Source organism: Malus domestica, chromosome 06 (genome assembly GCF_042453785.1).
Source record: "Malus domestica chromosome 06, GDT2T_hap1".
Lineage (NCBI taxonomy): Eukaryota > Viridiplantae > Streptophyta > Magnoliopsida > Rosales > Rosaceae > Malus > Malus domestica.
This window is the reverse complement of record NC_091666.1, coordinates 12,420,949-12,493,037: the sequence shown is the minus strand read 5'-3', so window position 1 is coordinate 12,493,037 and position 72,089 is coordinate 12,420,949. Positions and strand designations below refer to the sequence as shown.

At 38.1% G+C, this 72,089-nt stretch overlaps 1 pseudogene; it reads right to left on the bottom strand.

The window, feature by feature from the left end:
* Nucleotides 1-33,031: 33,031 nt before the first annotated feature.
* On the bottom strand, nucleotides 33,032-34,115 carry LOC103417251 (UDP-glucuronate 4-epimerase 3-like; annotated as a pseudogene).
* Between the last annotated feature and the right edge of the window lie 37,974 nt (nucleotides 34,116-72,089).

The window sequence follows — 72,089 nt, the reverse complement described above, 5'->3', positions numbered from 1 at the left end:
CTTTAAGTTATAGTTTTACATTCTTTGAGTCTAGTTAGTGTTTTAAATTTGTTTTTACGTTTTTGAGTCAATTCCAAGTGATTTTGCAATCCCTCTTAATCTCCGGCCTAGAACGATCCCTACTTACGTATTTTGCTACAATTGATAAAAAGAGGGTTTAATTTGTGTGCCTATATATTTCGCATCAAATTTTTGGCGCCGTTGCCGGGGATTAGCAACTTTGCTAATCCCTTGGATTGTTATTTTTGTTTCTCTTATTAGATCAGATTCTTATGTTATTTTGTTTCTTGTTTTAGGTACTTGTTTATGACTCGGAGTTCTAATCTGGTTCACGAACATATTTTAGACTTTGACGACGATTTTGAGCGTGAGTTGAGACAAAAGAGGAAGAACCCGGAACCTAGTGAATCAAGTACAAGTTACGAGTCCGTTTCTAAATTTGAAGAGGAAGTGGAAGACATGGCAGCGGACAACCGAACGATCAAGGAGCTTTCTGCTTCGGGATTGGATAATGTCGCACCTCTATGTATCCAATACCCTAGGGCGGCTCCCGACAAAACTGTCGAGTTCGAATTGAAGTCAAGCTTGTTACATCACATTCCGAAGTACCATGGGCTGTCCATGGAAGATCCGAACAAGCACTTGAAGGAGTTTGAAGTCGTTTGCTCAAGCATGACTCCGGTGAACGTGGATGAGAGCATCTTGAAGATGAAGGCCTTTCCCTTTTCTCTCCTAGAGAAGGCGAAAGATTGGTTGTACGAATTGGCTCCCGGAACTGTCACATCATGGGAGAGCATGAAACGAGCTTTCTTAGAGAAGTTTTTCCCAACTTCTCGAGTCATCCTCCTACGCAAAAGGATAAGTGGCATTCAATAAGATGAAGGTGAATCCTTTCCTACTTATTATGAACGTTTTAAATCTCTTGTTGCTTCATGTCCACAACATCAAATGAAGGAGGAACTACTTCTACAATACTTCTACGAGGGACTTCTACCAATTGAACGTCAAATGCTAGATGCCTCAGCGGGAGGAGCATTGGTGGACAAGACCCCTACGGCTGCAAAGATGTTGGTTGCTAATCAAGCATTGAACGCTCAACAATACGAAGGTGTTGGACAAAGGAGCATGCCATGGCAACATCAAGTCAATGAGGTAAGTGCCATAACCGAACTTCAAAATCAAATGGCTAACCTTACTACGTTGCTTTCTCAGGTGGTGGAAGGTCCAAAAGTCAAAACCGTAGCTTCTTGTGGCGTATGCTCCATGCAAAACCACCATACGGACAAGTGCCCACAATTGATCGAGAATGGAGGGTGGGAGACACTCAATGCCGTGGGATATGGCAACCAATACCAATCACGTGGTGATCCGTTTTCCAATACTTACAATCCCGGTTGGTGTGATCATCCGAATTTCAAATGGCGAGACCCCCAACAAGGCCAACAACAAAGCGGATTTAGGCAACAACCCCTGGGTTTCTATCAAAAGCCGTTGGCACCACCACAAGCCCAAGCACAACCTGCCCAAAGCAATGCAGGTAATTCAAGTGATAATGATAAGATTTTTCAATTACTTACTACTTTGACGCAGGAAGTCCAAACTCAAAACAAAGAGAGGCAAATCCAAGACAAGAGGGTGGACAACTTGGAGAAGCAAGTGGGACAAATTGCCGAGTTCATGGGGCAATTTCGTGAGCAAGGAAGGTTGCCTAGCTCAACGGTGGTCAATCCGAAAGGTGGATTCGAATCTGCAAAAGCTATGTATTTGCGAGGTGGAAAGCAAGTCGGATCTGACCTCAAACCATCCAAGTCACGTTCCAACGAGGAGGAAGAGTTGAGAATTGAGGAGGAGGAGCAAAGGCCACTCACGGCCAAGGTGGAACCAACATTGCCGCAAGCTACAAGTGATCCCAATTCGTCCAATTCATCCAATAAAGGTAAAAACGTGTCAAGTTCAGTTCCTACTAATGATTTTCCTGCGAATGTTCCTTTCCCTAGTAGGTTTAAGCAAACAAAGAAAGAAGAAGCGGAAAATGACATTCTGGGGATGTTTCGGAAAGTTCAAGTCAATATCCCCCTCTTGGATGCAATCAAGCAAGTCCCGAGGTATGCCAAGTTCTTGAAGGAACTTTGCACCAATAGGAGGAGGATTTCAACCAAGGAGGTGGTCAAAGTAGGAGAAAACGTTTCAGCCATCTTACAACGCAAGCTGCCCCCAAAATGCAAAGATCCGGGTAGTTTTACAATTCCGTGTGTTATTGGTAATTCTAGGTTTGAATCTGCCATGTTAGACTTAGGTGCATCTATAAATGTCATGCCATATTCAATTTATGCATCTATGAACCTAGGAGCGTTGAAAAACGATCGTGTGATCATACAATTGGCCGATAGATCTAATGCCTATCCAAAGGGAGTTTTGGAAGATGTTCTAGTGCAGGTTAATCATTTGATATTCCCGGCGGATTTCTACGTACTTGAGATGGATGAATCGGACCATGCCCCTTCATTGCCCATCCTCCTTGGAATGCCATTAATGAAAACTGCTCGGACGAAGATTGACGTCTACAATGGCACTTTGACGATGGAATTTGATGGGGAAGTTATTAATTTCAATCTTTCTGATTCTATGAAGTATCCTAGTGAGAATCATTCATGTTTTGCTATTGATGTACTTGATTCTTTGGCGCAGGACCATTTGGACAATTTGACGGATGATGCACTTGAATTGGTCATTGCGCAAGGAAAACACATGCAAAACATTGAGGCAACGACCAAGGCACCCCACGGCATGCATGAAGAGTCCTTGGCCGTACACCCTAGTGAAGCTATCATCGAGATGGTGGCTGCCCTCGAGTCATTGCCATCACAATCGGGTAAGTATTCGGACCCTATTTTAAGTTCAATTTCGGCTAATAAAATGTTTCCCTCAGTTGTGCAGCCACCTACACTTGAACTTAAGCCGTTGCCTTGTCACTTGAAGTACGTTTTCTTGGGTGAGGATGACACGTTGCCCGTCATTATTTCATCCTCACTCACGGCACAAGAAGAGAGCAAATTGGTGCGAGTGCTTAAGGAGTACAAAACGGCAATTGGATGGACCTTGGCCGACATAAAGGGAATTAGCCCTACTACATGCATGCATCGCATACTTCTAGAGGAGGGGTCCAAAACATCCCGAGAGGCTCAACGCCGTCTCAACCCTCCGATGATGGAAGTTGTGAAGAAGGAGGTAATCAAGCTTTTGGATTGTGGAGTAATCTATCCAATCTCGGATAGTAAGTAGGTCTCGCTCGTTCAATGCGTTCCGAAGAAATCTGGAGTGACAGTGGTAGCTAATGCCGAGAATGAACTTGTTCCTCAACGCATTCAAACCGGTTGGAGGGTGTGCATCGACTATAGAAAGCTAAACGCCACCACAAGGAAGGATCACTTCCCATTGCCATTCATTGACCAAATGCTTGAAAGGTTAGCAGGTTATGCTTTCTATTGTTTTCTTGATGGTTATTCTGGTTATAATCAAATTGTCATAGCACCCGAGGACCAAGAAAAAACTACTTTTACATGTCATTTTGGTACATTTGCATATCGTCGCATGCCTTTTGGTTTATGTAATGCACCTGCCACATTTCAAAGATGCATAATGAGCATATTTTCGGATTATGTAGAGAAAATAATTGAAGTTTTCATGGATGATTTTAGCGTCTTTGGTGATTCTTTTGATGGTTGCTTGCACAATCTAAGTTTGATCTTAAAACGTTGCGTTGAAACTAACCTTGTTCTTAATTGGGAAAAATGCCATTTCATGGTTAAACAAGGCATAGTTTTAGGTCATATAGTCTCTGAAAACGGTATTGAGGTTGATAAGTCGAAAATAGATCTTGTACGTCACTTACCCTCTCCAACTTCGGTTAGAGAGGTTCTTTCTTTTCTTGGCCATGCAGGTTTCTATCGTAGGTTTATCAAGGATTTCTCGAAGGTTGCACAACCTTTTTACCGTCTCCTACAAAAAGACGTGGCGTTTGAATTCACCAAGGAGTGCACGGCATCATTCAACCAACTCAAGGAGTTGTTAACCACGGCACCCATCATTGTTCCACCGGATTGGAGTCTACCTTTCGAGCTCATGTGTGATGCGTCCGACTATGCTTTAGGAGCTGTTTTAGGACAAAGAAAAGACAAGAGGCCGCATGTCATCTACTACTCCTCACGGACGTTGAATGATGCACAATTGAACTACTCCACTACGGAAAAAGAACTTCTTGCCGTTGTCTTTGCTTTAGATAAATTTTGATCATATCTAATTGGTACTAAAGTAATTGTTTTCACTGATCATGCAGCTCTGAAGTACTTGCTCACCAAAAAGGAGGCCAAGCCACGGCTAATTCGATGGATGTTGCTACTTTAAGAGTTCGACATAGAGATTCGAGACAAGAAGGGAAGTGAAAACATGGTGGCTGACCACCTAAGCCGAATGGTGCACAATGAAGAGTCCCTACCCATTGTCGAGACATTCCCCGATGAACAATTGTTGTCCATTAAGGTTAGTGCACCTTGGTATGCCGATATTGTTAATTTTTTGGTGTCAAAACGTATTCCAAGTGAGTTCACTAGGCACCAACGTGAGAAACTTAGGCATGATGCACGGTTTTATGTGTGGGATGATCCGTACTTATGGAAATTTTGCCCCGATCAGATTATACGTCGTTGTGTGCACGATTCTAAATGTCATTCAATTTTGAGTTTTTGTCATACATATGCATGTGGAGGGCACTTTGGCACACAACGCACAGCCCTCAAGGTTTTACAATGTGGATTCTATTGGCCTAGTATTTTTAAAGATGCTAGAACGTTTTGCTTAACATGTGATAAATGCCAACGAATGGGTGGTATTAGTGAAAGGGACCAAATGCCGCAGGTTTCTATCCTACATGTTGAAATTTTTTATGTTTAGGGTATTGATTTTATGGGTCCTTTCCCTTCATCGTATGGTTTCATGTATATTTTGCTTGCGGTTGATTATGTGTCGAAATGGGTGGAAGCCAAGGCCACCCGGACTATTGATTCTAAAGTGGTTGCAGATTTTATTAGAACTAACATTTTTGCAAGGTTTGGAATGCCATGAGTGATCATTAGTGATGGAGGGTCACATTTTTGCAATCGGACCATTGAAGCGTTATTGAGGAAATACAGTGTCACCCATAAGGTTTCTACACCTTACCATCCTCAAACGAATGGCTAAGCTGAGGTTTCCAACCGAGAGATCAAGCAAATACTTGAGAAGACCGTTGGGCCAACAAGGAAGGATTGGATCTTACGGTTAGATGATGCACTTTGGGCGTATCGTACGGCGTACAAAACCCCCATTGGGATGTCGCCCTTTCGACTTGTCTATGGCAAGGCGTTCCATCTTCCCGTTGAATTGGAGCACAAAGCACTGTGGGCCATCAAGAAGTTTAACATGAACCTCGATGAAGCGGGAAGTCAAAAGAGATTGCAATTGAATGAGCTTGATGAGATACGGCACGAGGCGAACGATAATGCAAGCATTTACAAGCAAAAGACCAAAGCTTTCCATGACAACATGATCCGTGGGAAATCCTTCTCAATTGGGCAGAAAGTGCTATTGTTCAATTCCCGTTTACGTTTGTTTCCCGGTAAGTTACGTTCTAAGTGGATTGGACCATTTGTTATTTCTAATGTTTTTGTTCATGGTGCAGTCCAAATCCAAAGCTTGAAAACAGGACAAGGATTCAAGGTGAACGGGCATCGTTTGAAGCCCTATTATGAAAACTTTGTGGAGCAACCCGTGGAGGACATCTCCTTGGGTGTCGTGGGCCCTAATCTGGAGTGATGAGGCGTTTCGTCCGGCTGTACGACGTTAAAGCAAGCGATACTTGGGAGGCAACCCATGCATTCGACAAAGGAGGACCTAGAGAGCACTCAAATTCCAGATTTGCGTTCCTAAACCCTTCTCTTTGTTGTTATTTCGTTTCTGCCATGTTAGATTGTTTAGTTGCTGTTTTCTTTGTTTGTTGGTTATTTGTGTTAGTTTATGCTTGAAACATTGAGGATAATGTTTGATTTAAGTGTGGGGGGGGGGGGGTAACCAAAGTGTTTTGATACAAATTCGTAGGGTTTTATCACCCATAATTTCAAATGTTGTTCCTTGCTGTTTTTAGGTGTTTTTAGACTGTTTTGGTGTATTTTAGTGTATTTTGACATAAAAATTCGAAAATCCCATAAAATTTTGAAAAAATGTTTTGAAAAACCCAAAAAGAGTCGTTTTAAAGTTGTTTTGTGTGTTTGTTTGTGTCTTAGGGTACCTTCCGACAGAATGATGAGGATTCGGTTTTTAATTGCATGACTGTTAAAGAGAGTTGTAAACATGGATGAAAGTTTGATTTACTCTTTGGTTTATGCTTGGTTGTGGTTATAACTTATGAATTCACATGTAATCATAAAGAAAAAAATTAGTTTTTGTAACATGCTTGAAGGAAGGAACTCAAACAAACGCTACAACCTTGTGAGACTTGAGCCTAAATGTTTATTTGGAGAGTTAAAATTTGTGCATTCTTGTTTTCTAAAGTCGTTGCATGATCTCATTATTCTTTGTTTGGTTACTACTTAGAAGGCGTTTCATCATTTAGTTCCAAACACTAGAACTCATGCCAATGTCATTCAAAACATGTTATTGAATTGCATAACACATATTCAAGATGAAGTTGTTTAGTAGTTACCACCATAGCCAAAAAGCCTTCATTCCATGCATTTGTTTTTGTAGGTTTAACCCCGTTGAGCCTTGTTTAGCCTATGTTGTTTGTTAACCCACATTATCCTTACCTAGCCCAGATTAGGACCATCCATACCTTTGTTCTTGAAGCATAGTAATGAATGACTCAAAATGAATTCCTTTTGGTCATTATTGGCAGAAAACAAGTGTGGGGGAAGTGAGTTTTGTTGTGGGTGTGCCAAAGTCTTGAATGAGGCATGAAAAAGAAAAGAAAAAGAAAAATTTCGTGGAAAAGAAAAAAAAAAAAGGAAAAAAAAAAGTTGTGAAAAGAATGAAAAGGAGTTGAAAAGATGTGAAAAAGAGTTCTAAAGTGTTGATTGTTGAAGAAAGGGTCCAAAAAGTTGAATTCGGCCCTAATTGTTGTTGAATCTTCCCTTTGTGTTTAAAAGTTCATTTCTGTATGCTAATGGGAATTCTGGGTACGATTTCATTGTTTTGTTTACTATTGCTTTAAGAACGTTTGTTTTCCCTATCCTTTCCTTGTTAGCCAACTCCCCTAGCCCCGTTACAACCCTTGACTTTAATCTTGAGTGTTGTGTGTTTCAATTTGTGGAGTTTGAGTTTGGTATGTGCATATGGTGTCACTGGTTCTCGCATCTAAGTAGTAGCAATCCATTTGATGCGTAAAATAAGTTAACACACAAAATTAAACCCTCTTTTTATCAATTGTAGTAAAGTATGTAAGTAGGGATCGTTCTAGGCCGGGGATTAGGAGGGATTGCTAAACACTTGAAAACTGACTTAAAAACATAAAAACAAAATTTAAAACACTAAACTAGACTCAAAGAATGCAAAACTATACTTTAAAATACTTAAACAAACATAAAACTCAAAACAGCAACCTAATGACTCAAAACTGCCTAAAAACCACTTTCTGGGCAGTTTTGAGAACCTAACAAGAACTTGGACGAAGTTGGATGAAAACTTGAATCAAAACACTTAGAAACACAAATCAAAACACTTTCTAACTAATCTAAGACTTCAAAATAAAGGGGGATTTGTTTTGGACGAAAATTGAAAACAAAACAGAAACTTTAAAATAAAACAGATTGTAAAACGTTTTTGGATGAAAAGGATGGATAAAAGGCTAGTTAGGAGGTTCTTCTCCACACATGACACACTTGCAAACAAAATGATTTTCAGTTGTTCTTTCAATAAATTATGAAACTCAACACCCCAAGTTAATTAGATACGCTTAAATTAACCTTCAAGTTCTCCTTAAGTTAATGAATTGGATGGAAAAGCGCATACAACAATTCAAAGCATTCCTCAAAGGTTCCTTACGTGATGAGCACAATAAAGATACAATCAAGAATCATGAAGCACAATGAGAACTATAAGTGTTGACGAGGCATTCGTTACTATGATGAGCATGAAACTAGTGCCAAGAATTCATTCAACGCGATCGTTTTCAAGCGACCTTCACTACTTGTGATTATAAGATTGTAACTATTAGGTGAAACTCCCTCATAATCTAGCATCATATTCATGCATGAAAACTAAGCGTGCACTCTCAATCAACATACACAAATAAGTTATCAATCAAGTAGATGAACGAATTGAATCCGCAACTTATGAAATAACAACTGAATGTAATCAAATCATATTGCAAGCATGTACATGGTTTCGAATCACCCCCCAACTAAGGGGGGTTTAGTTCCTCATACTCACAAAGCAAAGATACATAAAATTAGACATTAAAATCAAAGGAAAGAAAACACCTAAAATGCTTCAACTTGGTAGCAAGTGCATCCAAGATTCCTCTTTTCCCTTGCTTGCGGCATGAAGCTTGTGGACAGATTTTTGGGTGGATTTATGGTGTAGAATGGATGGGGAATTTTGTGGAAGGGTTTAGGGTGAGAGTGGAAGAGTGTTTGATGGTTGGGGAGTGGTAGAGAACTAGGCAAAGAGGGTGGAAGAAGGTGGAGTGGCTTTTATGTTTTCTAGGCACTAGAATGGTGTTTTTGGGGTGTTTTGCTTCCTAGGGTGTGTATGGACGAATTTCTGTGATAAAATGATGAATATGGGGGATTGTTCTTTGGCCAAGGGGTGTAAACATGTATTTATAGGCCCCAAAAACCTTAGAAAATCAGGTTAGGTTAAGGATGAAATGCATGGTAATTTGTGTGTGTGGTGTGCAATGGTCCAAGGGTGAAAATGAAGTGATGATGCAAAGTGTGAAGGGTAAAATGGAGTGGTCTTGAAGCTAGGGAGCATGAATGATTGTGTACATTGCATAGAGATGGAAATGGAGGTGAAAATGTGTCAATAAATGGGTCAAAGGTGCAGCAACATGTGGTACACAAGGCATGGGATTCCAAATGTGAATGATGGAGCATCAATTGGTGCATGTAATGGATGTAAATGTTGTCTAAAATCTAATAAGTGAAGGGAACAAGAGGTATCAAGCAATTGAGTGTAATAATTAAATGAATTGAAGCATGAAATTAGAAATTATGTAGGGGACAAGAGTGATCAAGCATGGCATGGAATCCAAAGGGAATTCTATGTGGTTTGCATGGCAAGGAATGCAAGTTGGGGTGACAGATTTTTGGGCTATTTTCTTCATCTTTTGGACCATAATTCTTCATATTCTTGGCCTTTTTAGTTCTCAAATTCGTCCATCCACTTGGCCCATGCATTTGCTATCCATTCCAAGCCCGAAACATGCTCCAAAGGCCTCCAAAATGCATCTTCTTGCATACTTTGTACTTAGAGTCTGAAAACACACGAAAATGACTTTAAACATTAAAATAACTAAGGAAACACGACATAAATGCACAAGAACAAGCCAACTAAGTCGCATAAATATGCTCCTATCAAATTCCCCCACACTTAGCTTTTGCTAGTCCTCGAGCAAAACAAAGAGATAAAACGAAACAAAACAAATAAAACACAACCTAAACCTTCCAACATTTGCCTCAGGGATTTCCAATGCACATGACATGTTAAAAATCATTATCCCCACAGATTTGAGTCATCTTTACACTTAAGCACATACTTAATCATAGTCACCACTTACTAGTTCACAATTAATCAATTAAAACAATGTTTTTGATGTAGTAACATGCCTTAGAGAAATCACTCAATTCCTTACAAGATATGAACTCAATTTTCACTCAGATTTTCTAACTACACACCCTATACTAGTTATATGTGAGAAGATTGATGTAGATATGAAAACGAACGCTCACATATATGTATCACAAAGAAAGCAATTTCTGGAGTTAATAAGCATGTTTAGATATGATCTCATGAATGGAATGCTACTACTTAGATGCGAGAACCAGTGACACCATATGCTCATACCAAATTCAAACTCCACATATTGAAACGCATGACACTCAAGATGAAGTTAAGGGTTGTAACGGGGCTTGGGGTGATGGCTAACAAATGAAGGATAAGGATAACAATCGTTCTTAAAGCAATAGCAAGTAAAGTAATGAAATTGAAACTTAGAATTCACTTAGATTGCAGAAATCAGCTTTTAGACACGAAGGGAAAATTCAGGCAATAATTAGGGCCGAATTCTATGTTTTGGACTCTTTCTTCAACAAACAGCACTTTAAAACTTTTTTTTTTTTTTTTTTTTTTTTTTTTTTTTTTCTCAACTCTTCTTTTCTTTTCAACAAGCATAATAACTCACACTTCCCCCACACTTGTTTTCTGCCATACATTAATCAAAAGAAATTCAATTTGAATCATGTTTTACTATGCTTCAAGAGCAAGGGTATGGATGGTCCTAAACTAGGCTAGGTAAGGATAATGTGGTTTAACAAAGAATGTAGGCTATCAAGGCTCAATGGGGTTAACTTAAACATATAACGATATGGGATACATGGCAGTTTGGCTTTGGTGGTGGTAACTACACAACTTCATCTTGAATATGTTTTATGCAAATCAATAGCATGCTTTGAATGAAATAGGCATGAGTTCTAGCATTTGGAACTAAATGATGAAACGCCTTCTAAGTAATAGCCAAGCAAAGAATAATGAGATCATGCAATGACTTTAGAAAACAAGAATGCACAGATTTTAACTCTCCAAATAAACGTTTAAGCTCAAGTCTCACAAGGTTGTAGCGTTAGTTTGAGTTCTTTCCTTCAAGCATGTTACAAAAACTAATTTTTTTCTTTTATGATTACATGTGATTTCATAAGTTATAACCACAACCACGCATAAATAAAGAGTAAATCAAACTTTCATCCATGTTTATAACTCTCTTTAACAGTCATGCAATTACAAACCGAATCCTCATCATTGTGTTGGAAGGTACCCTAAGACACAAATAAGCGCACAAAAACAACTCTTTTTTTGGATTTTCAAAAACAATTTTTCAAATTTTTATGAATTTTCGGATTTTTTATGTCAAAACACACTGAAACACTCCAAAACAGCTTAAAAAAATACTTAAAACAACAAGGAACAACACTAGAAGTAATAGGTGATAAATTTCTACGAATTTCATGCAAAACAATGGTTACCCCCCCACACTTAAATCAAACATTGTCCTCAATGTTTCAAGCATATACTCACACCAAAAACAAGCAAATAATAAACGACAAATAAACATGACAAATATGGCAAAGTAAAAACCAGACAGAGTAGAGTTTAAGAACGCAAATCTGGTTTTGGAGATAGTTGATCTTGTTGACTTTCCACAGCTTTACTCTTGAACGAGGTGATGTTGCAGTTCCTTATTTGTTCTCCAAGCAGATGTGGCAGCTTCTCTAGTTCTTCAGCTCGGACTCCTTGTGCTGGGTTGATTGTACGAGCTGCATTCTTCTCTGCTTGTTTCTTCTGTACGTTGTCTCCACATGCTGCTGGTATCATTTTCGCTTGCCTTATCTGTTCTTCAGGTAGATGTGGCAGCTTCTTTGGAAGTACATCAGCAGTGGAAGACGAGTACTCGAGAGCAATTTCTCCATGTCCTGCAGGTTAGAACAAAGACAAGGAAAAGGACATGGAGAATGCATGATATGAGATACTCTTGCTTTCAACCATTATGATATGAAATACTTTTGCTCTGGATGGGTTGTTTGCAGGGGTATCCCAGGGAATGAGAAATACAGAGTGACTTGAGAGGGTGTGTTGGAAATACATTCTCGGAGATGAAGAAGTGCTGAGAGGGTGTGCCTTTGCTGTGGAAGGCGAAGGTAGATACTTATAGGACTTTTCTTCACAACCGGAACTATTCCCTCACTCATTGTCGGCAGCCGGTGGATGGATGAATAGTACAAATTACGCGCTTTCTGACAAAGCTGCCCGTAATTTCCGCAAAGCTACCAGTTGCATGTGACGAGTGACGACACGTCTGGACAATTTGATCTTTTGAAATTCGGTGTTCGGCTCGCGGTTTCTGAGCAAGCCCAGCCTTTAAGAAATGAAACGCCTCTTTTGAGAAAAGAATCCGACTTTTGAGAAAGGAGCCCCGACTCTTCGATTTGCGAGAGGACGCTTCTCTGAGGAGCGCCTCTTTGATTTCTTCTTTTTATAGAGGCGTTAATTTTGTTCCACAACACACTTGAGCTCCCTCCTGTAAACACTCCCTTCTTGCACTTGTTTAATCTTGATCAGTCATCCTCTCTTCTTTCTTCACCACCTCTGAAAATGTCTGGCCCTTCCGATCGTCGTTTTGACTTGAACCTTGGTGAAGAGGCAGCTCCGCCTTCACCAGACAACATATGGCGCCCATCCTTCATATCCCCTACCGGTCCCCTTACCGTGGGGGATTCGGTGATGAAAAATGATATGACAGCTGCGGTGGTGGCCCGGAACCTTGTCACCCCTAGAGATAACAGACTGCTCGCTAGACGGTCTGATGAATTGGCGGTTAAGGAGTCTCTGGCTCTTAGCGTGCAGTGTGCGGGTTCTGTGTCCAACATAGCCCAACGCCTATTTGCTCGAACCCGTCACGTTGAATCGTTGGTGGCTGAAATACAGAGTCTCAAAGAGGAGATTAGAGGACTCAAGCATGAAAATAAACAATTGCATAAGCTTGCACACAGTTATGCCACAAACATGAAGAGGAAAATTGACCAGCTGCAGGAAACTGATGGTCAGATTTTACTTGATCACCAGAGGTTTGTGGGTTTGTTCCAACAGCATCTGCCTTCGTCTTCTGGGGCAGCACCGCGCAGTGAAGCTCCAACTGATCAACCTCTGATACCTCCTCCTTCCGTGGCCCCACCGACTACTGAGACTCCGCCAACTACTGCGACTCCGCCGACTACTACGACCTCTCCCAAGCAGCCTTTGTGAAGGCTCTTCCTCTTGTATTATGTTATGTTTCTTTATTTCCCAGATTCCTGTTCATTTCATGAAGTTTAATGTCAAAAATCCCTTGCATATTTGTTAATATTTCAAAATAGAAAATCATAACCAAAAATAATTAAACAAGTAATAAAATTGACAATCAAGCAGAATAAATGGGTTGCCTCCCTTAAAGCGCTTGCTTTAACGTCTTCCAGCCGGACGATGAACACCTTCAAATCTCTTTGGAACCCACGGCATGCAGTGGGATATCCTCCACAACATGCTCCACAAAGTTCTCGTAGATTACATCCTTGAACGGAAATGGATAGTGATGTTTGTTGATGGGTGCGTTGTGTTGTCTAAGGTTCATGTTCATACGCCCACCATCGGGGATTTGCTTAGGTACCTGCACCAAAGAAGGGAACCACCTATCAACTTTAAATGGCATTGGATTTGGATTAGGTGGCTTACCTATGTGATGTGATGAAGTGGCAGCAATGTGAACATTCTTCCCCATGGTGCTTTCGGCCATTTTGAGGGCAGTGGCCGTATGGTCCTTGTACTCCACTCCAATTCCCTCGTCTTGCATGGTTCTTGATGCATCCTTCGTGCTTGGTGCTGAATGGTCCGGTCTTATCTTTTCAATTTTACCAATGGCACAACAAGAATGAACAATATTAGAAGTCTCAATGGATTCAGAAATTTTAAAACTAATCATGTCACCACCAAATGCCATAGTGACTAATCCTTTGGCCACGTCAATCTTCGTTTGAGCCGTTTTCATGAATGGCCTTCCAAGGAGGATGGGCAATGAAGGGGCATGGTCCGATTCATCCATTTCGAGGACATAGAAATCCGCTGGGAAGACTAAATGATCAACCTGCACTAAAACGTCTTCCAAAACTCCCTTTGGATAAGCGTTAGATCTATCGGCCAATTGTATGATTACACCATCATGTTTAAGTGCTCCTAGATTCATAGATGCATACACAGAATATGGCATAACATTAATAGATGCTCCTAAATCTAGCATGGCAGATTTGAAACGGGTATTACCAATGACACATGGAATTGTAAAACTTCCCGGGTCTTTGCATTTGGGGGGTAGTTTATGTTGCAAGATGGCGGAGACATTCTCACTTACATGTACCACCTCTTTCTCCCGGACACGTTTCTTTGTTGTACAAAGCTTCTTTAAACACTTGGCATACTTCGGGATTTGCTTTATGGCATCAAGGAGGGGAATGTTGACATGCACCTTTCTAAATGTCTCTAGAACATCTTTTTCCTCCTCTTCGTTCTTTGATTGCAAAAATCTGCTAGGAAAGGGGACATTGGGCAGATTAGTGTTCGAAATCACAACATTTGGAACATTCTTACCTGAGGTGGACGGATGGGATGTCTTAGATGGCTGCGGCATGGGTGATGGTACCCTTGCCGTGGGGTAGGTGTTCTCATCTTCCTTGTTTCTCACCTCTTTTCCACTTCGTAATGTGATAGCCTTTGCAGATTCGAAGCCACCCTTTGGATTGACCACCGTAGTGCTTGGTAACTTACCATTTTCACGTAATTGCCCCAAAAATTCGGCCATTTGGCCCATTTGCTTCTTCAGCTCATTAACCTCCTTTGCTTGGTTCTGCATTCCCTGCGCCATGGTGGTTAGTAACTGATATGTTTTATCATCATTCATAGACGTACCTGGGTTAGTTTGGGAAGATTGTGCCTGAGGAGGTGGTTGTGGTTCCATTGGCCTTGGAAAGAAACTCGGGGGTTGTTGGAATCCACTTTGTTGGCCATATTGTGGTGCATCTCTCCATCTGAAATTGGGGTGATCACGCCATCCCGGGTTGTATGTATTGGAGAAAGGATCATTCCTTGGTTGGTTTTGATTCCCATAACCCACAGCATTGGCCGATTCCCATCCTCCATTCTCAATTAATTTAGGGCATTGATCAGATTGGTGTCCTTGAATGGAGCATACACCACAGATTGTAGTTCCTTGCGTTTTGGGGCCTTCAACCAACTGCGATAACATAGACGTAAGGTTAGCCATTTGGGATTGTAACTCAGAAATAGAACTTACCTCATTGACATGATGTGGCCGTGGGGTGTCTCTTTGCCCAACACCTTCATATTGTTGTGCATTGAGTGCTCGATTCGCAATGAGAGTTTTGGCATCCCTAGGTGTCTTATCCACTAGAGCTCCTCCCGCGGAAGCATCCAACATTTGCCGTTCAAGTGGTAAAAGACCTTCGTAAAAGTATTGAAGAAGTAACTCCTCCTTCATCTGATGTTGTGGACAAGAAGCAACAAGTGATTTAAATCGTTCATAATAAGATGGAAAAGATTCACCTTGGCTTTGCTGAATTCCACTTATTTTTTTACGAAGAAGAATGATGCGAGAAGTTGGGAAAAACTTCTCCAGAAACGCCCTCTTCATACTCTCCCAAGATGTAACTGTACCGGGAGCCAACTCGTATAACCAATCCTTGGCTTTGTCCATTAAAGAGAATGGAAAAGCCTTCATCTTTAAAATACTTCCGTCAACGGTAACTGGAGTCATACTTGAGCATACCACTTCAAATTCCTTCAAATGTTTGTTCGGATCCTCTATGGACAGCCCATGGAACTTTGGAATGTGGTGGAGCAAACTTGACTTTAACTCGAACTCTTCAGTTTTACCTTGAGTAGCCATGGGATATTGGATACACAATGGTGCGGCATTATCCAAACCCGAGGCGGCAAGCTCCTTGAGCGTACGGTTGTCCATGGCTATACCTTGCTCTTCTCCACCCACTTATGTCGTGGCCTTCTCTTCAACCTCAACTTCTTGCTCTTCTAATTCAGGCTCGGGACTAGGAGGATTAGACTCTTGCAATTTCTTTTTCCTTCTCAAAGTCCTCTCAAAATCACCGTCAAAGTCGGAGATATGCTCACGAACAGGTTGTGAGCTACGGGTCATAAACTAGTACCTAAAAACAAAGAAAACAAAACAAATCAGCAACTTAAACAGAAACTTAAACAAAATACAATAATTCGAAAGAAAACAATCCAAGAGATTAGCAAAGTTGCTAATCCCCGGCAACGGCGCCAAAATTTGATGCGTAAAATAAGTTAACACACAAAATTAAACCCTCTTTTTATCAATTGTAGTAAAGTATGTAAGTAGGGATCGTTCTAGGCCGGGGATTAGGAGGGATTGCTAAACACTTGAAAACTGACTTAAAAACATAAAAACAAAATTTAAAACACTAAACTAGACTCAAAGAATGCAAAACTATACTTTAAAATACTTAAACAAACATAAAACTCAAAACAGCAACCTAATGACTCAAAACTGCCTAAAAACCACTTTCTGGGCAGTTTTGAGAACCTAACAAGAACTTGGACGAAGTTGGATGAAAACTTGAATCAAAACACTTAGAAACACAAATCAAAACACTTTCTAACTAATCTAAGACTTCAAAATAAAGGGGGATTTGTTTTGGACGAAAATTGAAAACAAAACAGAAACTTTAAAATAAAACAGATTGTAAAACGTTTTTGGATGAAAAGGATGGATAAAAGGCTAGTTAGGAGGTTCTTCTCCACACATGACACACTTGCAAACAAAATGATTTTCAGTTGTTCTTTCAATAAATTATGAAACTCAACACCCCAAGTTAATTAGATACGCTTAAATTAACCTTCAAGTTCTCCTTAAGTTAATGAATTGGATGGAAAAGCGCATACAACAATTCAAAGCATTCCTCAAAGGTTCCTTACGTGATGAGCACAATAAAGATACAATCAAGAATCATGAAGCACAATGAGAACTATAAGTGTTGACGAGGCATTCGTTACTATGATGAGCATGAAACTAGTGCCAAGAATTCATTCAACGCGATCGTTTTCAAGCGACCTTCACTACTTGTGATTATAAGATTGTAACTATTAGGTGAAACTCCCTCATAATCTAGCATCATATTCATGCATGAAAACTAAGCGTGCACTCTCAATCAACATACACAAATAAGTTATCAATCAAGTAGATGAACGAATTGAATCCGCAACTTATGAAATAACAACTGAATGTAATCAAATCATATTGCAAGCATGTACATGGTTTCGAATCACCCCCCAACTAAGGGGGGTTTAGTTCCTCATACTCACAAAGCAAAGATACATAAAATTAGACATTAAAATCAAAGGAAAGAAAACACCTAAAATGCTTCAACTTGGTAGCAAGTGCATCCAAGATTCCTCTTTTCCCTTGCTTGCGGCATGAAGCTTGTGGACAGATTTTTGGGTGGATTTATGGTGTAGAATGGATGGGGAATTTTGTGGAAGGGTTTAGGGTGAGAGTGGAAGAGTGTTTGATGGTTGGGGAGTGGTAGAGAACTAGGCAAAGAGGGTGGAAGAAGGTGGAGTGGCTTTTATGTTTTCTAGGCACTAGAATGGTGTTTTTGGGGTGTTTTGCTTCCTAGGGTGTGTATGGACGAATTTCTGTGATAAAATGATGAATATGGGGGATTGTTCTTTGGCCAAGGGGTGTAAACATGTATTTATAGGCCCCAAAAACCTTAGAAAATCAGGTTAGGTTAAGGATGAAATGCATGGTAATTTGTGTGTGTGGTGTGCAATGGTCCAAGGGTGAAAATGAAGTGATGATGCAAAGTGTGAAGGGTAAAATGGAGTGGTCTTGAAGCTAGGGAGCATGAATGATTGTGTACATTGCATAGAGATGGAAATGGAGGTGAAAATGTGTCAATAAATGGGTCAAAGGTGCAGCAACATGTGGTACACAAGGCATGGGATTCCAAATGTGAATGATGGAGCATCAATTGGTGCATGTAATGGATGTAAATGTTGTCTAAAATCTAATAAGTGAAGGGAACAAGAGGTATCAAGCAATTGAGTGTAATAATTAAATGAATTGAAGCATGAAATTAGAAATTATGTAGGGGACAAGAGTGATCAAGCATGGCATGGAATCCAAAGGGAATTCTATGTGGTTTGCATGGCAAGGAATGCAAGTTGGGGTGACAGATTTTTGGGCTATTTTCTTCATCTTTTGGACCATAATTCTTCATATTCTTGGCCTTTTTAGTTCTCAAATTCGTCCATCCACTTGGCCCATGCATTTGCTATCCATTCCAAGCCCGAAACATGCTCCAAAGGCCTCCAAAATGCATCTTCTTGCATACTTTGTACTTAGAGTCTGAAAACACACGAAAATGACTTTAAACATTAAAATAACTAAGGAAACACGACATAAATGCACAAGAACAAGCCAACTAAGTCGCATAAATATGCTCCTATCACCATTCATGAGATCATATCTAAACATGTCATTTACTTCGGAAAATGCTTTTCTTGTTATACATATATGTGAGCATTCGTTTTCATATTTACATCAATCTTCTCACATATAACTAGTGTAGGGTGTGTAGTTAGAAAATCTGAGTGAAAATAGAGTGCATATCTAGTAAGGAATTGAGCAAATTCTCTAACGCATGTTACTACATTCAAAATCATGTTTTAATTGGTTAAATGTGAACTAGTACGTGGTGACTATGATTAAGTATATGCTTAAGTGTGAAGATGACTAAAATCTGTGGGAATGATGATTTTTAATATGTCATGTGCATTGGAAATCCCTGAGGTGATTGTTGGAAGGTTTAGGTTGTGTTTTACTCGTTTTGCTTCATTTGTTTACTTTGTTTCGTTTTGTTTTGCTCGAGGACTAGCAAAAGCTAAGTGTGGGGGAATTTGATAGGAGCATATTTATGCGCCTTAGTTTAGCTTGTTCTTGTGCATTTATAGTGTTTTTCCTTAGTAAAGTAGTCTTTTAAGCTAGTTTCTTGTGTTTTCAGGTTTTAAAGGCATATTACATAAAAAGAAGCAATTTGGAGCCTTTTGGAGCAAAATGGAGCTTGGATTGGATATCACATATTTGGAGCCAAGGGTTTGGACGAAAATGAAGATTTGAAGATGATAATTCCTACTTGAGCAAGGATTCCTAGTTGAAGTAGGAAAGAGCCAAATTGAAGATGAAATCCTAGTCCAAGAAGGTGTCCTAATCAATCAAGGATTCCTAGTTGAAGATGGATTCCTAGACGAATGAAGTTTCTTACTCAAACAAGGTTTCCTACTTGAAGTGGGAAAGTGAACCCTAATTGGCCTTGATTTTCAGCAACAAAGAAGTATTCCAAGTTGAAGAAGGAGAAGGTTTCCAAGAAGAAAGAGGAGTCCCAAATACTTTAGGACACCTTATCCTTGTCTTAGAAGTATGCCGTGCATTTTCCCTTGTTTTGGAGGGTTTCTAGAAACCCTATCCTTCCTTGCCGTGCATAACCTTATCTAGAACCTATTTCCTTGCCTTGCAAGGCTTTCTAGAAGCCTTATCTTACCTTATCTAAACCTGCCGCACCTAGGAGGTCTTTTCCCCTTTTAATTCTGATTTTTAAGCCTCTTTCCTTGTGGATTTGGGTTATTCAAGTCCATATCTGATTTACCTAGGGTTTTAAGTGCCTATAAATACTCATAAACCCCCTTGACCGAATTCACCACCTCTCACATTCATAATTCACTCCACAAAATCAGAAATTCGCCCAAACCTCTCCACACCTTTGCCGCAGCCACCAAACACCTTTCTCCCTAGTTTTTAAGTTCTTGCCGCACCATCCCCTTCCCCTAAACACTACTACATCCTTCCATAACCATTCATCCATACACCTAAGGCCCTAAACCTGTCCCTAGACCCTTTGCCGCACCAAGGAGGAGGAGAAGGAAGCTTGGAAGTTCATGCAATTCAAGTTCGCGTCGCTGGAATTTCTAGGTGTTTCCCTTTGATTTCAATGTTTAAATTCAATTCTCTTTGTTTTGTGTGTATGAGGAACTAATCTCCCTCTTGGCTAGGGGGGATTCGAAATACATGTTTATGCTTGCGATATGATTTGATTACTTCTAATTGCGTTTCATAAGTTGTGAATTCAATTTACTTATCTATGAGAATTACATTGATTTGTGTGTGTTGGTTGAGAGTGCACGCTTAATTATCATGCATAAATTGATGATCTCAAGTAGTAAAGGTTGATGATCTCAATCGCGTTAAGTAAATTCTTGGCATAAGTTTCATGCAATCATAGTAACAAGTGCTTCGTCAATGCTTATGGTTTTCATAGAACTTAATGATTCTTGCTTGTATCTCTATTATGCAATCATGTAGGGGACTTGTGGGGAATGCTTTGGGTTGTCGTATGCAATCATCCAATTCAATAACGTTAGGAAAATCTGAAGGTTAATTTAAGCGGACCTAATTAACTTGGGGCGTTGAGAATTCATGGGTTATTGAAAAGCAATTGGAAATCGTTTTGAATGCAAGTATAACATGTGTGGAGATGAACCCCTTAGCTAGCTTACCATCCATTCATTTAAACCAAATTCGTTTTAAAATCTATTTTGATTTACAAGTTTATATTTTGTTTTCAATTTCGTAAAAACCAAATCCCCCTTTGTTTTCAAGTGTCAAATTAGTTAGAAAGTGTGTTAATTTGTGTTTTTAAGTGTTTTGAGTCAAGTTAAAGCCTATTTTCGTCAAAATCTTGTTTAGACTTCAAAACTGCCCAGAAAGTGGTTTTAAGGCAGTTTTGAGTGTTTTTGTGTTATTTTGAGTCTTCTGGTTTGTTTTGGTGTTTTAAGTTATAGTTTTACATTCTTTGAGTCTAGTTAGTGTTTTAAATTTGTTTTTACGTTTTTGAGTCAATTCCAAGTGATTTTGCAATCCCTCATAATCCCCGGCCTAGAACGATCCCTACTTACGTATTTTGCTACAATTGATAAAAAGAGGGTTTAATTTGTGTGCTTATATATTTCGCATCATGGTGCGTAGGGGTACCCGAGGTCCCCCTTTATATTTTTCGACGTCCTGAATCCGTTTACCAAAATTCAACTATTTTAGTAAAGTTTTATTAATTGGTACCTTTATGTGCTTAGGTGCAATTGTATATGGCATTTTCGTCCTGTCTTATTTGCATGGCACTTCGACGGCAAAGTATCTGTGAGTGGACCCCTTCCAAAATGCATATTTTACTATTAGAAATGCATACATGAAAAGCATGATTTGTTGGTTACGTTTTATGAAACATCTATGAGTAAATTGGATTTATACTTTATGATATATTATGATTTATCGACTTTACATTGTTTGTGGTATATATAATTGATGACTATATACCTACTTATGAACATGGTTTTACGATATGACGTTTTAGCTACTGGGCTCCGATTGAGATACATACATACATACACATATATATATATATAGGGAAGTGTTATTGGCACTCTAAAAATCTCATTCTACACTCCTCACAAGTGTATTTTTCTTTCCAAATATAGAAAGTTTTGAGTGCAGAATGAGATTTTTTGGAGTGCCAATAACAATTCCCTATATATATATATATTAGAAATATTATGTTTATGTTTATGTGCTTATTTAATGGTTATTCATACGAACTGCCTACGGGCGAACGATACTGCCTACGAGCGAATGATATCTATATATGGCTTTAGTTCGATGATGTAGGGGCCTACGGGTGAATGATATCTAGATATGCCTTAGGTTGGGTGATGTAGGGGCTACGAGCAAATGAAGATTTGTATATTGGCTTCGGCCAGGAAATGTAGTGCCTACGGGCGGAAGATATTTATATTGGCCTACGGGCGGGAGATGTAGTGCTATCGGACGAATGAAGATATATGTATATATATGTGTGTGTGTGTGTGTGTGTGTGTGTGTGTGTGTGTGTGTGTGTGTGTGTGTGTGTTTATGTGTGTGCGTGTGTGTGTCCGTGTGTGTGTGTGCGTGTGTGTGTGTGTATGCCTTTGTGCTACTTAGTACACAATATATATAATATATGTTTTATGAAGTTTTATGGCATGCTAGGGTCTTTGGAAAACCTATTACATACTACGCTATTGAGTTTTCATAAACTTTTGGGGATAGTACGTAGTTGAATAACTATTTTAGCATTACTTATATATAAACTTGGTCCACTCATGTTTTGTTTTGCGCCCCCCCTCAGGACTTAGAATCGAGGCGTACTGTAACACCCAACCCCCAATTATATGTATAATTTCGTGTTCCACAAAATGTTTACGAAATTATCAATTTAGTAGTTCTTTTCCAACGATGCGTGTTCATCTTAACACCTCTTTGACTACTTCACTCAGGACCCCTTGTTTGTGAATACGCGGACATCGAAGCACTCTTAGCAAATTTGTTTGGTGCACTCAAGAAAGGTACGACAGCGCGATCGAGACAAGAATCAGACGACCTTTGCACATCTTGTGAAATGTGTACTCTCATAGGGTTTTCAAGTTGATCTCTTTCGAGCCTTTCTTCTTTCTACCAACATTGACCTTGTTTGATTAGAAATCTGCAACTAAGCAAAACTGGAAAAGTGGTTCGAGCACTACAATAGTTCCCGAGAGATACTGCTTGTTGAGGAAAGTGACTTCTCATTTTCTGCTTGTTTGGTTTTGGTTTTGAGTCTGCTATTATCATGGTAGCCACTTTTCTTGAATACCAAGGTGCGTTTTTCAAATGGGTTCTTTGTTGGCAAAACACTGGAGTAATTGGTCATAATAGGACGAACTGAGGAGGATGGTGTGCTTGGTGCTGGATGGATTTGTTATGACGATAATTCTTACTTTGTTTAGTTGGGTACGACACTTTTGCGACATGGTATGAGAGTTTTCTACGGGCAACTATTGTTGACAGAGGAGTATTGTGGACTGATATTTGGAGGATCGATCCTACAATATGGGAAATTGTTCACCCTTGAGAAATTACCGCTTGCTTACTGAGACAACAAATGTGAGGTCGATATTACAGGCTGCAGACTGTGATATCGATAACTTATTTGTTGGATTTGTTAAGCAAGTGGGAAGGAAGACCCGTCAACGACAGTGTTGCGAATTCATCATTGTAGGTGCTCGACCTAAAGATAAATTTTTTTCACGTAATGCGTGATGTTACAAATTCTTGGGCGAAACTCACTTTCATTCTTGATTTTGGGTTTCAATACAAATATTTTAACTTACCTTTTTATAGTTATATATATATATATATATATATACATTTGTATTTTCAAAGTTACAAATGTTTTGGGGAAAGTATTTCCGTTTTTAGTTTTAAGTTCAGCATGAGTTTTTGATCTATATGTTAGTATATATCTATTTTGACGTTATCTTATTTTACGTTCTTACTTTTGGCCTTAAGCTATTTTGCGTTTTCGACCTTATACCTTTATAAAGTATGATTTCTACTATTACATTGATGGGGAAAGAAAGTATGACCCTGGAGGGACGAAAGATGGAATCATTGCAACCGATCGCGATGGTGTGGCATTTTCCCTTTTTGTTCAACCGCTCTTACCTGATCTCTTCGTTACATATATGTATATTATTCTTCTTCCTATTTTCGAGTATTTTCAGTGTAGTATGTTATTTTAAATTTTAGGGACAAAATTTTTATAAGGGTGGTAGATTGTAACACCCAAACCCCCAATTATATGTATAATTTTGTTGTTCCCCAAAATGTTTAAGAAATTATCAATTTAGTCCATATTCCTTTACCCAATTGAGCTGCCACGTGGCAGCACCCTATCAACCCTCATGTTCTCTCTTTGTCTCCTACCCCGTAACCCCTTCTTTCTTCTCTCTTTCTTTGCACACTCCATTTCTTCTCTCTCGAAACCCTCATCTCTCTCATCTATTCCCCGTGACCACACACGCACACACCTAACTGTATACCTGCTCGAGGAAACCCATCATCATCATCAACCTCATCTCTTTCTCTCTCTCTCTTTCCCGTGGCTATGAAGGCAGTGAACCCCAGAACTCTCCGACGAGATTCCTTCAATTTTCCGGTTAGGTAAGTTCAAATTTACCTTTCTTTTTGTTCTAGTGTGAAGTTGAGATGAGATTTATTAAGTTTATCTCGTTAAATTACAAGGTTTTAGAACAAAATCAACTCGAGGGAAGGCACACCTATTTTCGGTGAAACCGTGGGTGTCGAAGGATTTTCCGGTCACCTCCGACCGTTCTACCGCGAACCAAAGGTAGTAAACTTCTCCTCTCACCTTTTGCTTTCATTTGGTACCTAGATCGGAGTCTAGGACCCTTATTTTTAGTCGGTTGGAGCTGTAGAAGCTCTGGTGTTCGTTCCCGGCAAGATCAGGTTTTCAGGCCGTTTTGAAAACCCACGGGCTTTAGGCCCGTTGTGAACCATTCCAATAACCTAACCCGTTCCCTTTTTATTTTGATTTTAATTGATTTAAAAGCTCAAAAGGCCTTCGAGCCATGTTCTTTAGAGCCTCTGGCAGTTGGCCCAACCCAAAACCCATTTTCTTTTATTTAATTTGTTTTAAATCAAATAGGGCCCCTTGGGCCATTTTCTGATAAGGGCGTTAAGCCCAATCTCTAAACCCTTGGGCTTTTGGACCTAAGCCCTAATCCGGATCCAAGCCCAAAACCAGTTGACCTAGTCTGACCCAATTGACTGACCCGTTGACTCGGTTGACCTTTGACCTGGTCAACGTTGATAATTGACCATTGACTTTAACTTTCGGGTTGACTTTAAGTTTTCGTCCAAGACCCCTCCTAGACTAATTTCAACGTCCTGAATCCGCTTTTCGATGTCCGTTTTCCCAAATTAAATTGTTTGAGTAGAGTTTGACTAAATGTGTTATTTATGTGCTTAAGGGCAATTATTGTGATGTTTCCGTCTTCGCTAGTGGCGCAGTTTTGGCGGCTAAGTATTGTGAGTGGACCCCTTCTAAAATTACATGATTTTATAGTTCAACTTGCATAAATGAATAGCATGCCTTACGAGTTTATGATTTGATTTTATGTTAAGCATGGTTATTGAATATGTTGATTTTCGTCCTGTGTGTTTTGGTGAGGAATTAGTTGTTGGCCTATTTTGAGCTATATTTTAATATATAGTATTTTCTATAAAAACCATGAACTAGTAGACTATCCGATGGATGACGATAGGATGCTAGAACATGTTTTCGAAACCCCTCTTTATAGTATAAACAATGGATGACTTTATACTATGAAGTGGTTATTTTTTTAGAGACGTAACTATTTGTGCGTACCTAGTGGACACTATGCCACCTGGGGCGAGGATTAGGTGTTGGTAGTTAGGTTGGGAGAATAATCCTTAGTAAAACGCTGAGGGACATGGAGATAGGCATTGGGCCGGGAGAGAGTTATCTTTGGCTACGGGCACAGAGACTTAGGTGCAGGCATTGGGTTAGGAGTATTATTATCCAGTGATCTTACTGGCAGCACACCGCGCTTACGAGACGATATGTGAGACTATTGATGCTTCGGTTTCTGTTATGTTTTCCGCAATATGTCTTTTGAGATGTTTATGGCATGCTAGGGTTTTCAGAGAAACCTATCATTTATTACGCTAGTAGTTTTCATTATTAAAACCTTGGGGGTTAGTATGTTTATAACTGTTTTTGTATTATGTATATATATAAACTTGGTCCACTCACCCTTATTTTGCGCCCCCTTTCAGGATTTAGAATCGAGGCATACGATCCCGAGATCAACGCTTTCGCATTGGCATATTCGAGTCCTCTCGATGTAAGACCCACATCCTCTTATTTATTCAATTTTATATTAATTCTTTTAGAGCTCTAGTTAGTTGTAGGCTCTGAACACGTTCCTAAATTATTAACTCATTGTATTTAAATTCATAACCCTTATTTACTTCTTATTCTTAGCTTTTGTATCAATTAATGGCTTTCGTCTCCCTCGGGTGTCGGCCAACACATGTCTATTTTGGTACTCGGGGAATATCAGGGTCGAGGTGTGTCACGTACATTCCCAGCCTTAGGGCACTTCCGCATCGGTATCTTCTTTGTTCATTCAATTTTATATTATTTCCTTTATAGTGTTAGTTGTATACTCTCAACATGTTCCACAATTGTATAAGAATTGTATTTAAATCTATAAGTTTTATTTATATTCGTATTTCTTCATTTTTCTCATGCATGTTAGTATGGCTTTGTCACATTCGGGTGTCGGCCAGCACGTGCCTACCCTGGTGTTTGAAGGATATCAGGGTCAGGTGAGACATACATGTTATATGTATGTTGCTCAAATGAACTTAGTTTATACAATTTTTTCCTTCAAGAGGTATCAAGAGCCTACGTCTAGTAGTTTGTGAACCATTTTGGGTTATCGATATTCATGGGTTTGATTTTGCTTCCATATTAAAAATGTATTAATGTTGTTTGCCTACTTTGTTTCTAATTTGATTTGGAAAGCCATGTATCTCAATAGTAGTAGATATGGGTAGAAATGAGCATGCGTTTTGGAACTAAAATTTTGGAAAATTTTAGTTAGGGATTTTCGGCTAAAATGGGAAGTGTGGATTTTTGGGCTTCTATTGTCTTGTTACTTGAGAATTAAGTTGAAATAAGGACCCCTAAGGTAGCTTCATAGTTGATAGTTTTGTTAACCTTGTTACAATGGTTTTAAAATGAGTTGTGTGAACAAAAATGTGCGTGGAACTTTCATGGGTTTTCTATGAATGTTCTTCATTGTTCTTCATGAGTTCAAGAAAAGTGTTTGGATTTGATACACAAATGTTGTGGTCAACTTGATGGTGTATGTTTATGTGCATTGTGTTCACACTACACCATATCCTCGTACTTTTGAACTTTGAAAATTTGCAATTTTTCAATTTTAAAGTATGAATTTTGAAATTTTTGAAATTTTTTAAAACTTTGAAATTTTGAAGTTTGAATCTTGAAATTTTGAATTTTGAGAATTGAAATTTCACCAAAATTTTCACTCATGCTCACCCCGCCAAAGCTAGCCACCCTTTAAAGAAAGGGTCTTTTGTCTTTTAGGCATTTCTTGCAATTACATGAAGTTGTGTACTTTTGTGTATTTGCGTTTTGGTCCAAAAGTTTATGCTTTCACATTTAGGTCCTCATTCGCTACAGGGCAAATAGTTTAGTTCCTTTTTAATGAAATTTTACATGGTCATGAATATTTTGGATCATTGTTGTAATAACTTAAAAGTTTGAACTTTTGAGTATTTACATTTTTACCTCGAAAGTTTATAAATTTGCATTTAGGTCCTCATTCGCTAAAGGATGAAATTGTTTTGTTCATTTCATGAGACTTAAAATATGCATGAGCCTTATGGATCATGTTGTGATTATGTGAAGATATGAACTCTCATGTATTTACATTTGAATCCAAAAGTTTGTCTATTTGCTTTATGACCTAAACGTTAGTGAAAATTGCATTTTGACCTAGACTTCTTAAAATGATAGATTGTTTCTCCTTTGATGAAAATTGCATTTTGACCTAGACTCCTTAAATCCATGAGTCCAAAAACCAATTAATTTATTGTATTCTAGTCTAATTGATTAATATGATTAGTTAATTAATGAAAGGGTGATTCTTAACCTAAGCCACCATAATTGAGCTATTTGATTAGCCATCTATAAAATATTTTGAACCATGAGAATGTGTAGATTAGATTTTGGTTGTAATATGATTTGAACAAATATGTTATAAAAGATCTTGTACTCTTTATTACTTTAAAGTACTCCTTTTATGTTTTATTTGATATGCATCAAATTGGAGTAGTTGGGTCCAACGCCCTACAGGGTAACACGTCTTTATGTGATTAAACGCGTAACTAAAATTAATCACCCTCCTTAGATCCAGATCCAACACAAGGCTCGTGTTGGATCAAATCGAACGTTCATAGTCATCCTAAAGCCTTAAGGCAACTATATCAGCCCATCAAAGTGCAAAACTATCATTGGTAGTACCATATACTCTTGCTTCAAAGATTGTTTTACATAAATATGGAAGTATCATATGCTATTTAATCAATCACATGGACCAGTAGTTGTGGTAGGACCAAATAGTCTTAATTAGATTAAAATGAATGTTGGTATGTGATTAGACATGGAATCCTCAACCAAACCAATATTAAGTTAACAAGCATGCGTGTGCTTTGAACACTCATTCGTGGCCTTCCACCGTGGTAGGCTTCAATCATTTGTCACTCATACACCAAATTAACCTTATCATGGGGGAGTACAATGTATGTACTTACACTCAGAGAAGTTCTATAGGCATACATGATGTTGTAAAAGGTAAGCAACAAGAATGGCCAACATCATATCATTGTTAGGTTGTTCTTGAACTCCTGCACGGACTTGCATGATGGGAATGACTTAACTAAATGCAATGGCACCAATATCATATCATTGGGAGACAACATTATCGATAGGCCAAATAAGATGGGTACTTACAAGACATGTAAACGAGCAAGTGTACTTTCTCATTATTATTAACACTAGCCACCATCATATCATTGTGAGGTGGACTTGGTAATAGTGAGCCTCACATACCCTACTAAAAGTTTCTTCCAAAACTCTCGAATTCCTTTTGAGGGATATGGAATTTGCCAAACTATTGGTTGGTGCTATTTGATTTATAAACCCAGATCAAATAGTTTAAAATCAATCAATTTATATTCGTTATGTATTATTTACCGATATATTTGAAACACGTTATCCAAAACTTGACAAAGGCTTTAGTTTCCATACTTGGTACTAGAATCTCGTAGATTGTCTTAAATGGATTGGATATGTACCTTAGTTGTAACATCCCACATTGCCCAGGGGAGTGGATCCTCTATGCCTTATATGTATATTCCCATCTCTACCTAGCATGAGGCTTTTTGAGAACTCACTGGCTTCGGGTTCCATCAAAACTCCGAAGTTAAGCGAGTTCGTGCAAGATGGGTGACCCATTGGGAAGTTCTGCTCGCATGAGTTCCCAGAAACAAAATCGTGAGGGCGTGGTCGGGGGGCCTAAAGCTGACAATATCGTGCTACGGCGAAGTCAAGCTCGGGATGTGGTGGGGGCCTCGGTCGGGATATGAAATTAATAGTCTCATTCTCACCGTCTTCCTATTGATAATGTATCATTGGAAGAACATGTTAGAAATATCTAACATATAGAGGATAACACAACTATGTATACATGTGCTTATTCCTTTGATGAATGAATAAAGGAACTTAAGAATTAAGTGCAAAGAGATGGACACTTTATGTGCCATGATGGTGCATGAAGAAATGAGATTTGTCTTGAACAACCCTTGAATGTTTGTAATCTTGTTAAAAACAAGATAGTTGTTAAGGGACAATAGTCCATCAATATCGAGAATAAATGATGATTTTGAATCATATGGACTAATGATGATTTTGAATCATTGAGTATTGAAGTGTTAAACCACTTCACTAGATGGAAACTAGGCTAGGACTTCACCTTTGTGTCCCTATTCAATGGTTCGCTAAGTTTATTGAAAACTATGGAATGAAAATCACCGCACGGCACCACGCTCTCCAAATCGTTTGATGTGCGTAACACAATTGAAATAAGTTTCAAGAGAGACAGTAGTTTAGGGACCGTGACCATTGTAGTCATAGGAGAAGTCAAATGAAGAAGGCAAAATAACTCCATGGGAACAAACTTTCTTTATGAAAGGATGGACATTGGACAGAGTTTGTAAGCATTGTCTTGCAAGTGTCAAGAACACACATTTTGAAGTTGTTGTCAATTGTTCTTCAAATAGTTCAAAACAATTGGTTCTTCTACTTGCATGTTTGATTCTGTACAAGTAACTATGTTTGCAATCATTGTAAAAGAGTGATTAGTAAGAAGTAGATGATTAATGAGTTAAGAGAAAATGCTTCATATTTGAAACGTGAACAAGGATAAAGATCTCTGTGAAAACATGTGACACTTACTTCCTCATATGAACTATGAAAGAAATTGGAAATATAGAGATTGTCTTTACATTTCAATTTGAATAAGGAATTAAATTCCATCACTGTAATTATAAGAGATGGATGGATTGTTTTGTTTGACAAAACATTGTTCTTTATTATGAATAATTGGATTATTATAATCTTATTGATTGTCTCTATATCATAGAGATGATGTGGTAATGTTAATTGCTTAGGACATAATGATGCCTAAAACTCAAAAGGTTACAAAGGAGTGACTGACCCCACTAAGTTGTGAAACCTTGAAAACATAAATTACAAGTTGGTCTTAGAGGATGCTTTGGATCCTTAGATCCGGATCCAATGCCTTCTTGTTAAAATTGTATAAGGGCAAAATGTTCAAATCTTTATTCTTTAGGAATGAAAAAAGAGTCCCAAAGTTGTTGAGGTTAATTCACTAGATGTTAGTGGAATATGTCCACTACATAACACTACTCATGTTGTATGACATGCACCGAAGATTACTCTCGTTTGGACTATTGTTATTTCAAATAAAGAAAAGTTCGAATACTTTACAAAATTTCAAGAAAGTAAGTTGATGAGTAAGACATCTAAAATATTAATCTCCTTAGATTTAATCAAGGAAAACGAACACTTTAGAAGAGTTTCCTTGAAAGGTATCAATGAAAGTTAGAGGTCTTCTACCTTGTGGACATTTGGAGAACCCATTCAAGCTTCCAAATCCTAGAATACAAGGAGCAAAGTGCAAGGAATGAAAGCGCCCCCATGGATGATTTGCCTTTGCTTATGCACATAGAAACTTCAAAGGTATAAAGAAATCTCAACTCTCTCTTTGAATTTGACCTAAGTCTTGATTTACATCTAATAGATTTTGAATTTCATTGGTACAATTTTGTTTTTTAGTGCATATGCTTTAACTTCTACCATTTAATTGTTAAATGCTATATGTATGTTGCTCAAATGAACTTAGTTTATACAAACTTTTCCTTCAATATCATGCCGTCAAATCAATAATTCTTTTGGTTGATAGAAGCAATATTGAAAAAGGGGCATTGAAACACATAACCTTGAGAGAGTTTAGCATTGCATTATCAGTCTATTTCTCATGTGCATGTAAATTTAACGTAGCAATTTAATGCAAGGTGTTATTTAGAAGACTAAGACAAATTGTGGTTCCTAGGCTAATACTATGCAAGTAAAATATAAAATATGGGAATGAGAGATGATGGAATATCCAGGTCTTCGTTGTCTAACTTTTTCAAATTAGTACAGTGATTGACATATAGCTGAGTCTTTTATTAGGATTAGGAATTATCACAAATGTATTAGATTCGTGTCTAAATACGACTGTAGTTTTCGAACAGGGTAGGGCCGCAAATGTCCCATTCGCATCCTTAATCCTAAAACCAAATGCCAACTAATTGGATTCTAAAGACAATGTCACTTAGTCTCCTACAAATATATGCGGAGCATTTAACTCATAATTTTCCGTCATCTTCTAATTTCATTTGTGAGAACATAAATAAGCACTTTTGGAACTTTAACAATAACATGGTATTGTCCATGAAAAAGCGAGTATCATCAATGGAACAGACTCAATCAATGTGCTGAGCAATTTACAAAAAGAATAACAGATGTCGAACGTGCTTTCAAATAATGTAAGATTGCGAAACATCCCATGATCCCGGGCATGAACAAGGATCCATTGCCTCCAAAAAATACACAACAAGATTTCACAATAGAACAATACATGCCTAGTAATCAATACTCTAGTTGTCAATATCCGAACATATCCTAATCCTCAAAGACCTTCCAACTTTCATGCAACTCTGACCAGAAGTAGCAGCTCAATCGCTAGTCACACCTTTGCTGTACAATGTCTACCCCGACAAATATCTCTTTCCCATATATTGTAAATGACTGAGAATAGATGGTTGAAAATAAACAGGGGAAAAAAGAAATCTCCAAGGATTAACTAATTGTTGAGAGAATTCATCCAACTATTTTTTAGGACATCGTCATCCGTTTGGCAATTCACTAGAGCAATACACAACTTCTACAACAATACTTCCTAAACTACCCCAGGCAAGATTTCTTCTGCAATGTACTTCCCGTAAATTTCACTGTACATTTTTATTCTTGTCCAGGAGTAAGCCCTATATAGTATATACTCCATTATTATACTCTCTCTACTTATTAGTTCCTATAACAAATACCATTCATAGTTAGTTACAAACGAGGGGTTTCATCTAACCAAATGGCTTAGTAGCACATAAAACCAATCAAACCATAAACAAGGAATGGAAAGAAAATCTTAGGATGCAATGAAATCTTTCCTGAAAGAACGAAGAACCATGAAACTGCATTGAAAATGCTAGATGGACAGAAGAAGAATACAACATGAAGTAGAGTACAAGCTATGGCAGACAGAACCCCACCACCATGTTCTATAGAGTAGGATTGACAGTATACACGATTGATCTCCTCCCCCTAAGGTCACAGGACACATGCCATAACGGCATGAGGCCCAACAAGAGAATCAAATCCATTATCATCCATGACATTGCGAAAGATCATCCAACAACACTAATATAAAAGTCCATGATCTCCAATTACAACAGTTAATTAAGTTTAGTACATAGCATAAAATGCAACTATAGGATCAAGAACACACACAATAAGAATCTGTATCCAATACTTCCAAAATCATGACCACAAACAATGGCCACATAGCTCACTATGAATCAAATATTGGACGAAAGATTTGACGGTTAAACATCTAATAAGAATAATTTCATAGCCCAACGTGCAAATGTGTTTTTAATTGAAATCATTTAAATATAAAAATTAAGTCTGTCAATCAGCAAATTGCTTTGATCTATGAGTCAAGGGTTGTACAAAAAAAAAACTAAAAATGAACATCCAAAAGAACAAAAGAACCAACATGTGGAAAAAAAAAATTGAGATGCCTCCAATTTTTTTTCTTGGTATGACTCAGCTATACCTTGCAATTAAAAGCCCTAGACGAACAAACAAAACCATCAACGAATAAAATCCATCTTAAAACAGTACCACGAGCGTGATAGCGATGGTGCTAATATTGCAAAATGGGTAGTGTAAATGAATGCTAAGAACAATCATAGTGACTTAAAAGCACAATATGAGGTAGGAAATTCACCAGGACGCTTCTCTGATGTAATCCGATAATAGTCAAGATACCACCACACAAACTTCTTTAGCCCTATCTCCAAATCGATCCTTGGCTTGTAAGTTGTACCTAAGCTCTTTGTGTGCAAAGCTTACATTGGCATGTGTAAACTTCACATCCCCATTTCGAAGGATTGGCAACACCTTTCTCTTATCCTTAACCTTCAAATGCTATTCCAAAATACTGACCAACACACTCATTGGTACTGGCGATGTATTCCCCAAATTCAATACCCTCAATTGCGCTGCCCCTTCTTCTTCCCACCACTTCTTGTACTCTTCTTTGCTATGTCTAATGCCGCCATATAGCCCTTTACAACATCATTAATGTAGGTAAAATCTATGGCCACATAGCCATAATCAAGTGCTTAAAAGATAGTATTTGGCTTCCCTTTCAAAATATCTTTAGTAAAGAAGTAGGCCATGGCAGGCCTTTTCCAAGGTCCATACACAGTGAAATATTGCAACCCAGTAATTGAAAGCTCGTGAATGTGGTTATAAGTGTGTGCAATCTCTTCTCCAGTCTTCTTAGTAGCATAATATAGTCTTGTCGGCTGGTCAGTCTATCCTTATCTGAAAAGGGCACCTTTAAATTGAGCCCATAAACCGAACTGGAAGAACCCCAAACAATCAACGGTTGCAGATTCACTGATTTGCAAACCTTCAGGATGTTCATCCACCCAACAATGTTGTTGTGAACATAAGATCTTGGATTCTGCATTGCGTATCAAACCCGAGCTTGAGCAGCAAGGTGCATTACATGGGTAAACGCCACCAAGTCAAACAGCTTCTTGAGCAGCGCTGCATCATTGATACCCTCTTGCTTTCCAGAAACCTCTAGCGATTGCGCTTGAGGCGAGGGTTGTAATAGTGGTTGAAGTTATCTAGACCCAAAACCCCATCGCCGCGGAGCTTCAGAGCCATTGAAACGTGAGTTCTGACGAAGATTACGGCACCGATGACGAGGACGATGATCCATGGGTGGAGCGCTTCTGGGCCAAGTGGGTGACCCATTTTTCCTAATTGTGTCCCCTCTAGGAGTCGTTAAGCGATTGGCGCGAAAGCAAAGAAGGCGACTACGATAAGAGGATGAAGTAGAAGAGAATGAAGACGAGAAAGAAGAAGGACCAGAGAGTGAGCTTGGAGATAGAAGAATGAAGCCTAATGCTAGATGCCACATTGCCCAGGAGAGTGGATCCTCTATGCATTATATGTACATACCCACCTCCAATTAGAATAAGGCATTTTGGGAGCTCACTGGCTTCGGATTCCATGGGAACTCCGAAGTTAAGTGAGTTTGGGTGAGAGCATTCCTAGAATGGATGACCCATTAGAAAGTTCTCATGCCGAGTTCACAGAAACAAAATCGTGAGGGCGTAGTTGGGGCCCAAAACGGGCAATATCGTGCTACAGTGGAGGTTGAGCCAAGATCTGGTGGAGCTCGGGTCGGGATGTGACAATTTGGTATCAGAGCGAATCCCTGGTTAGAAGTGTACCAACGAGGATGTCGGGCCCCTAAGGGGGGTGGATTGTTAGATCCCACATTGCCCAAGGGAGTGGATCCTTTATGCCTTATATATACCCACCCCCAATTAGCACGTGGCCCACTGGAAGTTCTTGTGCCGAGTTCCCAGAAACAAAACCGTGAGGGAATGGTAAGCCTAAAACGGACAATATCGTGCTACTGCGGAGTCGAGCCTGGGATGTGACACCTGAGGCGGTGAATGTATGGATGAGATTTCTCGAGCTTGAACTTTCCGGGAGTGGAAGGGATGTTATCCAAATGTGAGATTGGCTTCAGCTGTGACATTGCCCAATTCTCCGAAAACCCTAATTTCCACTTTTTTTGTTTTTTAAGAGGGAAAATTAGGGTTAAGGTTTGGGTTTGGGGGTGGGATTGGTTTGTGGGAAAGGAATGGGGGATATATGTAGGGCAGATGTTGTGATGGTTTTGTCTGTGTTTGTTGATAGGAGCATATTTATGCGACTTAATTAGCTTGTTTTCTTACATTTTCATAGTTAGTTTCTGTTTATTATAGTGATTTGAGCTATTTTCGTGTGTTTGTAGGTTCAAATGACAAAGTTGGCAAGAAAGTGCATTTTGGAGCATTTTAGAGCAGTTTTGGGCTGGAATGGATATCTTACATATGGAGCACAAGGAATGGACGAATTTGAAGTTCAAAGAGGCTAGGAATGTGCTAAAGAGTTGAAGAAATTAATTCAAGACATTGAAGATAAGGAATCAGCTAAAAGGACGGAACATTATCCAAAACCTTATCCAACCTTATCTTATCCAAACTAACTTTATCATATCTTATCTTATCCTAATCTTATCATACTTTAATTCCAATTGCAAGGGGGGATCAATTACATATTAAATCACCTAAATACCCCTTTCTAGAAGCCTCATCACCTGCCCTAGATTGGTGTTGCACCTTTTATTGCTTTTCTTCTAGAAATCTACCAAATATTCCATTCTAGAAGCTTTGGCCAAATTTCCTATTCCTTTTTCCCTATAATTGTGTAATCCTTATCATCCACTAATTTGCGCAAAACCCTAGCCTATAAATACATATTTTCTGCCACAATTCAAACCACCACCCTCTACCATCAGATCACCACACCATCCACCACACACACAAGAGCCAAAACATCAGAAAAATACAATTGTGCCATAGATTTGCAAGGAAGGAAGGAGAGGAGATCCTTTGCCATGCCCTGCCATTCAAGCTTGGATTGCTGGACGTTCCTAGGTGTATTCTATCTTTAGTTTTAGTTCAATGTTTGTTTTAATATGGTTTTATGTTTTCAAAGACATAAGGAACTAATTTCTTTATAGTTGGAGGTGAATTTGAAGCTATGATTATATGTTTAATATGAACTGATTACGTCCAGTTATTGTTTCTTGAGTCTTGAATATGATTTGCTTATCTGAGTTATCAAAACTTATTTATGTATGTAGACTGAGGGTCGACACTTAATTTGCATGCATGAATTTGATGCTAGAGTATAAGGGAGTTTCACCTAATCGTTATGAACTTAAATTCACAAGTAGTGGAAGTCACTAGTCGTGATTGTGTTAAGTAAATTCTAGGCAGGAGTATTATGCTTTTCATAGTTACGAATGCCTCGTCAATGCTTTTGGTTTCAATGAACTTAATGACCTTTGATATGTCTTTCTATCATGCTTTTCATAGTTAGGGAACTTGATAAGGATAATTTGGTTGCGATGCATATTCCATCCAATTCAATGAATTAAGGAAAATCTAATGGTTAATTTGTGCTATCACGGTTAACTTGGGGTGTTGTCATTCATAGTCTAAAGGAATAATAACTGGAAATTGGTTTGTATGCATATGTCATATGTGAAGAAGAACCCTCTAACTAGCCATTCACCCATTTAAATCACCAATTTCGTTCAAAGTAATTTAGAGTCTTAGATAACTTAGTTTAAGTTTTAAATTCGTCAAAAACAATCTCCCATTCATTAAGTCTTGTTAGTTGAGTCATAATCTGTTTTCTTTTAATCTTTTGAATCAAGTTAAGTTTATTTTCATCAAAATCACTTGTTAGGTCTAGAATTAAGTCTTTTTTATTGTTTGTTGTTGTTTTGAGTCATTTAAGTCAGTTTTAAGTTTATAGAGTCTAATTTAGTATTTTTAAGTCTTATTTATGTTGATTAGCATCCCTAGTTAATCCCTGGTCTAGAACGGTCCCTACTTATATCTTTACTACAATTGTCAACAATAGGGTTTAATTTGTGTGCTAGTTTATATCACATCATTTGTTAGTTTGGTTGGTGAGAAAATCAAAGGTTTTGGGAAAAAAAATTGGCGATTTTGGGGGTGGAGGGGTTTAATATAACAAGGGTTGGTGGTTAGAGTTTCGGTGGTGGTGGGAAAATTTGGAAGAAGATTTTGCCAAATAAAGACGAAAAGGGGGAGAAGGGCATACCAGGTATTTTGTGGATTGGTTTAGTGTTTTACTTTTTGAGCTTCTAAGCTCTGGTTTAGTACTGAGGTGATTTTATAAAAAGTGGGTACCAAAAAAAGTTGAGCTCAAAAAAGTGTTTGGTAAACACTTAATGACAGCACACCTATATATATATATATATATTTCTGAAAAGTGTTAAAGGTTTAAGATTTGAGATTTAAATGTTGAGATTTTATATGGTTATATATTTCTGGGAAAGTATACAGGTTTTTACGGCGAGGGGATATAACTGTTTTAATGAAATGTTTTCGAAAAACTTTGTTTTACTGACCCACTCAATTTTGTTTTGCGCCCCTCCAGGTCCTAGATGGCAGAGCTTTGGTGGCCACGAGGAATCCAACGGTGTTCTGACAGAATTCACAAAAGTAGGACTCACCCTCGGGTGTGTTATCTTAGTAATTGTATTCTTTAAAGCTTCCGAACTGTGTAAATGGTTACGTCACTCTCACGTGACGGCCAGCACGCCCTCCTTCGGGACGGGGTGTGTCACTTAAAAATAGTTTATTTTCACAGTTTTGGGTGAAAAAAAGTTGAAAACGTGAAGCAGCAAAAATAAGCGTATTCTCACAGCACAGCAGAAGCAGTTTTTTTTTCAAAGCACAACAATACCAAACCAACGCTTAGACCTTTATAGCCGCCCTCATCTTAGATAAAATGTCTTTGTCATTTTTATTTTGATTTTTTGTTTGGTTAGTTTGGTGGGTTTTGAAATTTCATATAGTTGTAAAAATTGGGGAAATGTATGCCCACATGCTTTAGCGAATAGTGAGGAAGACTTGAGAATAGTTGTGTTGTTGTTGATATGTGAGGTTTTTCAAAAGACAATCATTTCATTTTTTGTAGCTCTATATAAAGAGCACTCCGTATGTGATCACAATGAATAGTAAAGAAAAGAAGTGAGAGGATCCATATATATATATATATACACTGTTTATAGGGTAAATTTATATTATTGTTTTTCATACTACTGATATTTGAATTGAATTGTGTAATTTTCGGTTGTTAGATTTTTTTATATTGCATCTTTAAAATCGCACATCTAATTATATGTTTGTTCTATCTCATATATTAAAGAAGGAAATCAGAATTTAACCATATGGTATGCTAAGATAAATACTTTTTAACCACTTTTAATATGATACCATAAAATTATACAGAAAGAATATTGCCTTGTAAATGTGATTTGGTTACTAATATATCATGGGACTCGAATTGTAATGCCAAACAGGTGAGTGGACTTCACAACACTAATTGTATGCTATTTTCCTATTTCTAAACGTGCGTCGGTCGCCAACATGATTTTCAATTTACCTGACATGTTAATCTAATTTCCTTTTATTCAATACTAATGCATTCACTCGTATTTCAAATCTTAAAATTCCAACTAATGTGAAAACATTTCATTTTATTCAAAATTCTCTTGCTCAAAGACTGACTTTCCTTAGGATAGTCGCCATATTATGAAACAATAATAATAGTTGTAGGCCCATTACTTCATGTTTGATTCTTCATTAGCACCAAGGTATTAAATATCGATGATATCGAAAATATCGATAGTCCAAAAACACGGAAATATCGATGGAAATATCGGGATATTATCGATATCGATAAAAATTGAATAAAAACCACGGAAATTGTAAGAAAAACTTGGAAATTTTTATTGAAACTTTGCAGGATGTTTATTTAGTCAATTATCTATTAGTTTATCACAAAAAATTGGAGGGAAATGAATTGCATGATGGATTTAACTGATTTAAGTTGATTATATAGCGAGCTGGCAAATATTGTGAGTGTAGAAAATATGTAGTAATTAATGAAAGAAGTTTAAACACACCATAATCATTTATATATAATGAATTAGTACAATATTTTACAATTTATACATTGCATGGTAAGATACATGAGTGACTTAGTACCACATAGAGTTCCTATGAGGTTCAAAATTTTCACTATCTTTATCATCTCTATGTGTAGAGTAAGTGTATTTTAGTATATTTTCACAAAAACATAAGTGATATGGTGGTCAAGGTATTGAAGGAGTAAAATGGGAGGGGTTCGAATCCCCTTTGTGTTTTTTTAAATATAGAAATTTATCTTAGATAATAAATATTAGCTTGCAAGCCTTGCAGACATCTTCACGACTATATAAATATTACAGGCTGAATATGTAACCACAAACACATCTGTAGCGAGTTGGATAATCCCAAGTGTAGGGAATTTTTTTTTTATTTTATTTTTCATTTCACTTGTATAATAACATATGACGTATGTGCTCATATTCCAAGCACACCAAAAAACATCTCTGTATTGAGAAAGGAACAAATAAAAACGAAAAAATCATTCACATTTAGAGTTGTAAATCAATATACAGCACTTGTGATAGAGATTAGCGAATCCACCAAATCACAAAAGCTCAACCGTGTTGTGCCTTGGTATTTTCTAGCTAGAGCAAACCATCAACTTTATGAAAGATATCAAACTAGTGCAGATTGAGATGGTTCCAGCATGTCTCACCACGGCAATGATTGGCATTCAACAATCTCTTCAACGATTTAGAAGCATAAACTTGTCAAGGAACATAAAGCTTTTGCAGATCCCACTTCCCCATTCAATTTCTTGTTTCGAGCTCTATCCTTCAAACTGAGCTAGGGAGGAAACTGAAAGATGATGCAGCTAGAAAGAGGACGAGAAAAGAGGACGGGTTGATCTCATGGATCAATCCTATGGCATGTTAAATTCCTGGTTGTTGGTGATAAGATGTAGTTTTGTGGTTTGAAAGCTATAAGATGTCGTTACCTTAAAGTACGAAGTCAGAAACAGCACTGCAACTCTGCAAGAAAGCACGGTTCTAGTCCCACATCGGCCAGCTGAAGAATGTAGGAGAGTTAAGACGTGTATAAAACCGAAAGCCTAACACTGCCCAGGCATACCTTTCTCGGTCTTCAAGGGGCCAAAGATTCACACGATATTATCGATAATATCACAATATTATCGATCATATTGACAATATCGAGATATATTGATGATAAGTAGATGGTTTAGTGTAAAAATATCGTCTCTTTACAAAAACGATATTATTGGCGAAATATCGCCGATAAGTAGATGGTTTAGTGTAAAAATATCGTCTCTTTTCAAAATCGATATTATCGGTGAAATATCGCCGATAATATCGATATTTTGTACCTTGATTAGCATAATAATGGTCACATGATGTGAGGTCGGCATGAAGCACAGCAAGATATTCAATTTTACAATTGATGCTAGTTAGATTATGTGTTTCACAAACCCCGACCCAAATATCCATCTGGATACCGAAGTTAAGCGTGACGGCTGATACTTCGAAAGTGGTGAAGCCATATTATGAAAATGTTGAGTAAAAATGTGAATAAATTAAAACTGAAGCCTATAACTGTTGGTGAGAGTGCACAGTGCTGGATGTACCCATATTACATAAATGTAATGTCAGATTACAGATGCAAGTGCAATAAGAGTAAACATATTATCATCTTAGGTAGGATGTATAATGTTTTGCTCATATCATACTACGTAATAGTATTAACATCGATTATCATAAATCCAAATATTCAAATGTATGGTAAACCACAACATCTCAACTATATAAAATAGAATGCTCATTACAACTATGCAGATACACAACCCTATGCAGAAAGTGGCTACATGGAATAGGCTGGGTATAATAATCCATGCTCAAATACTACATACATGAGAAGCTGGTGCTAAGCACATCACATACAAGTCCTAGTTGCCTATTGCAAACTAGTACAGGAAATCACCTACAATGGGTCCATAGTGAGTGTAATGATGCGATGTGAACGTACATGTGAAGTTGTTCCTAACCTGGACGAGTACTATAGACACTAGTGTAAGTATGTATGATGAGCAGTTATAAATATGTACCATCATGCCATAACTGTTTTATAACTCACTAGAAGAAGAAAAAAAGGTCATTCGCAAAGGTCAAATGCAGTCGAAAAACACATTTTGCCGTCTGAAATAAGTGAAAACACCCTCGCTAGGCATTGAAAATTGCTCAATTGGAAATACTTTTCTTTTTTTTTCTGACGAGCCATCGAAAATGCTTCATTTCTGACACATATGGCTCGTAGTTACTAATTTTCTTTCCGTTGGAAATAAATTTTCAAAATGGTAAAATTATTTTATTTCCAACATCATATAGTCACAAATACTTAACTGACCGTCGAAAATACTTTCCATACAACATCTATTTTTTGCGATGATATATTTTTAACTCTCCGTCTAAAATATAATTTTTATATTGATTTCTCTCATTTAATTATTTTTATAATTTTGGTGTATAACCTACACTAAAACTTTAATTTTAGTGAACCAAGCAAATTATTTTCACCCTTGACATAGACAATTATATTTATAATTGAAATAGAGGTAACTTTTAGCCATTTAGTACTACAGTCTAATGATATTCCTTTTCACTTGTAAGTGAAAGGCCTTAGGTTCGATTCTCGCCAAAGGCGAATTTGAATGACATTATTGCTAGCCCATTTGAGGCTAAGTTCACCCCACTCCCTGTTAGTGTAGATAATATTGTTTATTAAAAAAAATACAGGTAACTTTTTGCCACTTAGTACTAAAGTCTAGTGGTATTCCTCTTCACTTGCAAGTGAGAGGTCCTAGGTTCGATTCTCGTCAAAAACGAATTTGAACCACATTATTGGTAGCTCATTGTGAGGCTAAGCCCACCTCCTCCCCTTAATGTAGATGTTGGAGGTTATCAGGACTCTTATTGCTGCAATCCTTGTCAGTTAGGGTTAGTATTTTACCCAGCATATAACTCTCGACAAGGGTTTAGGGATTTATCCTGGATACCTAGTCATGTTGTCATTTTTCCTTCAATTAAGGAAGTTTGCTTTCTTGTTATTGTAAATAGATTATGAGTGTTTCAAGGAGTGATTAAGGGAGTGATTGAAGTTTGCTTCTTCACTCATCTCCTCTATATATGTTTCAATCTTTGTAAAGTGTTCTTTACGTAAGATATACAACATCTCTAAATTTCACCTGGTATCAAAGCAGGAACCCTATGGCTCTGTTGTTTCCGTTGTGTGTTCCTCGTTTTTCTTCACACCAAGATGGTTGAAGACAATTCTTTTGAAGCTGAAAGCTCCTTGGCTACCTCAGCTCAGTCTGACATTGAAGTTAACCCCAAACAATGTCTCAGCTCCTTTTTTTTAATGAATTCAACTACCTTCCCTGGGCTTGGGCTATCTCTCTTGCACTAGGAGGAAGATCCAAGCTCAGTTATATCAATGGTGCTATGAAGGCACCTGAAACTACCTCTCCTACCTATGATTCGTGACTGTGTAAGGACCAATTGGTCATGTCTTGGTTACATAATTCCATGGAGCGTAGAATTGCTTAAATATTCAGCTATTCAGAATCATCTATGTACCTATAGAAGCAAGTCCAAGAGATGTATGGCAACAAAAATAATGTTGCACGTGTGATAGGAGCATATTTATGCGACTGAGTTAGCTTGTTCTCATGCATTTATGTTGTTATTCCTTAGTAGCTTTAGTGTTTAAAGTCATTTTTGTGCAATTTCAGGTTCTAAGGATAAAGTATGCAAAAATATGCATTTTGGAGCGTTTTGGAGCAATTTTGGGCTTGGAATAAATATCACATGCTTAGAATTAAGGGAATGGATGAAATTGAAGACCTAAAGATGAGGATTACTAGTTGAAGTAGGAAAGTTAAGCCAAGGTTTCCTATTTTGGTTTGATCTTTCCTAAATCCTAAATGTCCCTAAGTTCCAGCAACATTGAAGGTTTCCTATGCATTTTAGGACACAAATTAAGGGTTCCTTGTACCATAACAAACATTTGCCATGCACTCCATCCATGTTTAATTCTTGCATCAATCATCACTTCACTTTCACCTTTGAATCATTTCAACACCACTCCATTTTACCCATGCTTTGCATCATCACTTCACTTTCACCTTTGAATCATTTCAACACCACTCCATTTTACCCATGCTTTGCCTTGCACTTCCTCTATAAAAGGAAGTGTGTGTAACATAATTTTAGTTCATACTGGGTTAGATCATTCACTCCCATTTCAACACAACCTTCATCCAAACATATCCATTCATCTTCACATCCATTCCTCCATACAAACAAACCTTCAAACACTCACCAACACCTTGTGCCATAGCAAAGGAAGGGAAGAAAAGTGCTTGGACATGCTTGCTGTCGGACTTGGATCATTAGAGCGTTTAGGTGTTTTCTTTCTTTTGTTTCTAATGTTTAAATTCATTTCCTTTCGTTTTGTTGTAAATATGAGTGGCTAAACCCCTCTTGGCTAGGGGTGATTTCAAAGCCATGATTATGTGTGCAATGTAATTTGATAAATTCCAGTTATGAACTCTTGAATCGTGAATGCAATTGGCTTATCTATTTGATTGATAACTTATTTGTATTTGTTAATTAAGGGTTGACACTTAATTGGCATGCATAAATCCATTGCTAGAATATAAGGAAGTTTCACATAATTGTTACAAACTTATATTCACATGGAGTGAAGGTCGCTTATAAACGATCTCGTTAAGTTCAATTCCTAGCATGAGTGACATGATGTCATAGTTGCAAGTGCTTTGTCAATGCTTATGATTTTCATTAAACGTAATGATCCTTGATTGTATCTCTATTATGATGTCATGTAGGGAACTTTTGAAGAATGTTTTGGGTTGTCGAATGATGTCATCCAATCCAATAAAACAAGGAAAATCTGAGAGTTAACTAGTGATGTCACGGTTTATTTGGAGCATTGTCGTTCATAATTGAATGAAGTAGTAACTGGAAATTAAGTTATCTGCATACATGTTATGTGTGGAGAAAAAGCCTCTAGCTATCCCATCCATCATCTTATTTCTCAATTTTATTTTACAATCTGTCTAGTTTTTCATACTTGTTTGTTTGTTACAACTTCCTCCAAATCAAAACCCCCTTTTAGTTTCTTCTTTCAAAGTGTTTCAAATATGTTTTAATTTGTGTTTTTAAATGTTTTGATTCAAGTAAAAATCAATTTTCGTCCAAAGTCATTCATAGTGTCTAGTTTAAGTTTATTTGATTGTTTTAAGCTGTTTTGAGTATTTTAAGTTTGCTTTGAGTCTTGTGAGTCCTGTTAAGTGTTTTTAAATTTAGTTTTATGTTTTTGAGTTAGTTTAGAGGTTATTAGCAAGCCCTCCTAATCCCCGGTCCAGAACGATCCCTACTTATACTTATACTACAATTGTCAAAAGAGGGTTAAATTTGTGTGTTAAGTTAATTTTCGCATCAACGTGTCTTCCAGCTTAAGAAAGACATATCAAGTTTGCAACAAGCTGGAAAGCGCTTTGTTCAACAGCTTGACAGCTTGACAAGCATGTGGAATGAGCTCGATGTTTATCGTCCTTATACTACTAATGCTACTGTTTTAATCAAGCATGCTGAGAAGGACAAGATCTTTTAACTCTTGGCAAGTTTGGGTCCAGAGTTCAAAGACCTTAGAAGCCATATTCTAATGAACTCTTAACTTCCTTCCTTCTCTGGAGTCCGTGCCATCATCCAAAAGGAAGAAGTGAGGAAGAAAATGATGAGTCAAGAGACTAAGACTAGTATATCTAAAACTAGGGCTTATATCTTGAGCAACAATCGATTTGATGCGAAGGTCTACAAAGGAAAAAAGCCTAACTTAAAGTGGAATTACTATGACACCACGGGGCATGCTAGAGACAGGTGTTGGATCCTTCATCCTGAGCTAAAACCTAAAACCTTAAGGGGGAATAAGGGCTTCTAAAGGAGTCCGAGCTACTCGTCTCACAAGGCCAACCATGCAGCAATCTCTACAATTGAGGGAATGTCAAACTTCACAACTAATCCTGCATAGCTGATTAATCAATTTGCTGCCTTTCTCCATAAAAGGTAGGTGCACAATGAGTATGAAGAAGCTCCTGTATATTGAAGATGTTCCAGGTAGATGTATCTGAAGAAAGAAACCACACTGCCTTGCTGGGAAAGTTTGCTGGTTTTCTAGCTAAAAGTGACCGTGTTTCACATGGAGATGTTCTAGGTATAATGAATGCACTCTCAACTGTCCTTAATGTTAGTAATGAGCATGATTATTGGATCATAGATTCAGGTGCCACGGATCACATGACCAACCACATGACCAACCAACTTACTAACCTGCATGATTTTAAGAAAATGTCCATTAGTTCTCAAGTGTCACTAGCCAATGGAAAAGGTGCACCAGTTGTAGGAAAGGGAAAAATCAAACTGTTTTCAAACTTTCTTGAGTCAGTAGCTCTTTATGTTCTTTCTTTTTCATTCAAGTTGTTATCTGTTGGAACCATCATAAACTCTCTAAATTGCCTAGCCATTTTCTTTCCCCATAATGTTGTTTTTTAGGACATCACCACCAAGGGGACGATTGGTGAAGGTTTCTTTTTTAATGGACTATTATCTAGCAAAAGACTTTAAGCAACTAAAGGCCTTCGAAGTTAGTTCCTGTGTAGCTCAGAACCAACATCTTTGGCACCAACGATTGGCACATCCTTTTGAAAAAGTGATGTCTTTTTTGTTTCCCAAGCTGTGTAAAGACAAGTTGCAATGTGATGTATGTCACTTGTCTAAGTTTGCTAAGCTAGCTTTTGATCCCTCATTGTCTAGGGCTAGGAATCCTTTTGAAATCATACATTCAGATATTTGGGGTCCAATCCTTGAGTCATTTGATGGATTTAAATATTTTGTAACCTTTATTGATGATTTTACAAGGATTACTTGGTTGTACCTTTTGAAATCTAAGAGTGATCTTACAAATGTCTTCCAAGACTTTCATAAACTTGTTAGTACTCAATTCTCATCTAAGATTTGCATATTAAGGTCTGACAATGACAATGGCATTCATGGCATTTTACATCAAAAATCTTGTGTTGGCACACCCCAGTAAAACAGGATTGCTGAGAGGAAAAATCGAGACCTTCTTGAAAAGACGAGGGCTCTCATGCTTCACATGCATGTACCAAAGAGATTTTAGTTACAAGGAGTGCTTACAGCTGCATATCTTATCAATAGACTCCCTAGTAAGGTGCTAGGTTTCAAATCTCCCCTTGAAGCACTGAAGAACAGAAAGATCAACATTTCTCAGTTAAGGGTATTTGGTTCTACATGCTTTATTCACATTTAATCACCTCACCGTGACAAGTTCGATCTTAGAGCAACTAAGTGTGCTTTTATGGGTTATTCATCTAGCCAAAAAGGATACAAACTATTACAATCCAGTCACTAAAAGGCTTGTTGTCTCAAGGGATGTTAAATTTGATTAAACAACTCCTTATTTCTCAAGAAAAGTGGATGATGAAGGTTAGGGGGAGTCCTTACATGACTTGTTCCCTTTGCCTAGTATTCATCTCTGCCAAGACAACCAGGTAGTGTATGACACCCTAGTTGCGACACCTGTGCCTACACCTCATGTACCTGATCCACCAACTCAAGTTGAAACTCGAAGGAATCATTCAATGGCACATCAACCACCAGTGAGGCTTCATGACTATGTTACTTACAATGCCAAGTATCCTCTCATAGATTTTGTCACTTGTAAACAGTTTTCATCCACTCATGCAACTTTCCTCAGTGCCCTAGACAATTCATATGGGACACAAACATTTCAAGCAGCCAATGAGCATGAAGTTTGCAGGACTGCTATGAAAGATAAGCTCAAGGCCCTGCATGATAATAATACATGGAGCGTTGTTAGACTATGTAAAGGAAAGAAGGCAGTAGGAAGTCGTTAGGTATATAAAACCAAATACAACTTAGATGGGATTGTTGAAAGGCACAAGGCTTTTTTGGTAGCTCATGGTTTCACTCAGACTTATGGTTTAGATTACAAGAAAACTTTTGCCCCAATTGCCAAAATGAACACGGTACGAGTACTCTTGTTAGTTGTAGTAAATCAGTCTCGGCTATTGAAGTTCCTTTCAAGTGCAAATATAAGGATAGTATAGCGGCACAAGTAAGGGTGTGGAACCACAGGGACCGAGAAACAACTCGTAAAACCTTTGACTCTTACAAATTAGCATTAGCTAAAGACTCATATGACTTAAAATGGGGGGTTTGAGTCATTTTGCAAAAATAAACAAAGGCATTCCCCTAAACATTTTTGAATTAGTGATACGATCTTTTAACTTATCCATTTCAAATGCATTACTAAGATGTTCATATATCTAGCATGGCATATAACTAGATTGTATGAATCCTCACTTACTTTGCATGTTAGATGCATGGCATATACATAAAACTTATATTTGTAGGTGCAACCTAGCATGGCATATACTCAGATTTAGCACCTAGAAACTCATTAAGAATGAAGAGGATTATGAACATCACATGAACCCTAGAACATGGCATTTATCCTAGATTTTCTTGGAATCAACTTACATGATTAGTTCTTGATGTGAAAATTACTTGACACACAAATTAAACCCTATTGATGACAATTGTAGCAAAGATGTAAGTAGGGATCGTTCTAGACCGGGGATTAACTAGGGCTGCTAATCTACTTAAATTAAACTCTAAGACACTAAATTAGACTTAAAAACACTAAGCAAGACTCTTAGACCTCAAAACTGACTCATAACACTCAAATCAGCAAAACTAGATGAAATTGACTCAATTCTAGACCTAACAATTGATTTGGACGAAAATAAAACTCAATTTGACTCAAAATACTAAAAGAAAACAGATTATGACTTAACTAACTCAAAACACACTAAAAAAGACTCAAAACAGCACAATACTGGCAATTAGACTAAAACAGACTCTAGGGAATAAATTGGACAAATTTAAGACTAAATTGAGACTCAAACAATGTTTATGGACTAATTCTAACCTATATTAACTCAAGCCACTCTAAAGAATCTAGATGAGACAGATTCTGACCTAAAAACACTAAATAGAAAGAGGGGATTGTTTTTGACGAAATTAAAGTAAAACTAAACAAATTGCAGAGCAAAGTAAGTTAAAATGAAATTGAGATGAATTCAAGGGTGAAAGGCTAGTTAGAGGATCCTTCTCCACACGTAAACATATGCAACATAAATCGATTTCCAGTATTGTTTCTTTAAACCATGAATGACAATGCCCCAAATTAATCGTGAATGCACTAATTAACTCTCAGATTTCCCTAGATTCATTGAATTGGATGAATGCATGCAACAACCCAAATCATTCTTCTCAAGTTCCCTATATGAACAACATGATAGAGAAACATTCAAAGATTATTAAGTTCCATGGAAATCATAAGCATTGACAAGGAAATTATAAATATGAACTTCATGATACTCTTGCCTAGGAATTACTTAACACAATCGTGACTAGCCACTTTTACTACTCATGAATATAAGTTCATAACGATTAGGTGAAATTCCCCTATATCCTAGCACCAAATTCATGCATGCAAACTAAGTGCGCACCCTTAATTGACATACAAGAACAAGTTCTCAATAAATCAGATAAGCAATCCACATTCACAATTTATGAAACAATAACTGAAGGAAATCAATTCATATAAAACATATGTTCATGGCTTCGAATTCACCTCTAACTAATAAGAAAAGTAGTTCCACATGTTCATAACAAATGAAAAATGAATTAAATTAAACATGGAAACAAACGAAGGAAGAAAGAACTCTGAAACTCCCTAATGGATGCAGGTTGGTTGCGGCACAACTCCTCCTTCTCCTATGGAAAGCCACGGCAAGTCTCTCCTCTTCTCCCAAGGCTGCGGCAGAGATGTATGTTGGTGTAGAACGATGTAGATTGGTGTAGAATGGTGTATAGGGTTTGGAAAAATGTGTTCCTAAATGGTATAAGGGGTGGTCGATGAAATTGTGGCTAAAAACATATATTTATAGCCTAGGGTTTTGACAAATTCTGATGGGAAAAGGCTTAGGATTTTGGGAAAAGGCTTGGGCCTCAATCCAAGAAGGAAAAGAACTAGGGTTTGTACAGATTTTAGGGTTTCTAGAAGGGTTTGGGGCGCCACTTTTGTAAGGAATTCTAGAAACAATGTTATGTGGCTGATTTCTAGAAGAACAAGGCCTAAAAACATGTAGCACCAATGTAGGAACAGATAAGGCCTTCTAGAAAGGTTTCTAGGTGATTTAAACCAGAAATTAACTCCTCCTTATAGCAGGAATTATGTTAGGAAAAGAGTAGGATAAGATAGGATAAGATAAGGTTTGTTTGGATAAGATAAGGTTGGATAAGGTTTTGGATAATATCTCCTTCTTTTGAGCTGATTCCTTATCTTCTTTGTCTTGAATTTAATTTCTTCATCTCCTTATCATATTTCTAGCCTTTTGAACTCCAAATTCGTCCATCCATCTTGGCTCATACATGTGCTATCCATTTAGTGCCCAACATTGCTCTAAAATGCACCAAAATGTACTTTCTTGCTAACTTTGTCATTAGGACCTACAAACACACGAAAATAGCTTAAAGCACTATAATAAACACAAACTAACTACAAAAACGCAAGAAAACAAGCTAACTAAGTCGCATAAATATGCTCATATCAGTTCTGAATCTAACCACATGTTGCTAAGGAATGAAAAAAGATATGGAAATCATCCTTATCATTCTCAACAAAAAGCAAATATAAACAAGGTAGCTAAGCTTGAAAATATGTGCTTGAAATGATTGAAACAGAAAACCGATTCTAGCTTGCAAATGAAATTGATAAACTAAAGCTGCGTCATAACATTAATTCGATCAGGTCTAGGACTTCAAAGCAGCCCTAAGTATACATAAAAAAAAAATTCATAAAAACCCAAGAAAGCTAGGACCTAGAAACTGCTCAAGGTTGAAGACTCATGCTCTCTCTCCAAATTTCGTGTTTTTCTCCTCCTCTTTCTCCTAATTGATATGAACATATTTATGCGATTGAGTTAGCTTGTTCTCATGCATTTATGTTGTTATTTCTTAGTTAATTATGTTTTTAAGCTATATTCGTGTGTTTGTAGGTCCATAGGCCTTATAAAGCAATAAGATGCATTTTGGTGCATTTTGGAGCAGTTTTGGGCTTGGAATGGATAGCACATGCATGGAGCAAGGTGGATGGACGAAATTGAAGACTAAAGAGGCTAGGAATGTGTTAAAACGAAAGAAGAATTAGTGTAAAAAGGACAAAGAGCTCAGCCACAAAGGGGTGTCACTCCACCATTCACCTTTCCATCATTGTCGTGCATCACCATTGCACTCTTTTTGGATTCCTATGCCGTGCATCATCATCCATATTCCCTCCATTGACTCATTTGTTGCATCATTCCACTTCCTATCCTTTGTCTACCATGTGCACACTATCATTTCACCTCATTGCACTAATTGATTCACCACTTACTCACATTTCCACCCATACCATGTATAATCACCCTTGTTCCCTTCACCCATCAGATTTCATACAACGTTTACCTCCACTACATGCACTAATTGATGCACCATCCACCACCTTTGGAATCCCATGTTGTGCATCATGACATTTGCTGCACCTTTGACTTATTTTTGTACCATTCCACCTCCATTTCCTTTCTATACCATGTGCACAATCATTCATGTTCCCTAGCTGCAACACCACTCCATTTTACCCCCATGCTTTGCATCATTACTTCACTTTCACCTTTGAATCATTTCAACACCAGTCCTTGCACTCATTGCTACAACACCACTCCATTTTACCCCCCATGCTTTGCATCATTACTTCATTTTCACCCTTGAACCATTGCACACACCACCAATTCACCTTCCTTGCCGTGCACTTCCTCTATAAAAGGAAGTGTGTGTGGCAGCCATAAACTTTAGTATTTGCTTGATCATTCATCCCCATTTCAATACCACGTCATCCCAACACATCCATTCATCTTCATATCCATTCCTCCATACAAACAAACCTTCAAACACTCACCAACACCTTGTGCCGTTGCAAAGGAAGGGAAGGAAAGTGCTTGGACGTGCTTGTTGTCCAACTTGGATTGTTGGAGCGTTTAGGTGTTTCCTTTCTTTTGTTTCTAATGTTTAAATTCATTACCTTTCGTTTTGTTGTAAATATGAGTGGCTAAACCCCTCCTAGTTAGGGGTGATTTCAAAGCCATGATTATGTGTGCAATATAATTTGATAAATTCCAGTTATGAACTCTTGAATCGTGAATGCAATTGGCTTAACTATTTGATTGATAACTTATTTGTATTTGTTGATTAAGGGTCGACACTTAATTGGCATGCATAAATCCGATACTAGAATATAAGGAAGTTTCACATAATCGTTACAAACTTATATTCATAAGTAGTGGAGGTCGCTTATAAACGATCGCGTTAAGTTCAATTCCTAGCATAAGCGACACGATGTCATAGTTGCAAGTGCTTTGTCAATGCTTATGATTTTCATTAAACGTAATGATCTTTTATTGTATCTCTATTATGATGTCATGTAGGGAACTTTTGAAGAATGTTTTGGGTTGTCGAATGATGTCATCCAATCCAACAAAACAAGGAAAATCTGAGATTTAACTAGTGATGTCACGGTTCATTTGGAGCATTGTTGTTCATAATTCAATGAAGTAGTAACTGGAAATCGAATTATTTGCATACATGTCATTTGTGCAGAAAAAGCCTCTAGCTATCCTATCCATCATCTCATTTCTCAAATTTGTTTTACAATCTGTCTAGTTTTTCATACTTGTTTGTTTGTTTTAACTTCATCCAAATCAAAACCCCCATTTTAGTTTCTTGTTTCAAAGTGTTTCAAATCTATTTTAGTTTGTGTTTTTAAGTGTTTTGATTCAAGTAAAAGTCGATTTTCGTCCAAAGTCATTCCTAGTGTCTAGTTTAAGTTTATTTTGTTATTTTAAGCTGTTTTGAGTATTTTAAGTTTGCTTTGAGTCTTGTGAGTCTTGTTAAGTGTTTTTAAGTTTAGTTTTATGTTTTTGAGTCAGTTTAGAGGTTATTAGCAAACTCTCCTAATCCCCGTCCAGAACGATCCCTACTTATACTTGTACTACCATTGTCAAAAGAGGGTTAAATTTGTGTGTTAAGATAATTTTCGCACCAAGTTTTTGGCCCTGTTGCCGGGGATTAGCAATTGCTTGCTAATCCCTTATTATTTCTTTTTCTTTATTTTCATGTGTTTTTGTTCCTAGTTGCTGATTTTACTTATTTTCTTGTTTTAGGTGGTTTATGACTCGAAGTTCTTAACCTGTTCATAAGCACATCTTTGACATTGATGACGATTTTGAACGAACTTTAAGACGAGCAAGGAATCAACAAGATCCCCAACCATCTCAACTTGCACTAGATCTTGAAGAAGAGAAAGTAGAAAAGCAAAAGGAGGCCACGACAAGGACTTTTGAAGAAGTCCAAGATATGGCAGTAGACAATCGAACAATCAAGGAGCTTTCTGCTTCGGGATTGGACAATGCTCTGCCTTTATGCATCCAATATCCATGGGCGGCCCAAAACAAGACCGACGAGTTCGAATTAAAGTCCAGTTTATTGCATCATATTCCTAAGTTCCATGGGTTGTCCATGGAAGATCCTAATAAACATTTGAAGGAGTTCGAGGTTGTTTGTTCAAGCATGACCCCAGTGAATGTTGATGGGAGCATTTTAAAATGAAGGCTTTTCCCTTTTCTCTCTTGGAAAAAGCTAAAGATTGGTTGTATGAGCTAGCCCTCGGAACTGTCACATCGTGGGAGAGTATGAAACGGGCATTTTTGGAGAAGTTTTTCCCAACTTCTTGAGTCATTCTACTACGCAAAAGGATTAGTGGCATTCAGCAAAACCAAGGTGAATCCTTTCCCATTTACTATGAGCGTTTTAAAACCCTTGTTGCTTCATGGCCACAGCACTAGATGAAGGAGAAGCTTCTTCTTCAATATTTCTACGAAGGGTTTCTACTAATTGAACGACAAATGCTAGACGCCTCAGTGAGAGGAGTTTTGGTGGACAAAACACCCATGGCTGCCAAGACCTTAATTGCTAACCGAGCATTGAATGCTAAACAATATGAAGGCGTTGGTCAAAGAGACAACCCACGGTGGCAACAAGTTAATGAGGTAAGTGCTATTTTCGAACTTCAAAATCAAATGGCTAATCTTACTACTCTTCTTTCACAGGTGGTTGAAAAACCAAAAGAACAAAGTGTAGTTGTGATCGGATCATATTTATATATATTTTTACTTCAAATTCACTCGTCTTTTCTTAGTTAGTTCCTTATATTTTTGAGCTATTTACATTATTTTTGTGTTTATAGGATTTGTTATGCAAAGAAAATAAAAATAGAACAAGTGAAATTTTATGTAATAAATTCGTCAAAAGCAAAATTAAATTACAATATTGCCAACCCATTGTGACGCTAAATGATAAACCAATATTTAAACTATATATTTCATCCTTTTATATTTCTTTTCTTGTCTTGTCTAATTTAGTTAAAGCTTTAAGTATTTATGATACTTTTAATTTATTGTGTTTGTAGGAGAAGAAAGTGGAGAGACAGCGTGAGCAATAGAGAAAAGCAGAAAACGTGAAAGGGATCCAAGAGAGAGAGCTGCTTTGCAGCTGGACGCGGAGAAGGAATCCAAGGAGTCAAAAGCAGAGAACAAGAGGAAAGAAAAGAATAAAAAAAACTAAAGCTTTGCAGCTGGAAAGAAAGATGGAATAAAAAAATAAAGATAGAGGGCAGGTTAGGGAGAGTCCACACGGGGACGGTGAAAGAATAAAAGGGAAAGAAAAGCTGCTTTGGCAGCTGGGGGGAGAGAGGGACGGAAAGAAGCAGCCAAGCTGCCTTTGGCAGCTTGAGAGACAGGTGGAAGGAGAGAGCTGCCTTTGGCAGCGTGCAGCAGGACAGGAACAGAAGCAGCTCAGCTGCGTGGAGATAGAGACACGGGGGGAATAACGCTGTCCTTTGGCAGTGAGGTCAGGGAGAGACGGAAAGCAGAAGGAAGTCAGGGAGCTGCTTTTGCAGCTGGGGGAGATTGACGCGGAGAGACTTGGAGAAGCGGAAAAGACGCAGAAAAATAAGCTGCCTTTGGGCAGCGTGAGGCTGCACAGAAAAACAGGAGAGAGGCAAATGCTGCCTTGCGGCAGCAGAAACCGACGCGGGCAGAGGAGTCCACACAGGAGCACGGGAAACGAAGGCTGCCCTTGGCAGCGCAGAAATAGAGGGGAAGGAGAGCACAGAGGTCAGAGGCAGACTGAGTGAAAAAGAACAGCTGCCTTGCGGCAGCAGAAGAAAAATAAAAGGGTTGTATATTTTCTCAAACTCATGTTTAATTTCTGGTTTAATTTGAAAATAATGTGTAATTAAATTTATTTTGTCTAGAGGTTAATTCAAAGTCATGAATATATTTGTAATATGAATTGATTACCTTCAGTTGTGATTTAATTTGCTTAACTGCTTGATTGATAACTTATTTGTGTATGTTGGTTGAGAGTGCACGCTTAATTTACATGCATGAATTTGATGCTAGAATATAAGTGAATTTCACCTAATCGTTATGAACTTATTTTCACAAGTAGTAAAGGTTGCTAGTCACAATCACGTTAAGTAAATTCTTGGCAAGAGTATCATGCTTTTCATAGTTACGAATGACTCGTCAATGCTTATAGTTTTCACAAAGTTTAATGATCTTTGATTGTATCTCTATTGTGCTTTTCACGTAGGGGACTTTTGAAGAATGTTTTGAATTGTTGTATGCGTTTTCCCGTCCAATTCAATAACTTAAGGAAAACTTGAAGATTAAAAAAGTGCTGTTCACGGTTAATCTGAAGTGTTGAGATTCACAATTTATTGAAAGAACAACTGAAAATCAATTTAGGTTGCATATGTGTCATGTGTGGAGAAGAACCCTCTAGCTAGTCCGTCATTTATCCTTTTACCTTAATTTTATGTTTTTGTCAATTCTGTAATTTAATTAAGTTTAATTTACTTTTCATCAAAACCAAACACCCATCCATTATTAAATTATATTATTTAGTTAGTTTTCTTTATTGTTAGTCTTTTAATTTAATTTCCGTCCATTTCAGTTCCTAGTGTTTAATTTAATTGTTTTCATTATTTTGAGTCATTTTAAGTGTGTTTCGAGTTATTAGAGTTTTTAGCCTAGTTTTGTGTCCTTGAGTCTTATTTAATATTTTTAAATTAATTTAGAATAGATTAGCAATCCCTCCTAATCCCCGGCCTAGAACGATACCCTACTTACATCTATACTACAATTGTCAAAAAGAGGGTTTAATTTGTGTGCTTATATATTTCGCATCAAATTTTGGCGCCGTTGCCGGGGATTAGCAACTTTGCTAATCCTTTTATTTTTGTTTTTGTTTATGTTTATATTGGTGTTTGTGTATTTTACTTTTGATATTTGATTTATTTTTCTTTCTTTGATTTTAGGTTCAAATGGAGCCGAGGGAAATTTAAAGGAAAGATGCGTCCGGCTAAAGACGTTAAATCAAGCGCTTCTTGGGAGGCAACCCAAGCATTCAACGAAGGGAGACTTTGGAATCGCTAACCCAATCAGATTTGCATTTTTACACCCTTATCTTTAATGCTTTCATTTTGTCTTGTTTAGTTAGTTGTGTTATTTGTTTGATTTCTGTGAGTTTGTGTTATTTAGTTTAAGTGTGGGGGAAGGTTAACCAAAGTCTCTTTACATTAATTTACATTTATAATAAATTTAAAAAAAAAAAAAAAAAAGAGATAAAATTTAAAATTATTGATAAAAAAAAAATTACATAAAAAAAAAAAATTAAAAAAAAATAATAAAAAAAATAAAAAAAAATAAAAAAAGTACAAATATTTTACAATGATGTAAACTAATAGTATTCATTGGTCGGGTGGTGCTTCAGTAGTAGGCGGGGCTTCAGCAGTCGGCGGGGCCACGGAAGGAGGAGGCGGCAGAGGTTGATCAGTTGGAGCTTCACTACGCGGTGCCGCTCCAGAAGACGAAGGCAGATGTTGTTGGAACAAACCCACAAACCTCCGATGATCAAGTAAAATTTGACCATCGGTGTCCTGCATCTGGTCAATCTTCCTCTTCATGCTGGTGGCATAGCTGTGTGCGAGCTTGTGCAATTCCTTATTCTCATGCTTGAGCCCTTTAATCTCTTGCTTGAGACTCTGTATTTCAGCCACCAAGGATTCAACGTGACGGGTTCGGGCATATAGGCGTTGGGCCATGTTGGATACGGAACCCGCACACTGCACACTGAGAGCCAGAGACTCCTTGACCGCCAATTCATCAGACCGCCTTGCGAGCAGTCTGTTATCTCTGGGAGTGACAAGGTTTCGGGCCACCACCGTAGCGGTCATGTCATTTTTCATCATCGAATCCCCCACCGTAAGGGGACCGGTAGGGGATATGAAGGATGGCCGCCATATGTTGTCTGGTGAAGGCGGAGCTGCCTCTTCACCAATGTTCAAGTCAAAACGACGATCAGAAGGGCCAGACATTTTTCAGAGGTGGTAAAGAAAGAAGAGAGTCGGAATGATCAAGATTAAACAAGTGCAAGAAGGGAGTGTTTACAGGAGGGTACTCAAGTGTGTTGTGGAACAAAATTAACGCCTCTATAAAAAGAAGAAATCAAAGAGGCGCTCCTCAGAGAAGCGTCCTCTCGCAAATCGAAGAGTCGGGGCTCCTTTCTCAAAAGCCGGATTCTTTTCTCAAAAGAGGAGTTTCCGTTCTCAAAAGCCGGATTCTTTTCTCAAAAGAGGCGTTCATTTCTTAAAAGTTGGGCTTGCTCAGAAACCACGAGCCGAACCCCGGATTTCGCAAGATCAATTCGTCCAGACGTGTTGTCACCCGTCACACGCAAACTCAGCTCTGCGAAAATCACGGGCAGTCTGTCGAAGTGCCGATTCCAACCATCTGTCTCTCTCAGCCTAGTCAGCACTTGTCACATGCAACTGGCAGCTTTGCGGAAATTACGGGCAGCTTTGTCAGAAAGCGCGTAATTTGTATTCTTCACCCATCCACCGGCTGCCGACACTAAGTGAGAGAACAGTTCCGGTTGTGAAGACAAGTCCTATAAGTTTCTACCTTCGCCTTCCACAGCAAAAGCACACTCTCTCAGCACACCCTCTCAACACCTCTTCATCTCCGAAAATGCATTCCCAAAGAATCCTCTCGAGTCACTCTGTGTTCCTCATTCCTTGGGATACTCCTGCGAACAACCCATTCAAAGCAAAAGTATTTCATATCATAAAGGTTGAAAGCAAGAGTATCTCATATCATGCTTTCTCCATGTCCTTCTCCTTGTCTTTGTTTTCCGACAAGGAGAAAGAGAGCAATCAGCCAGCATTTGGTATCAATCTTCCAATCTGGAGCCAACTGCCTGGAACCCTTTCCTGATTGCTTACCTAGCCTTGCTCTCGAGTACTCATCTTCATCATTTTATGCTTTCTCTTCGTCTACCACATCTGCCTGGGGGACAGTAAGGGAAGTGAAAATGATACCTCGAAGCATGTGGAGACAATTCAGCTAGGGACAAGGAGAAAGAAAGCAAGAGGTGGGCACTTGGAAAGATTGAAGAAAGAAATAAGGACCAACACCTTTCCCTCGTGCCTGCCCGTTGTGCAGAAGAAACAAGCAGAGAAGAATGCAGCTTGCACAATCATTTCCCAGCGGAAGGAGTCCGAACTGAGGAACTAGAGAAGCTGCCACATCTGCTTGGAGAACAAATAAGGAACTGCAACATTCCCAAAGAGCAAAGCTCCGCCGTACAATATCATCAAATAGTAAAAAGCTAAGTGTCACCCTGTTCAAGAGGAAAGCTGTGGAAAGTCAACAAGCACGACCAATGATTACTTATTAATTTTATTCATTATCTTTTATCGTAATTTTCAATTTTTCGTTTGCAATTTTTTTTTTTTTAATTAATTTTCTTGCGTACTTAACTGAATTTTTCCTTTTCTTTGCAGGAACTTTTGGTTATTTCCACCCTTGAAGTTGATTGCAGAATTTTAGCTTGGGGGTCATCGCTTGATTTTACTGCAAATTAGGGAAGTTTTCAGTCCAATTGTTTTATTTTGTTTCTTATTATTTATTTATTTTATTTTTTATTTGCATTATAGTGTTTTCTGACATTGGGGACAATGTCAAGTTTAAGTGTGGGGGTAGAAATCTCTAGAATTTCTATTGTTTCTATGTTTTTGCTTTTTGTTTTCTTAAAAAAAAAAAAAAAATCGGAAAATTTAAAAATCCAAAAAAATTGTCTTGTTTCCCTTATTGTTTTGATTTAGATTTTTGTTAGTTTCCCGACCCAATGATATAATTGGATAAAATTTGAACCATGATCATCAAGAACTTAGTTAACATGTGTTTTATGAAATTCCTAATTCTCTTGTTAGTTTTGTACATGTTTGACCATCTTTGAAAAACCAAATGCACATAGCCTTGTTAATGTGAAACTAAAGTATGACTTAAAGCTTCATATGTGAATTTAGTGACCATATACATCCTATGTGAGTTTTTGAGCCGATTGAAAGTGTGTGCATTTTTCATACACTCCTATTCTTTCATGTGTGATGAACTTATGTGAGATACATCTCTAGAACTTGCGTAACGATCTTTCGAAATGTTTGTCATTGATTGCATGAACTTGGAAATGATAGAGGCATTAGGTTTACCACTATGGCCCAAATAACCATGTTTCCTAAAGAAAAATGATATCATTAGATTGCCAATTTGAGCCGTGTATGTTGAGCCTTTTATTTCTTATCACCAGATATGTCTACCCTTATGCCTGAAACATTTTTTCTTACCCTTTCCAAGCAAGCTAGTGAGCAATGCGAGATTGTCTTATGAGAAACGTTTGTGAAGTACTTTGAAGGTGTTTGGCAAAAGAATAAGTGTGGGGGTATTTCATGTTTGTATTTAGTTGTGAAAAGAAAAAAAAAAAAAAAAAGAGAAAAGAAAAAAGAAAGATTGTACACAAAGAAAATAAAAAGTTGTTCAAGTTTCAGTTTAAGAGTGTGGTTGGAGGTGCTAAAAGAATCGTTGGAAGGGTTGAGTTCTTATAAATCTAAAGAAAAGAATTGCTTGCAATGTAGCTTGGAACTTGTGTTTACCTATTCTTTCATTTCAATAACCTTCTCCCTAAACCTCATTACATCCAATAAAAGTCCTCTTGATTTAAGTTTTGCAATTATGACTGTGGAGAAGTGATCTTTATGCAAGCTTATGGTAGAAATTTCACATTTGATTCTTTGAGCGAAACACATTAAAACTAAACACATGTGTGATTGAGTGCATATCCCGTGAGAAGGTCGCTAGTTTGCATATGATGTTTTTTTTTTTTAAAAAATATAAAAATTTTGAAATTGCATTAGCATGGCTATCTCACACACTACATTTCAAGGATGATTCAAAGATTACTGCTAATATTTGAATAAGGAAGATGAACTTGGATTAGCTTGTTTGGTGCTAGCTATGGTTCTTGATGATTTGTTTCTTGAATAAAATTCGATGAGGGTCACATAGAGGGAAGCTAATGTTTTTCATGTTAGTACTTTTTCATGTTTTCTTTGTTTTGCTCGAGGACTAGCAAAAGTTAAGTGTGGGGGTATTTGATCGGATCATATTTATATATATTTTTACTTCAAATTCACTCGTCTTTTCTTAGTTAGTTCCTTATATTTTTGAGCTATTTACATTATTTTTGTGTTTATAGGATTTGTTATGCAAAGAAAATAAAAATAGAACAAGTGAAATTTTATGTAATAAATTCGTCAAAAGCAAAATTAAATTACAATATTGCCAACCCATTGTGACGCTAAATGATAAACCAATATTTAAACTATATATTTCATCCTTTTATATTTCTTTTCTTGTCTTGTCTAATTTAGTTAAAGCTTTAAGTATTTATGATACTTTTAATTTATTGTGTTTGTAGGAGAAGAAAGTGGAGAGACAGCGTGAGCAATAGAGAAAAGCAGAAAACGTGAAAGGGATCCAAGAGAGAGAGCTGCTTTGCAGCTGGACGCGGAGAAGGAATCCAAGGAGTCAAAAGCAGAGAACAAGAGGAAAGAAAAGAATAAAAAAAACTAAAGCTTTGCAGCTGGAAAGAAAGATGGAATAAAAAAATAAAGATAGAGGGCAGGTTAGGGAGAGTCCACACGGGGACGGTGAAAGAATAAAAGGGAAAGAAAAGCTGCTTTGGCAGCTGGGGGGAGAGAGGGACGGAAAGAAGCAGCCAAGCTGCCTTTGGCAGCTTGAGAGACAGGTGGAAGGAGAGAGCTGCCTTTGGCAGCGTGCAGCAGGACAGGAACAGAAGCAGCTGAGCTGCGTGGAGATAGAGACACGGGGGGAATAACGCTGTCCTTTGGCAGTGAGGTCAGGGAGAGACGGAAAACAGAAGGAAGTCAGGGAGCTGCTTTTGCAGCTGGGGGAGATTGACGCGGAGAGACTTGGAGAAGCGGAAAAGACGCAGAAAAATAAGCTGCCTTTGGGCAGCGTGAGGCTGCACAGAAAAACAGGAGAGAGGCAAATGCTGCCTTGCGGCAGCAGAAACCGACGCGGGCAGAGGAGTCCACACAGGAGCACGGGAAACGAAGGCTGCCCTTGGCAGCGCAGAAATAGAGGGGAAGGAGAGCACAGAGGTCAGAGGCAGACTGAGTGAAAAGGAACAGCTGCCTTGCGGCAGCAGAAGAAAAATAAAAGGGTTGTATATTTTCTCAAACTCATGTTTAATTTCTGGTTTAATTTGAAAATAATGTGTAATTAAATTTATTTTGTCTAGAGGTTAATTCAAAGTCATGAATATATTTGTAATATGAATTGATTACCTTCAGTTGTGATTTCTGAGTTGTGATTTAATTTGCTTAACTGCTTGATTGATAACTTATTTGTGTATGTTGGTTGAGAGTGCACGCTTAATTTACATGCATGAATTTGATGCTAGAATATAAGTGAATTTCACCTAATCGTTATGAACTTATTTTCACAAGTAGTAAAGGTTGCTAGTCACAATCACGTTAAGTAAATTCTTGGCAAGAGTATCATGCTTTTCATAGTTACGAATGACTCGTCAATGCTTATAGTTTTCACAAAGTTTAATGATCTTTGATTGTATCTCTATTGTGCTTTTCACGTAGGGGACTTTTGAAGAATGTTTTGAATTGTTGTATGCGTTTTCCCGTCCAATTCAATAACTTAAGGAAAACTTGAAGATTAAAAAAGTGCTGTTCACGGTTAATCTGAAGTGTTGAGATTCACAATTTATTGAAAGAACAACTGAAAATCAATTTAGGTTGCATATGTGTCATGTGTGGAGAAGAACCCTCTAGCTAGTCCGTCATTTATCCTTTTACCTTAATTTTATGTTTTTGTCAATTCTGTAATTTAATTAAGTTTAATTTACTTTTCATCAAAACCAAACACCCATCCATTATTAAATTATATTATTTAGTTAGTTTTCTTTATTGTTAGTCTTTTAATTTAATTTCCGTCCATTTCAGTTCCTAGTGTTTAATTTAATTGTTTTCATTATTTTGAGTCATTTTAAGTGTGTTTCGAGTTATTAGAGTTTTTAGCCTAGTTTTGTGTCCTTGAGTCTTATTTAATATTTTTAAATTAATTTAGAATAGATTAGCAATCCCTCCTAATCCCCGGCCTAGAACGATACCCTACTTACATCTATACTACAATTGTCAAAAAGAGGGTTTAATTTGTGTGCTTATATATTTCGCATCAAGTTGCTTGTGGCGTGTGCTCAATGAATGGACATCTTACGGATAAGTGCCCTCAATTGATAAAAAACAAAGGGTGGGAATCTACCAACGCCTTTGGTTTTGGGAGTCAAAACCAACCAAGGAATGATCCGTTCTCGAATACATACAATCCAGGTTGGAGAGATCATCCAAATTTCAAATGGAAGGAGCCCCAACAAACCCAACAACAAAGTGCATTCAGACAACAACCTCCGAGATTCTATCAAAGGCCGTATGCACCCGTACAACCCCAAACACAACCTGCCCAAAATAACTCAGGTTCGTCGTTTGATAATGCTCAAGTTATTCAGCTACTAACTACGTTGGCGAAGGGTCAGGAAAAACAAGCCAAAGATATGCACAATTACGCCAAGGAAGTGCAAAATCAAGCTCGAGAGGTGACTGAATTGAAGAGACAAATGGGACAAATGGCTGAGTTCATACGGCAATTTAGTAGAGAACCAGGTAAGTTACCTAGTTCGACGGATATGAATCCAAATAGAGGCTTCGAATCTGCTAAAGCCATCACCTTGCGAAGTGGAAAAGAAGCTGGATCTGATCCCAGCCCATCTAAATCCAATCAAAAGGAGGACGAAAAGATGCAATCTGAGGAGAAGGAATAAGGCTTGTCCTCGGTAATCTTTACCGCAGCCACCTACACACCTTAATTCGACCACCAAAGGTAAGTTGGGTTCAAATTCCATAACTTCTAATTCCATTCCAGCCAATGCACCCTTTCCTTGCAGGTTTTTGCAATCAAAGAAGGATGAGAGTGACAAAGACATCCTTGACACATTCAGAAAGGTGCAAGTCAACATTCAACTTCTAGATGCAATTAAACTAGTCCCCAAGTATGCTAAGTTCCTGAAGGAGCTGTGCACTTCAAGGAAGAGGGCTTCGAACAAAGAGGTGGTAAGGGTAAGTGAGAATGTATCAGCTGTGTTGCAACGAAAATTACCTCCTAAGTGCAAAGATCCAGGCAGTTTTACAATTCTTTGCGTTAATACTCACTTTGAATCTGCCATGTTAGATCTAGGTGCATCAATAAATGTCATGCCTTATTCAATATATGCATCTATGAACTTGGGAGAATTAAAAAATGATGGAGTGATCATTCAACTGGCCGATAGATCTAATGCGTATCCAAAAGGTGTTTTGGAGGATGTTTTAGTGCAGGTGAATCACCTAGTCTTTCCGGCAGACTTCTACGTGCTTGAAATGGAAGACTCGAACTATTCCCCTCAATTACCAATATTACTTGGCCGACCATTCATGAAGACTGCCCGTACAAAGATAGATGTATTCAAGGGAACATTGACCATGGAATTTGATAGGGAAGTTATTGATTTCAATATTTCTGATGCTATAAGATATCCTCATGATGGTCACTCTTGTTTCTCTATTTATGTGATTGACTCTTGGGTGCAGGAATTCCTTGATGATTTGAGTGAGGATGCACTTGAAAAGACTCTCAGGCAAAGCATTGGACTCAAAAACGAAGGGTTAGCACTTAGGCATGCACACAGCAACAACAAGGAACATCTTGTCGTGCCTATTCAAGAAGAATTGATGGAGATGGTTGCTGCCCTAGAGTCAAATCTAAGGCATATTGGTAAGTCTCCTAACCTAATTTCAATTCCCAATTCGACTAACAAGTTGCTTCCTTCTGTAATCCAGCCCCCTTCCCTAGAGCTTAAACCATTGCCGAGCCATTTGAAATATGTATTTTTGGGAGAACAAGAGACGCTGCCCGTCATCATCTCTTTTTCACTCACAGCAAAAGAGGAAGACAAGTTGGTAAGGGTGCTTTGGGAATACAAAACTGCCATTGGGTGGACATTGGCCGATATCAAGGGAATTAACCCTACCACTTACATACATCGAATACTCTTGGAAGAAGGAGCCAAACCATCTAGAGAAGCACAACGCCGACTCAATCCACCCATGATGGACGTTGTGAAGAAGGAAATCATCAAGCTACTAGATTGTTGAGTGATTTACCCAATTTCTGATAGCCATTGGGTCTCACCGGTCCAAGTTGTTCCTAAGAAGTCCAGAGTCACTGTGGTAAAAAATGAAGATAATGAGCTTGTGCCCACCAAAATCCAAACCAGATGGAAAGTTTGTATTGAATATCAGAAGCTCAACACTAGGACAAGAAAATATCACTTCCCGTTGCCCTTTATTGATCAAATGCTGGAAAGGTTAGCCGGTCATTCATTTTATTATTTTCTTGATGGCTATTCGGGTTATAATCAGATTGTGATAGCTCCCGATGACCAAGAAAATACTACCTTCACATGTCCCTTTGGTACCTTTGCCAATCGATGTATGCTATTTGGGCTATGCAATGTACCAGCCACATTCCAAAGGTGTATGGTAAGTATTTTCTTAGAATTTGTGGAAAAGATCATTGAAGTGTTTATGGATGAATTTAGTGTCTTTGGTGATTCATTTGATGCATGCTTGAATAATCTTACTCTGATCTTACAACGATGCATCGAAACTAATCTTGCCTTGAATTGGGAAAAGTGCCATTTTATGGTAAAACAAGGTATAGTTTTGGAGCATATCATATCAGAAAAAGGGATTGAGGTTGATAAATCTAAAATAGATCTTGTACGTCACTTACCCTTTCCCACTTCGGTGAGGGAGGTTCGTTCTTTTCTTGGCCATGTAGGATTTTATAGGAGATTCATCAAGGATTTCTCAAAAATCGCCCAACCCCTTTGCCATTTACTCCAAAAGGAAGTAGCCTTCGAGTTCAACAAGGAGTGTGAGACCGCTTTCAAAACCCTCAAGGACATGTTGACTTTGGCCCCCATCATCATGCCACCAGATTGGAGCCTTCCATTTGAGCTAATATGTGATGCATCCGATTATGCCATTGGTGCTGTTTTAGGCCAAAGGAGGAACAAACAGCCCCACGTCATCCACTACGCTTTCCGGACCCTAAACAATGCTCAATTGAATTATTCTACAACTGAGAAAGAACTTATTGCAGTTGTATTTGCTTTAGATAAATGTCGTTCATACTTACTTGGCACTAAAGTGATTGTATATTCTGACCATGCAGCGTTGAAGTATCTTCTCACCAAGAAGGAGGCCAAACCAAAGCTGATTCGTTGGATGCTCCTACTTTAAGAATTCAACATTGAAATAAGAGACAAAAATGGGAGTGAAAACGTGGTGGTTGACCACCTCAGCCGTTTGGTGCACGAGGAGGACTCCTTACCCATTCTAGAGACATTCCCTGACGAGCAATTGCTATCCCTAGAGGTAAGTGAGCCCTGGTATGCTGATTAGGTCAATTATTTGGTCACAAAACAAGTTCCTAGCACTCTAAATAAATACAAGCATGATAAACTTAGAAATGATGTACGCTTTTATGTGTGGGATGATCCATATTTATGGAAATATTGTCCTGACCAGATTATTCGTAAATGTGTGCACAATTTCGAGTTTAATTCAATTCTTGCATTTTGCCATAGTTATGCATATGGGGGTCATTTTGGCACCCAAAGGACAACCCTTAAGGTTTTAGAGAGTGGTTTTTATTGGCTTACATTGTTTAAGGATGCTAGAACATTTTGTATAACTTGTGATAGATGCCAAAGAACAGGTACAATAGGTGCCAAGGACCAAATGCCGCAAACCCCCATCTTTAATGTGGAGATCTTTGATGTATGGGGTATGGATTTCATGGGACCCTTTCCGCCCTTATATGGTTTTACTTATATTTTGCTAGCCGTTGATTATGTGTCGAAATGGGTGGAAGCCAAAGCCACCCTCCTAACGATTCTAGAGTGGTGGCAAATTTTATCAAGGCTAACATCTTTTCCAGATTTGGCATGCCGAGGGTATTCATAAGTGATGGAGGCTCCCACTTTTGCAATCGCACCATTGAGGCACTGTTTAAAATTTACAATGTGAAGCATTGGGTTTCCATGCCATACCACCCTCAAATAAGTGGCCAAGTCGAAGTCTCGAATAGAGAAATCAAGCAAATCTTGGAGAAGACTGTTGGGCCAAACTGGAAGGATTGGAGCTTGCGTTTAAATGATACACTGTGGGCATATCGCACTGCCTACAAAACACCTCTAGGGATGTCTCCATTTCTACTAATCTACGGCAAACCGTGTCACCTACCTGTGGAACTGGAGCACAAAGCGCACTGGGCTGTGAAAACATTCAATTTGGACTTAGATGCTGCTGGAATGAATAGGAAGCTCCAACTGAATGAACTTGAAGAGATACGGAACGAAGCCTATGAGAATGCGCGAATTTACAAGGAGAAAACAAAGGCGTTTCATGGTAAAATGATTTGGGTAAAAACATTCTCAATTGGACAAAAAGTGCTACTATTCAATTCCCGTCTACGATTGTTCCCTGGTAAGTTACGGTCTAAGTGGATTAGGCCATTTGTCGTCACTAATGTTTTTCCCTATGCTGCAGTCCAAGTTAAAAGCTTAAGGAACGACGACGAATTCAAAGTGAACGGGCATCACCTGAAGCTATACTATGAAAGTGATGTGGGGCAGATTGTGGAAGAAATCCCACTCAGTGCCGTGGTCCCTATCCAAGCTTAGAAGGAAGTTTCGTCCGGCTGCAAGACGTTAAAGCAAGCGCTTCTTGGGAGGCAACCCATGTTTTGCGTTCCTAAAAACCTTCCATTTTCTGCAATTTTATTTTGCCATGATTGTCATTTTTATTTGTTGCTTGTTTAATTGTTTTTTGTGTGGGTTTATTTTTGAAACATTTACAGATATGCAAGGTATTTTACATTAAAATTCGTTGAAAATGAACAGGAGGCAAGATGGAGCCTTCACAAAGGTTGCTTAAGAGAAGTCTCAGTAGTCTGCGGAGCCTCAAAAAGGAGGAGGTATCAGAGGTTGATCATTTGGAGCTTCACTACGCGGTACAGCCCCAGAAGACGAAGGCAAATGCTGTTGGAACAAACCCATAAACCTCTGATGATCAAGTAAAATCTGACCATCAGATTCCTGCATCTGGTCAATCTTCCTCTTCATGTTTGTAGCATAGTTATGTGCAAGCCTGTGCAACTATTTATTCTCATGCTTGAGCCCTCTAATCTCCTATTTAAGACTCATCACTTCAGTCGCCAATGATTCAACTTGACAGGTTCGAGCAAATAGACGTTGAGCCATAATAAACACAGAACTTGCACACTGCACACTGAGAGCCAGAAAATCCTTAACAGCTAACTTATCAGACCGTTTGGAAAGTAGTCTGTTATCTTTGGGAGTGACAAGGTTTTGGGCCACCACTGCAGCGGTCATATCATTCTTCATCACCGAATACCAAACGGTAAGAGGACCAGTAGGGGATATGAAGGATGGGCGTCATATGTTGCCTGGAGAAGGCATGGATGCCTCTTCACCAAGGTTCAAGTTAAAACGACTGTCGGAAGGGCCAGACATTTTCAAAGGTGTTGAAGAAATAAGAGGTCGGACAAATCGAGATCTTAGAAGTGCAATGAAGGGAGTTTCTGCAGGCGAAAATTCAAGTGTACTTTGAAACGAACTGTACGCCTCTATAAAAATCAGCACTCAACGGGATTTCAGAGATCGAAGAGGCGAACTCAAAAATCGAAGAGGCGCTAGCTTTCTCAAAAGTTGGGCTTGCTCAGAAACCACAGGCCATCATCTTTTTCAAATTTGTCCGCACTTGTCACATGCAACCTCTGCATTCAACAGAGCTCAGAAATTGAAGAGGCAAGCTCAGAAATCGGAGAGGCATTTGCTTTTCCAGACGTTTCAGCATCTGTCACATGTACACTCAGCCTTGCGAAAATTACGGGCAATCTGTCGAAGATTTCTGGTGACCTAGAAAGCAGGTGAAGTTTACTGTTCAATCATCCAACGGTTGCCAACAAGAGTGAAAGAATAGTACCGGTTATTAATTTATATAAATGTCGACCTTCACCCTCCATTGCAAAGAAGACATATGATAGGAGCATATTTATGCGACTTAGTTGGCTTGTTCTTGTGCATTTATGTTGTTTTTCTTTAGTTATTTTAAGTGTTTAAAGTCATTTTCGTGCAGTTTCAGGTTATAGAGACAAAGTATGCAAAAAACTGCGAAATTGAGCATTTTAGAGCAAAATTGAGCTGGAATGTTGTGTATGCTTATGGAGCACAAGGAATGGACGAGTTTGAAGGTCAAAGGAGCTTAAGAAATGAAGAAATGAAAGTGAAGAACAAAGAATTCGGAATTGGAAACCAAAGTTTCTAAAGTTGGAAGTTTCTATTCTTGGAGGTTTCCATTTTCGAGAGTTTCTATTCGTGGCTTTGGGCTTTTAGATGACCCATCCTTACCCTTTTAGATTGGAGCCGCACCTTCCTAGCCCAATCTCTCTTGAATTCTGACTTGTTAGGCCCTTTCCTTGTGGATTTGGGTTATACACATCCCTTTCTACAACTAAGTGGACCTAAACCCTAATTCCTTGTGGATCTTCACCCTTTGCCGCACCTAAACCCTAGCCCATTGCCTAATCTGATCACCCTAACCCTTGCCGCACCTAGCCTTCTAGAATACCTGATTTCCTTGCCTTGCAAGGCATTCTAGAAGGCCCATCTCTAAACCTAGCAAACCAGCCGCACCCTAGGCCTTTTTCCCATTAAAAATCTGGTTGTTTTAACCTAATTTCTGATGGATTTGGGTTTTGGAGGCCCTAATCTGATTGCCCTAGGGTTTTGGATGCCTATATATACACATTATAACCTTTTGGCCGAATTACCATCTGCCATATTCAGTCTACATTCCAGAAACCCTAGTCTACAATCTGCCGCACCCATCCACCATTCTTGCCGAGCTTTCCACCATCTTCCACCCATCAAATACTCATCCACACTCATCCTACACCCCTTGCCGTGCCTCTACACCCCCCAAATTCCATTCTACATCATCAAAACAATCCAGGAAACACCACCACCCAATCTGCCGCAAGCAAGGAAAAGGGGACAGATTCTCTACAATTGTTTGGCTCTTCATTCTGAGTTGTTGAACGATTTTAGGTGTTTTCTATCTTATATTTCAATGTCTAATTCATGTAATCTTTGTTTTGCTTTAAGTATGATTGGCTAATTTCGTTTTGGCTAAGGGTGGATTCAAAACCATGATTATATATGTGAAATAAGTTGATTACTTTCAGTTATCGTTGCATAAGTCGTGAATACAATTTGCTTAACCGTTTGATTTAGAACTTATTCTTGTATGTTTATTGAGAGTGCACGCTTAATTTGCATGCTTGAATTTGGTGCTAGGATATAAGTTTGTTTCACCTAATCGTTATGAATTTATATTCGCAAGTAGTGAAGGTCGCTAGTCACGATCGTGTTAAGTAGATTCCTGGCAAGAGTATCATGCTTTTCATAGTTACGAATGCCTTGTCGATGCTTATGATTTCCAAAGAACGTAATGATTCTAACTTGTGTCTTTATCATGCTGTTCATATAGAGAACTTGTTAGGAATAATTTGTTTGCGATGCATATTCGTCCAATTCAATGATTCTAGGGAAATCTGAAGGTTAATTTAAGCGGACCTAATTAACTTGGAGTGTCGAGGTTCATAACTTATTAATTTGATAACTGGAAATTGATTTAGGTTGAATATATTTCATGTGTGGAGAAGAACCCCTTAGCTATTCCATCATCCATTGATTCATCACAATTTTGTCTTACAATCTGTTTTCTTTACAATCTGTCCATTTAGTTTATTTTGTCCAAATCAAATCCCCATTTATTTTGAAGTCCTAGATTAGTTAGAAAGTGTGTTGGTTTATGTTTTTAAGTGTTTTGGTACAAGTTAAAACCCAAATTCGTCCAATTTGGTGCTTTGTGTTCAAAACTGCCCAGAAAGTGTTTTAAGGCAGTTTTGAGTCTTTTAGTTGCTGTTTTGAGTTTTTGGTTTGTTTTAGTATTTTAAACGTTAGTTTTGCATTCTTTGAGTCTAATCTAGTGTTTTAAACTTTGTTTTTGCATTTCTAATTCAGTTTTCAAGTGATTAGTACCCCTAGTTAATCCCCGGTTAGAACGATCCCTACTTACATCGTTACTACAATTGTCACAAATAGGGTTTAATTTGTGTGTCAACATAATTTTCACATCAACATACATAACCCTTCTTCATCTCCGAGAATGCCTTCCCAACAAAGCCTTTCGAGTCACTCAGTGTTCCTTATTCCCCGGGATACCTCTGCAAACAACCCATCAAAAGCAAAAGTATTTCATATCATGAAGGTTGAAAGCAAGAGTATCTCGTATCATGCTTTCTCCCTGTCCTTCTCCTTGTCGTTGTTTTTCACCTGCGGGACAAGGAGAAAGAGAGCAATTAGCCAGCACTTGGTATCAATCTTTCGATCTGGAACTGACTGTTTGGAACTCCTTCCTGATTGCTTACCTAGCCTTGCTTTCGAGTACTCATTTTCAACATCTTATGCTTCCTCAAGCTACCACATCTGCCTGGGGAACAGATAATGGAAATGAAAATGATACCTCGAAGCATGTGGAGACAATGTGCTAATTCATCCTCAGCTAGGGACAAGGAGAAAGAAAGCAAATGGTCGGAACTTCGACAGATTGAACAAAGAAACAGACCAACACCTCTACCTCGTGCCTGCCTGCCGTTGATGCGAAAATTAACTCAACACACAAATTAAACCCTCTTGTTGTCAAATTGTAGTATAAATGCAAGTAGGGATCATTCTAAACCGGGGATTAGGAGGGCTTGCTAAAACCTCTAAACTGACTTAAAAACATATAAACAAAGTTAAAACACTAAACTAGACTCAAAGAACTTAAAACAAACTCAAAGGACTCAAAACAAGCTAAAAACGCTCAAATCTGCCTAAAAACACAAACTGGGCATATTTGGACTCTAACACACTTTTGGGACACCTAAAAACACAAATCAAAACAGATTTTGACTAATAAAACACTTTAAAGTAAAGGGGGTTTTGGTTTTGACGAATTTGAAAACAAAATAAGTAAATTAAAGAACTAATGAAATCTGCACGAATTTGAGTAAATTGAATGGATGGAAGGTTAGCTAGGAGGTTCTTCTCCACACATGACATACTTGCACATAAACCAATTTTCAGTTGTTCTTTCGATCAATCATGAAACTCAACACCCAGGGTAATTAAGTCCGCTTAAATTAACCTTCAAGTTCTCCTTAAGTTATTGAATTGGATGGGAAAGCGCATACAACAATTCAAGCATTCTTCAAAAGTTCTTTACGTGAACAACACAATAAAGATACAATCAAAGATCATTAAGCATTTTGAAAACTATAAGTATTGACGAGGCATTCGTTACTATGATGAGCATGAAACTCCTGCCAAGAATTTATTTAACGCGATCGTTTATAAGCGACCTCCACTACTTGTGAATATAAGTTTGTAACTATTAGGTGAAACTCCCTTATACTCTAGCATCATATTCATGCATGCAAACTAAGTGTGCACTCTTAATAAACATACACGAATAAGTTATCAATCAAGCAGTTAAACAAATTGAATTCACAACTTATGAAATCACAACTGAAGGTAATCAAATCATATTGCAAGCATGAACATGGTTTCGAATTCCCCCTAGCTAAGGGGGGTTTAGTTCCTCATACTCACAAAGCAAAGATGAACAAATTTAGACATTGAAAACAAAAGAATGAAAACACCAAAAAACGCTCCAACAATCCAACTTGAATGGCAAGCACGTCCAAGGGTCCTCATTCTTCTCTTTGTTACGGCACAAGGTGTGGTTTGATGGATGAGTGGTAAATTATGGTGGTGGATGGATATAGGTGAGTTATGGTGAAGGGTGGATGCGTGGATTGTGTTCTCACTGGTTTTCTTCCCCCTTGTTATGGTGAAGGGTGGATGTATTTATAAGCTAGGGAGAGGACCACCATCTAATTAAGGTGGTAGTGGTGTATCTTGTGGTAATGAGTGGATGTAATGGGTGTAGTGGGTGAGTGTTGTGGTAATGAGTGGATGTAATGGGTGTAGTGGATGGATGTTTGGTAATGAGTGGATGTAATGGGTGTAGTGGGTGAGTGTTTGATAATGAGTGGATGTAATGGGTGTAGTGGATGAGTGTTTGGTAATGAGTGGATGTAATGGGTGTAGTGGATGAATGTTTGGAGTTGTAGGTCAACACACTTGCACACACACATGCTGATTTC